At 42.6% G+C, this 72,089-nt stretch overlaps 4 protein-coding genes across 4 annotated transcripts in view; 1 reads left to right on the top strand and 3 right to left on the bottom strand.

The window, feature by feature from the left end:
* Positions 1-4,726, bottom strand: part of LOC306768989 (uncharacterized protein) — a gene marked incomplete at its 5' end in the record, with an annotated part of 18,973 nt that extends 14,247 nt beyond the window's left edge. The window contains 2 exons of the mRNA XM_079257490.1: positions 892-1,413; positions 3,526-4,726. Coding sequence (XP_079113616.1) covers positions 892-1,413; positions 3,526-4,726 — 1,723 coding nt within the window. The remainder of the gene's footprint in view (positions 1-891; positions 1,414-3,525) is intronic.
* Positions 4,727-15,288: 10,562 nt separating this feature from the next.
* Positions 15,289-17,032, bottom strand: LOC306768988 (tripartite motif-containing protein 16-like; the record flags this gene model as incomplete). Its single annotated transcript, XM_079257489.1, is given in 2 exon segments — positions 15,289-15,825; positions 15,830-17,032. Coding segments are annotated over 2 exon segments (1,722 nt in total). The 5' UTR covers positions 17,015-17,032.
* A 5,921-nt stretch (positions 17,033-22,953) lies between these two features.
* Positions 22,954-55,876, top strand: rnf150b (ring finger protein 150b). The gene is made up of 6 exons (XM_079258124.1): positions 22,954-23,824; positions 47,040-47,290; positions 47,706-47,860; positions 50,228-50,324; positions 50,440-50,692; positions 52,714-55,876. The coding sequence occupies exons 1-6, from the start codon at positions 23,368-23,370 to the stop codon at positions 52,830-52,832; spliced, it is 1,332 nt and encodes a 443-aa protein (XP_079114250.1). The 5' UTR covers positions 22,954-23,367; the 3' UTR covers positions 52,833-55,876.
* A 6,250-nt stretch (positions 55,877-62,126) lies between these two features.
* On the bottom strand, positions 62,127-69,323 carry LOC306768987 (uncharacterized protein; the record flags this gene model as incomplete). The annotated part of the gene is made up of 4 exons (XM_079257488.1): positions 62,127-62,361; positions 62,447-62,564; positions 65,219-67,776; positions 68,830-69,323. The coding sequence occupies 4 exons, from the start codon at positions 69,321-69,323 to the stop codon at positions 62,127-62,129; spliced, it is 3,405 nt and encodes a 1,134-aa protein (XP_079113614.1).
* Positions 69,324-72,089: the final 2,766 nt, after the last annotated feature.

Below are 72,089 nucleotides of genomic sequence, written 5' to 3'. Positions count from 1 at the left end.
TGTTAAAGTCTTTGGTTTTGGATATTTTGCTTCGAAGACCCAAAAATATTCCGTTGAAGACAAAAAATAGTCAATGAGAGACAGATGGGGCGTCATCCATGGAATCTGGCAATATATTATTTACTTAGCAGCTTTTTGCTCATGACTTTCACCTTGTTGCCACCTACTAGCTGGGACAGGTGTGACACTCCAAGCCTTGTAAATGCCATTGTCAATACATGTAAGGTTTAGGTTTAGGCAGCCCAGAGGTTACAGTTATGGAAGAAAACTAAGTATAAGAATAAGAAACGAAGCAAAAACAGCAGAGTTCCAGCATGCCGGAGCGCTGGGAGCCATGACGCTCTGTGCATCGCAAGCCCTGCGCTGACCCTCGATCTTAGACCCATACTTATGAAACTGTATCTACACGCAATAGTTTAATATTTGATTAAAAATATTATATTAAACTATGTAGGATAAAAATCATGATCTTAATCATCTTTATTGATCATATAAACCATCATTTTGTTGACACATTAAATCTGTAAATTCTGCTAAATGATTCTTGTTCAATGATTTCATGAACAGATTCTCTTCATCCAGACAATCAATGAGTCTGACTCAGAATATCAGCTATGTACAATAAAATAATGACTCACATCCTGATTGATGATGATCGTTACTGTTTCCACCTCATCTTCACATCTACTGAAAAACAATATTTGGTCTGACAAACCACCCAAACAAACCCAAACATCAACAAAACAACAAACAAGAAGATGTCAGAGAACCATCTAGAAAGCTGAAGAAATGACTGCACAATAATGGAAACTAAAATACACATTTAACCATCTGAACCTTAAATTATTTCTGTTTATTTAAGTTTTATGAACTCAGCTGAGTCTCCATAACAGAGGAATCGAAGTCCAGCATGTAGCGGCTGAGTGAATGTGGTCTGGACTCTGTGGAGGAGAGTCATGGTTTCAGAGACGCTGTAGAAAGACAGAAAACCTGCTCTGTGATCCAGATACACTCCTACTCTGGAGGAAGGAGGACCTGAGACTGACGTTTGGGCATTATTGTGATGAAATCTGTAATTGTCTGTGTCACATCGTAATGACCAAGATTTGTTATTATATCCAAAACAACTTCCGTACGAGTTTCCTGCTCTGATGATGTTCTTGTAGGCGACTGCAATACAAACTACTCCTACTTTCCACTCCACCTCCCAGTAACAACGTCCAGTCAGACTCTCTCTGCTCAGGACCTGATAACAATCTGTGAATCTGTTTGGATAACTCGAATAAGACTGTTGTGCCCTCATTAATGATGCTTTTCTGTTTCCATCAGATAGTAGCAGCTGTTTGTTTGCTGTGTTTGGATCCAGTGTGATTTCTGTTGCATATTTCAGGAAGTCAGCTCTGCTCTTTGGTTCTGGTTGAGGCAGTAAAACCTCCACATCAGTGAGTGCCAGTGAGATGTTTGTCCATGTCTCTGTCAGGATGTCCTGTAGTTTATCTCTGGTCTCTGACACAGCTGCTGTCACATCCTCAAAGTATCTGAGAGGACGAATTCTCTGCTGGATTTCTTGTCGACTCACCTCCAGCTCCTTCTGCTTCTCAGCTCTTTCTGCTGCAGCTGGGACTGTTTCATGACCTTTATGTTCATCCATTAAGCAGAGATAACAGATACTCTGCTGATCAGTACGACAGAAAATCTTCATCACCTCATCATGACGAGAAGGGATTTCAGTTTGTTTATCATATAACACTGTTTTGTTTACATGTTTGTTGAAAATGAGCTGAAATGTTTTAGTTTAGAGTTAATATTTAATGTTTCCAGAGGATTCTTCTGTAGCTCAGGATCATACCACCGGGGTCTCCGCCTTTGGCTGCTGCCCAGCTCACATTGCACGTGACCTGAACGGCCCCTCCCACAAACGGTGACTCCACAGATTGGCTGTCTGAACTTCTGTTACGTTTTCAGGCTTGGCCATCAGGTGCTCGCCTCCATGCTTCACCCCCAGGCCTGACTCCAGAGGGGGGGCCCAGCTGACCTGCATCCAGACATGTGAAGCTTGCCTCCAATGTTTTTATGCTTCATAGGAGACATCAGAGCCGTACTTCGTCTGGTCTCTCCCATGGATACCAGTTTGTCATGGTTGTCCCTACCAGTGACTTTAAGCAACATAGCTCCCTGCATCCTCAGGATGCTCGAAGGTGGCAGCTCTGAGAGGGGTTGATTTCATGCTTAGATTTATCTTTTCATCATTCATGATAATTTGTATTTGTTGATCACAGTGTTAAATGATTTTGCTGTTGCAACAAATTCTTTCATTTCTGATTCTTTCACTTCACAGATGCTCAGATTGATAAAACTTTTATTTTCTGTTGAATTACTCGTCTGTAGAGCTGTTAGATTTTCTAGTTAACTTGGACAGAAAGTGGATTTGTTCTTCCTCTGCAGTTTTGCTCAAATGATTTTCTGCTTTAGACAATAGTAACTGGGATTTTCATGCCCTGTCAAACTTCTTACACTGTTTTTAACACGGGGTATTACTGATTTAATTTCAGCAACACTTTTGAGTAAAATGAACATAACTGGTCAAAATACGACCAAAAATTCTGTCTTATGGCTATGATTAATAAAATACTACAATGTCTTATGATGGCTGTATATAATCATAACTGAACCTGATACAAAAAGACTAAGACAAAGAATTTGACGTGAATTTACTGGTATTTTATTTTCCTTTTTCCACCAAAATGTTGTGTTTACATGCAAATAAATTGTTCTTCTCACATGTTCTCCCTCCTCAAATTTGCAGCTTTAGAAAGCAATGATAAAATATGAGGAATAATAACTAAGTTGAAGAAAAATCCCAAAATCATCACCTGTTTTTTTCTTGTATTGATCATGTAAATCATCAGTATGTTGACACATTAAATCAGTAGTATCTGCTAAATGATACTTGTTTAATAATTTCATGAACAAATTCTCTTCATCAGTGAGTCTGACTCAGAAAATCAACTATGTACAATAAAATAATGACTCATATCCTGATTAATGATGATCATTACTGTTTCCATCTCACCTTTACATCCATTTGGTTTGACAAACCTGTAAATGCAAATAAAGTGAGTTTAGATGAATAAAATGCTGATAAGCAGTGAAAGCCTCAATGGCTGAACAGACACAGAAAGGAACCACATAAACCCAAACATCAACAAAACAACAAACAAGAAAAAGTCAGAGAAGCATCCAGAAAGTGTGACTGGCAGCTGAAGAAATGACTCAACAATGATGGAAACTAAAATACACATTTTAATAATATGAACCTTAAATAAGTTATAGTTAGGGAAAAAAAAGTAAACAACTTTCATCAAAGGCAACTGCTTCAGAAACTGCTCCTCCTCCCCACTCCACCTCCCAGTAACAACGTCCAGTCAAACTCTCTGCTCAGGACCTGCCACCAAGCAGTCAATCTGTCTGGATGACTAGAAAAAGATTGTTGTTCCTTCTTTAATGTTGCTTTTATATCTCCATCAGATAAAAACAGATGTTTGTTTGCTGTGTTTGGATCCAGTGTGATTTCTCTTGAATATTTCAGGAAGTCAGCTCTGCTCTTTGGTTCTGGTTCAGACAGTAAAACATCCACATCAGTGAGTGCCAGTGAGATGTTTGTCCATGTCTCTGTCAGGATGTCCTGTAGTTTATCTCTGGTCTCTGACACAGCTGCTGTCACATCCTCAAAGTATCTGAGAGGATGAATATTGATGCTGGATGAGTGTGTAGACTGACTGAGTGCTGACAGTGAGGGGTAGTTGTGTAGAAACTGGCTGTGATCCTCTGTGTGTGAGAGCTGCTCCAGCTCGCCGTCTTTCCTCTTCAGCTCAGTGATCTCCTGCTCCAGCTTCTCCTGAAGCTCTTTGACTCGACTCACTTCAGTTTCCTGCTGGGATTTGATCTGCTGCTTCACATCAGAGCTTCTTTTCTGGATGAGACGGATCAGCTGAGTGAAGATCTTCTCACTGTCCTCCACTGCTTCATCAGCGGAGACATTGATGGCCTCCACCTCCTGTTGAAGCAGCTTCACATCTTTCTCTCCGTCCTGGATTCTCTGCTGGATTTCTTGTCGACTCACCTCCAGCTCCTTCTGCTTCTCAGCTCTTTCTGCTGCAGCTGAGACTGTTTCATGACCTTTATGTTCATCCATTAAGCAGAGATAACAGATACTCTGCTGATCAGTACGACAGAAAATCTTCATCACCTCATCATGACGAGAACAGATGAGCTGCTGGAGATTCTTGGAGGGGTCCACCAGCTTGTGTTTCTTCAACTGAGCCACATCATAATGAGGCTGGAGATGTTTCTCACAGTAAGAAACCAAACAGACCAGACAGGACTTGCTGGCTTTCAGCTTCCTCCCAGTACAGACATCACAGGCCACATCTTCAGGTCCAGCATAGCAGTGATCATCTGGAGCAGCTTGGAGTCCAGTCTTCTTCATCTCCTCCACTAACTCTGCTAACATGATGTTTTTCTCCAGGACAGGTCTGTGTTTGAAAGTTTTCCTGCACTGAGGACAGCTGTGGATTCCTCTCTGATCCTCTTCATCCCAGTGGGATTTAATACAGTCCATACAGTAGCTGTGTCCACAGGGAATAGTCACCGGATCCTTCAGGAGATCCCTACAGATGGAGCAAGAATATTTTTCTAAATTGAGCTGGACTCCTTTTTGTGCCATTTCAATAACAATGACTGTGTCAGTTTCACTTCTTTACAAATGAAACTAGTTTGACATCTGATCTAAACAACATGTGTTTCATCTCTTCCATTTAAGCATACGCGTGTTCCACCCATGTTCTGACTTGTAGATCTAAAGGGGAGGGAACAAGGAAATGGGAAGCTGCTGTGGTTCATATCAGGAAGAAGGAGGATGAATTATCAGGCTTCTTTTCCAGTTTGACTCGCAGCTCAGAACTGGGAATGACCTCAGATCGAAGCTGAGAGCGTTCACGTTGACCAAAGATGGAAAATTTGGAAAAACATGGATGCCACCAGGATCCTCCTTGTTTTGCATGAGACTTTAGAGACAAGCATGTTAGCAACAGTTCCTAATGTTAGCAGGGAGACGACATGCAAAGCTTTTAAGTGTTTTTGGCATGCATACATTTTGTCAACCTAATCTATGTATAGAAGTTACAAAGCGCTACCTTAAACTCTAATTTATGAACAATAAAACAAGTAAATTGAGACATAAATGTATGTTTTACTCTTGACTTCATTCAACCTTGTTTTGTTGGGCAGCCATCATTACGAGTAAAGTCGAGGTAGGTAGGTCTGCTCCCACTTTCCCAGTCAGATTTCCAAATTCAGACAGCGTTCACTTTGTATTTCCAACTGGGAACTTGGAAAATCCAACATTGGTGTACAAATCAAACACAACGTAAGTAAAGGCAAATAAATGTGTTTTCCACGTAAATATAAATTCTGAGTGACATTTCCCGTGTAAACTTGAAGGAGAATACTTTTACAATTACAAGTTAACTTTTCATCTCTTTAAATTGGTTTTAACTTATATATGGAATTAAAGAGGAATTAAAACTAATGTAAATGTGGCTATGGTAGTTGTTTAATAATTCTTGTTTTAGTTTTATTTGTATTTAACAACCAAATGCACTTGAAATTATATATATAAAAAATATATAGTAAAATATGATGTGATAAACTGCAAGTGCATTTGGTTATTAAATACAAATTAAACAAAGACTCGATTAATTTATATTTGTAATTAATAAGCAAATCCACTTCCAGTTTAATAGCTAGCATCTAGTAGCTAACTGCCCTCTGCTTGGAGTTTAATGGACAGCTAACTGACACATTACCGCCACCAAGTGGTGGGAGGCTGCATTGCAACTTATATTATAAATAATAAACCCAGCCTCACAACAGGCCCACAGGTACAAAACTGACATTTCTATTTTGTTTTCATTTATTTATTTTTTTGCAGTTCTCTGGGTGGCTCTCGAGGCCCCCAGCATGTTTAAGAAATGATGCTCTAATACACATAAGTCAAAGTCAAGGCCCGCGGGCCGAATCCGGCCCGCGAATGACTTATCTATGGCCCCCGGGATGATATTTTATTAGTATTAGAACCGGCCCGCAGCTGTAGCCACCCGCTGGTGTTTTGCACGCACCAATACTACATTTCCCACAATGCAACGGTAACCCGCGAACTCACTGCAGCGCAGCAAGCGGACCTCGGCTTCATCATTCATTAGCAGTCAGAGCAGATGTCAACTTTCAGCTACCTCCTCCCCAAAAAATGGCTAAACGGAAGGTGGATGCTGAGAACAGGGGGTTTGAAGCTAGGTGGGAGGCAGAGTACATGTTCACTGAGGTAAATGGCAAACCTGTGTGTCTTCTGTGTGGAGAAAGTTTGGCTGTAATGAAAGAATACAATAAGAAGGCACCATGAAACGTAAGAAACACACAGAAAGTATTGTTTTGTCTGTGTGCCATATATTTTTGCATTTTATTTTATTGTATTTTATTTATTCATTTATATTAATTTTTCAGTTAATGGACTCAGGGGGAACTGCAGATAAGAGCCATGAGACAGAATACAACTGATTTGATTTATTCTATATTTTCTCATTTTACTATTTGAAGCAGTAATTGGTAGGATAACAGAGCAGCATAATATTGCATTTTCAGTTTATAATGCATGCAGTTTCATTTATGCATTTATCTTGATATAAGGAACGTATTTTTTTTCTGAAGGAAAATTGCTTTTTTGCTGTTTGCCTGTTGAAAATGTTTTCTCTTTAACTTACTGACAGAGCCATAAGAAAATATTACTTTATTCATTTAATGTTTAGGACATGTGATTTTTCTTTGAAGGCAGTTTGTTCTTGTCTGTGTGCCTGCTGAAAAATGTTTTCCCGATTATTCATTTAATCATTAAATAATACACTGTGTTAGGTCTTGGTTCAATAGGCTACGTGCAATCATTTCAATATGTTTTAATAAACATTGAACCAATCCGGCCCTCGGCTTATAGCCAATTTGTTTTTTTGGCCCTCTGTGTATTTGACTTTGACATCTCTGCTCTAATACATTCAGCTGCAAGTGTATGGTGTGAACACAGGTCAGGTAATTATCTGATCCTCCAGTTTGGCCCATAACATATTCGTGCTCATTTTACAAGAACGTGGCCACATGTGTCTACAGGTGGACGGTAATGAGGTACATTAACACGAACATGTTTCAGAGTTTCAGATCTGAACCTGTTCAGTTGTTAGAGTGCTGCAAAGATGTCACCTGATCCAATACTGACCTGATCCCATGTAAGAGGACAACTAACCAGGTGATAAAAGAACCCTTACTAGCTGGTCAACTTTAATATAATATAATATAATATAATATAATATAATATAATATAAGATAGATAGATAGATAGATAGATAGATAGATAGTCTCCCAAGAGAAATTCAAGTTTCCAGCAACTTGACAAAATATGAAACAAGATATGTCTATAATAAATTATAAATGATGTTGTTCATTAGTTTCACTGTTGGTTTGTGAATATGAAGGCGAATAAAAAAAATGTCATCTGAAGAGCTGATGACCTTGAGCGTTCAGATTTCAGATTTACTTTTAGATCTCATTTGACGTTGATATACCATGTAAAATCTGATGTATGATAGTTGCCATTTAAAAAAACAAAACATATTTATCTGAGTCTAAAACTCTGATGCACAAGTCCTGCATTTCTGTCTGTATACTCCTCATTATGCATACATGAAGGAAGGATGTTTGTGGGTATTTATTGTAATAAATTTTTTGGACCAAATATATTAATAAAATATGTTAAAGTGAAAAACAATTATTATCAGATAATAATGAAACAAAATCTCAGTACTTGAGTTGTCTTTTCACCAAACACTTGATTTTACTTTTACTTGAGAAACGTTATTCTGAAGTAACACTATTCTGTATTTACGAACAATTTTCGGGCTTCTTGACACACCTCTGTGTGTGACAATTTATTGTTTAAAAAAAAATTAAAAATAAAAAATTTTTTTAAAAAAACCTGTGCATGTGTCAAACACCAACGAGCTCACCAGCTTCACCTGAAGGTTTTCTGGCGCTCTGCTGCCACCAAGTGGCCAGATTTCACTCTGCAGCTTTAATGTTAGAAACCAGACGATGAGCTGGAAGCGAGGTCTGAGCTACTTTTACAAACATGAGAAAAAAAAGTTCTGATTCCTGTAAATGATGTGTGTTTTTGTGTGACGCTGCGTGTGTGCAGGGACGACTGCAGGATGGAGAATGTGCAGAAGAACTTGATCAGCAGGAAGTTTGCCTTCAGCAGCGTCCAGCTCCTCATCTTTCCCAAACTATCTGACAGAAACTTTGAGGATGTGACAGCAGCTGTGTCAGAGACCAGAGATAAACTACAGGACATCCTGACAGAGACATGGACAAACATCTCTCTGGCACTCACTGATGTGGATGTTTTACTGCCTCAACCAGAACCAGAACCTGGACTCTTTTTGTTCAACCTCAGCTCTCATTAACAATTTTTTTTCTTCTTACGAATTGAATGTTCTTTGATTTTTGATCCAGCCACCATACATGTTTCCAGTAAATATGACCTTTCATCGCATCAGCAAAAGTTGGTCACACCATCTTCGGTGTTGTAAACATAAAGAGGAGGGTCCAGGAAATATGTATCAGAGCTGCTGTGTGTGTAGCAGGAAGAACAGAGATCCTCATTCATTCATTTTCTGAACCGCTTATTCCAAGTCAGGGTCGCGGGGAAGCTGGAGCCTATCCCAGCTGGCTTTGGGCAACAGGCAGGGTACACCCTGGACAGCTCGCCAGTCCATCGCAGGGCCACACAGAGAGACAAACAACCACACTCACGCTCACACTCATTCCTAGGGGCAATTTTAGAGTAACCAACTAACCTATCATGCATGTCTTTGGATGGTGGGAGGAAGCCGGAGTACCCGGAGAGAACCCATGCATACACGGGGAGAACATGCAAACTCCACACAGAAAGGCCACTGACCAAACCAGCCAAGGATCGAACCAGTGACCTTCTTGCTGTGAGGCCACAGTGCTAACCACTGCGCCACTGTGCAGCCAAGAACAGAGATGTTTGATCAAACTTTAGATCCCAGAAAATTGTTCCTCAGCTCATAAACTTCTCCTTGTGATCCCTGGATGTAGAGTTTCAGAATGATTTATTCCGTTCTCCTGAAACACAGTTCAACTTTTTAAAGGACTCCACTCAAGTTCCTTTGGCTCTTGAAACGATTAAAACCTTTTCTAAAGCTTCAGGTCTTTATCTAAGTGTGAACTAATAGCCATTATGAAATGCCCACAGCCATCCATTTGTAATATCCCAGTAAAAGACACTGTCTTAGTCTCGAATAATCTAAGCCAAAAATCAGAATATTAGATGTGACCTAAATTTCAACCCGACTGTCGACAGAACAAAGAAGAAACTTAACTCGTGGCTCTAAAGAGACCTTTGCCTTCGAGGTAGAAAATTACTCTCTAAAGCAGAGGGAGTATCCAGACTCACTTATGCAGCTATCTCAACAGATGTCGACCAAAGGACCTGCAAAATTGTTGATCAGATGCTCTGTGGGTTTATTTGGAAAAACAATACCCATTACATCAGGAAATCTGTCCTTATGAATAGATGTCTTAATTTCCTTGATTTCTCCAGAATTTACAGCACATTCAAAATCAACTGGATTAAAAAAAAAAAGCCTCCAAACTCCTACTTCTATTTGCCATTTTATCCCCCACTGAATATATTCTTTAAGATAAGTGGCCAAAAGTTTGTTTTACTATGCAACTACAATATTGACTGGATTCCTATATCTCTGTCTAACTTCGAAAACAAGCCCTTCTAACCTGGTCTCTTATTTTCAAACACAATTTCTCTCCAAATATGTACTTCATCTGGAACAACACAATGAGATAGGATTGCATTTGTTGTCATCATACGTCAGTACAGTGAGATTTTAAAAGCAACTCTTGAAAAATGCACTCGGTATAAAAGGAAAAAAAAGCACACATAAGGAGAGCCGAGACCCGTTGCGTCTGTGCTCTCCTCCATCCAGGATATCTGTTCATTCATTGATTCATCATCCTAACCGCTTAATCCAATTCAGGGTCGCGGGAAAGCTGGAGCCTATCCCAGCAGTCTTTGGGCAAAAGGCAGGGTGCACCCTGGACAGCTCGCCAGTCCATCGCAGGTCCACTGTAACTGTGACAATCATGTTGTTTAGAATAGTTGTTTAATTTCCAATATTGTATGTTTGTGTTTGCTTTTTAATTAGTTAATAATTAAGAATTTTTAGTTACATTTATCACAGAGTGAAAGAAGTGTAAAGTATTTGTGTTTTTATTTTGGTACAGCTAAAGTTATTTCCTGTTGGGTTGCTCTCGTGAGAACTTGACAATAAGCAGTGTGCAAGCCCCTGCAGAAATGAGATGCTGCAGGGTAAAAAGATTTGGACCGGGAAATTTGTGAAGGACTGAATAGTTCCCTGGCAAGGAGCATACAGCCAGCAAGGTATTTGTTTGTTTGCTGATATTTTACTTTAGTGAAACATTATTTACTGGCTATGCATGTTGTTTATATGTCAAATTGACACTGTGTTTATTATTTCTTTAATATTTTTGTTCAGTTTTCACGTTGCCATTTGTGGAAAAGTCTATGCTTGTGCTTCGAGGGAATTAACAGCCACACAGAGACAAACAATCACTCACACTCACTCCTAGGGGCAATTTAGAGTACCCAATTAACCTAACTTCCATGTCTTGGAACAGTGGGAGGAAGCCGGAGTACCCAGAGAGAACCCACACATACACAGGGAGAACATGCAAACTCCACACAGAAAGGCCACTGCCCAAACCAGCGACCTTGTTGCTGTGTGGCCACAGTGTTAACCAGTATGCCACCGTGCAGCCCCAAGGACATCTGTTTTAAAAATAAATCTTTATTTTTTACAACTGGTTTAGATATGATATTGATCCCGTGGCGTTCCCAGGCCAGCCAAGAGATATAATCCCTTCAGCTTGTCCTGGGTCTTCCCCGGGGTCTCCTCTCAGAGGGACGTGCCAGAACACCTCACCAAGGGAGGCATCCAGGAGGCATCCTGACCCGATGCCCGAGCCAGCTCAACTGATTCCTCTCGATGTGGAGGAGCAGCAGCTCTACTCTGAGCCCCTCCCGGATGACCGAGCTCCTCACCCTATCGCTAAGGGAGAGGCCGGCCACCTTGCAGAGGAAATTCATTTCAGCCGCCTGTATACGAGATCTCGTTCTTTTGGTCACGACCCACAGCTCATGACCATTGGTGAGGGTAGGAACGTAGATCGGCTGGTAAATTGAGAGCTTCGCCTTCTAGCTTAGCTCCTTCTTTACCACAACAGACCGGCGCAGAGTCCGCATTACTGCAGACACCGCACCGATCCGTCTGTCGATCTCACGCTCCATCCTTCCCTCACTCATGAACAACATGCCGAGATATTTAAACTCCTCCACTTGAGGCAGGACCTCACTCCCGACCCGGAGAGGACAATCCACCCTATTCCGGCTGAGGACCATGGTCTCAGATTTGGAGGTGCTGATTCTCATCCCGGGCCCTTCACACTCGGCCACGAATCGCTCAAACAAGGGCTGGACATCACGACCAGATGAGGCCAAATGGACCACGTCATCTGCAAAAAGCAGGGACCCAATCCTGAGGCCACCAAGCCACGCTACTCCTCCTCAATCCGAGATTCAACTATCCAGCATGCCCTCCTCTCTAGGAGCCCTGAATAGACCTTACCAGGGAGGCTGAGGAGTGTGATTCCCCTGTAAATGGAACACACCCTCCGCTCCGACCACCACCCCAGTCTGCCAGTCTAGCGGCACTGTCCCCAATGTCCACGCAATGCTGCAGAGGCGTGTCAGCCAGGACAGCCCAATAGCATCCAGAACCTTATGGAACCACCTCAGCGACTTCAGCCCCAGAGATAGCAGAGTCCACCCCTGAGTCCCCAAGCTGTGCTTCCTCATTGGAAGACGTGTTGGTAGGATTGAAGGAGGTCTTCGAAGTATTCCCTCCACCGACCCACAAAGTCCCGAGTTGAGGTCAGCAGCTCCCCATCTCCATTATACACAGTATTGACGGAGCACTGCTTCCCCCTCCTGAGCCGCTGGATGGTGGACCAGAATCGCCTCGAAGCCATACAGAAGGCTTTCTCCATGGCCTCGCCAAACTCCTCCCATGCCCGAGTTTTTGCTTTGAAGACAGCCGTAGCCGCATGCTGCTTAGCTTGTTGGTACCCATCAGCTGCCTCCAGAGTCCCACAGGCCAAGAAGGCCTAATAGGACTCCTTCTTCAACCTGACGGCATCCCTCACTGCTGGTTTCCACCAATGAGTCCTGGGATTACAGCCACGACAGGCACCAACGACCTTACAGCCACAGTTCCGGTCTGCCGCCTCAACAATAGAGTCACAGAACACAGCCCATTCGGACTCAATGTCCCCCGCCTCACTTGGGACATGTTTGAAGCTCTGCTGAAGGTGGGAGTTGAAGCTCGCTCTGACGGGGGACTCAGCCAGACGTTCCCAGCAGACACTCACAGCATGTTTGGGCCTGCCAGATCTGACTGGCTTCCTCCCCCACCATCTGAGCCAACTCACCACAAGGTGGTGATCAGTTGACAGCTCCGCCCCCCTTTTCACCCGAGTGTCCAAGGTCCGACGGTACGACTACAGATACTGGTTCCAGAGCCCAAGCCATGCATCGAAGTGAGTCCAACGATATCTAGTCGGAACTGCTCAACCTCGCACACGAGCTCAGGCTCCTTCCCCACAAGAGAGGTGACATTCCACGTCCCTAGAGCCAGCTTCTGCAGGGAGCAGGATCCCCGCCCCTTGCTGGCGCCCAGCTCACATTGCACCCGACCCTTACAGCTCCTACCACAGATGGTGAGCCCATGGGAGGTGGGGCCCATGCAACCCTTTCGGGCTGAGCCCGACCGGGCCACACAGGCAAAGGCCCAGCCACCAGACGCTCGCTCTCGTACCCAGCCCCCAGGCCTGGCACCAGAGGGGGTCCCGGTCACCCACGTCTTGGCAAGGGAACATTTTTGCCCAGGATTGTCATCATAGAGGTCTATGAGCCGTGCTTAGTCTGGTGCTTCCCCCAGACACCTGTTTGCCATGGGTGACCCTACCAGGGGCATAAAGCCCCAGACAACATAGCGGCTGGGATCTTCGGGACACACAAACCCCTCCATCATGACAAGGTGACAGTTCAGTTCAGGGCGGGGGGGTGGGTTTGCCCAACCCGTCTACATGTGCTTTGTGGACCTGGAGAAGGCATTTGACCGTGTCCCCCAGGTGCTCCTGTGGGGTTGCTCCGGGAGTATGGGGTACCGGACCCCCTTATACGAGCTGTCCAGTCCCTGTACGACAGGTGTCAGAGCTTGGTACACATTGCCGGTAGAAAGTCGGTTTCTTTTCCAGTGAGGGTTGGACTCCGCTAAGGCTGCCCCTCATCACTGATTCTGTTCATAACTTATATGGACAGAATTTCTAGGCGGAGCCAAGGTGTTGAGGGGAACCAGCTTGGTGGCCTCACAACTGGGTCTCTGCTTTTTGCGGATGACGTGGTCCTGTTAGCTTCATCTGGTCGTGATCTCCAGCTCTCACTTGATTCACAGCCGAGTGTGAAGCAGCTGGGATGGGAATCAGCACCTCCAAATCTGAGACCATGGTCCTCAGCCGGAATAGGGTGGATTGCCCTCTCCGGGTCGGGCATGAGGTCCTGCCTCAAGTAGAAGACTATAAATATCTCTGGGTGTTGTTCATGAGTGAGGGAAGGATGGAGCGTGAGATTGATAGACGGATCGGTGCGGTGTCTGCAGTAATGCGGACTCTGCGCCGGTCTGTCGTGGTAAAGAAGGAGCTGAGCCAGAAGGCAAAGCTCTCAATTTACCAGTTGATCTACATTCCTACCCTCACCTATGGTCATGAGCTGTGGGTCGTGACCAAAAGAACGAGATCTCGTATACAGGCGGCTGAATGAATTTCCTCCGCAGGGTGGCCGGCCTCTCCCTTAGAGATAGGGTGAGGAGCTCGGTCATCCAGGAGGGGCTCAGAGTACAGCCGCTGCTCCTCCGCATCGAGAGGAACCAGTTGATCTGGCTCAGGCATCTGGTCAGGATGCCTCCTGGACCTCCCTGGTGAGGTGTTCCAGGCACGTCCCTCTGGGAGGAGACCCCGGGGAAGACCCAGGACACGCTGGAAGGATTATATCTCTTGGCTGGGCTGGGAATGTCTCGGGATCCCCCCGCAGGGTTGGCAAATGTGGCTGGGGAAAGGGAAGTCTGGGCTTCCCTGCTTAGGCTGCTGCCTAATCATTTTTATGTCAGATACTTCTTCTGGTGACCCTTGTAGCAAAAACCAAGCCAAGCTATTTTTTTTTCTTTATTATCAAGCTGTAAACATGTTTATTTCTGCTGTCAAGTTGGTCTTTTTAATATGGGAGTCTATGGGGATTTGCTTTGTTTTGGAGCCCCTTGTCGATGGAGGGGGAACTGCAGTTTTATGCACTTCTGCAAAGGCTTCACTTTTAACCGCCGGAGGAAGATAAAAAAAAAATCATGAAAACAAAAACAGTCTGAAGTTAATTTAATCATATTTTATTTTATTTTCACACCAAACATTGTGCAAACAATGATAAAATATGTGGCATAATAACTAAGTTGAGGATAAACTGCAAACCATCACCTTTACCGTTTTTTTAAATGTTGTAAATCATTTGTTGACACATTAAAGTCTTAAAATTTGCTCAATGATTCTTGGTAAATGATTTCACACACAGATTCACTTCGTCCAGGCAAGCAGTGTGTCTGAATATCACAACACAACAATAACTCATGTCCTGATTGATGATGATTATTACTGTTTCCATCTCATCTCTACATCCATATGAACAACATTTAGTCTGACAAACCAGCAAATGTAAATAAAATGAGTTTAGGTGAATAAAATGCTGATGAGACACAGGAAGGAGCCAAACAAACCCAAACGCCAACAAAACAACAAATAAGACGTCAGAGATTGTCCTGAAGTGTGAGTGTGAGCATGAATGGTTGTTTGTCTCTTTGTCCTATCCATCCGTCCATCGATCAACCTATCTATCTATCTATCTATCTATCTATCTATCTATCTATCTATCTATCTATCTATCTATCTATCTATCTATCTATCTATCTATTCCCCGCGACGCTTGATGGGATTAAATGGTTCGGATAATGAATGAATGAACTCAGCAAAGTTTCCATTATGAAAGGTAAAGAGAGAGCGATGAAAGTAGACTCCAGCATGTAGCGGCTGAGTGAATGTGGTCTGGACTCTGTGGAGGAGAGTCATGGTTTCAGAGATGCTGTAAAAAGACAGAAAACCTGCTCTGTCATCCAGATACACTCCTACTCTGGAGGAAGGAGGACCTGAGATATCCGTTTCCACAGTGTTGTGGTAAAATCTGCATTTGTTTGCGTCACAATGTAATGACCAAGATTTGTCATTAAATCCAAATCTACACTCGTGTGAGCTTTCAACTCTGCTGATGCTCCTGTAGGCGACTGCTATACAAACTCCTCCTGTTCTCCACTCCACCTCCCAGTAACAACGTCCAGTCAGACTCTCTGTGCTCAGGACTTGACACCATCCAGTGAATCTTTCTGGATGACTAGAATAGGACTGTTGTTTTTCAATTACTGTTGCTTTTCTATTTCCATCAGATAATAACATATGTGTTTGCTGTTTTTGGATACAGAGTGATTTTTGTTGTATATTTCAGGAAGTCAGCTCTGCTCTTTGGTTCTGGTTCAGACAGTAAAACATCCACATCAGTGAGGGCCAGTGAGATGTTTGTCCATGTCTCTGTCAGGATGTCCTGCAGTTTATCTCTGGTCTCTGACACAGCTGCTGTCACATCCTCAAAGTATCTGAGAGGACGAATATTGATGTTGGATGAGTGTGTAGACTGACTGAGTGCTGACAGTGAGGGGTAGTTGTGTAGAAACTGGCTGTGATCCTCTGTGTGTGAGAGCTGCTCCAGCTCGCCGTCTTTCCTCTTCAGCTCAGTGATCTCCTGCTCCAGCTTCTCCTGAAGCTCTTTGACTCGACTCACTTCAGTTTCCTGCTGGGATCTGATCTGCTGCTTCACATCAGAGCTTCTTTTCTGGATGAGACGAATCAGCTGAGTGAAGATCTTCTCACTGTCCTCCACTGCTTTATCAGCGGAGACATTGATGGCCTCCACCTCCTGTTGAAGCAGCTTCACATCTTTCTCTCCGTCCTGGATTCTCTGCTGGATTTCTTGTCGACTCACCTCCAGCTCCTTCTGCTTCTCAGCTCTTTCTGCTGCAGCTGAGACTGTTTCATGACCTTTATGTTCATCCATTAAGCAGAGATAACAGATACTCTGCTGATCAGTACGACGGAAAATCTTCATCACCTCATCATGACGAGAACAGATGAGCTGCTGGAGATTTTTGGAGGGGTCCACCAGCTTGTGTTTCTGTAATGGTGGAGCATCATAATGAGGTTGGAGATGTTTCTCACAGTACAAGGCTCGACAAACCAGACAGGACTTGATGGCTTTCAGCTTCCTCCCAGTACAGACATCACAGGCCACATCTTCAGGTCCAGCATAGCAGTGATCATCTGGAGTAGTTTGGAGTCCAGTCTTCTTCATCTCCTCCGCTAACTCTGCTAACATGATGTTTTTCTCCAGGACAGGTCTCAACATGAACGTTTTCCTGCACTGAAGACAGCTGTGGATTCCTCTCTGATCCTCTCCGTTCCAGCAGGTTTTAATACAGTCCATACAGTAGCTGTGTCCACAGGGAATAGTCACCGGATCCTTCAGTAGATCCAGACAGATGCAACAAGAGATTATTTCTGAATCCAGTTGAACTCCTTTCTGCGCCATTTCAGCTCTCAGCAACAACGACTGCTTCTCTTCTTAAGAATGAAATGTTCTTTGAACTTTGATCCAGACATCATATCTTAGCAGTAAACGTCACGCATCAGCACAAGTTGGTCACACCATCTTCGGTGTTGTAAACATAAAGAGGAGGGACCAGGAAATATGCATCCAGAGCTGCTGTGTTTAATAGCAGGAACAGCAGAAAAGTTTGATCAGACTTTGGATCCCAGGAAGCAAAGCTGTTTGCAGCAAAGGCTATAAAAATGTTCCTCAGCTCATAAAATTCTCCTTGTGATCCCTGGATGTAGAGTTTCAGAATGATTTATTCTGTTCTCCTTAAACCCAGTGAAACTAAAAATGTAAAATCGTCTAAATTGTGTGATTTTCAGGTTTTCACTTTCACTATGAAGGTATTTCTCTATCTTTAGGCAAGAGTGTAGTTCTTTTACAATGTTTTCACACTCAAATAAAGTCTTGAATTCACATCACACAGCAGTGCACAACATAAACCTTTTAAAGTTTTTCTTATTGTGTTCCAAGAGGAATGGCATTTAAAATGCTACACTAAGTATTTGCCACAGTGTCATTCTTCATAGTAGAACACATTTATTTGGTGTACCAGCCAGGAGAGAGAGAAACATCAGGAAACACCAGAACCATATGTTCCTCAACCAAGAGAAGATCCTGCATTGTAGCAGCTGGGTGCTGAACCCCTCCTGAACATCTGTTAGCTCCTCAAGTATTGTAGATGCCAGAGAACCTGACAGCATTCCACTGAGACTCCTCATCAAGAAAACAGAAGTACTGGTTGAGTTTGAGGCTGATGACAGTGATAAAGAAGCCACAGAGATCTTGAAAAATGTCTTGATCGAGATAGAAGCAAGGCAGAGAACAATGTTTTGGGCTACAGAGTTCAAGGATAAGCTGATGTTGAAAACTGGGATTGGTGACACTAAGGAGCAGCATAACCGGGCCTCCATACAGCGTAAGTTGTACTGTGAAATTAACTTTTTGACTCACCTCAGTACCCCATCATGATGAGGACCATTGGCAAAGATGTTCCCTTTCCTGGACGCAGGTCACTGGTGCCCCCCTATGGAGCCAGGCCTTCAAGTGGGGCACAAGAGCTAGCGTCTCGTGGTTGGGCCTTTAACCGTGGGGATCCGTGGAGCTCAGCCTGAAAGGGTTACATGGGCCCCACCTTCCGTGGACTCACCCTTTGCCGGAGGGGTCGGGTGAATGTGAGCTGGGTGGCAGCAAGGGGCAGAGACCCTAGTGGTTCTATACTCGGCTGCCGAAACTGGCTCTAGGACTTGGATTGTCTCCTTTTAGATGGGGAAGGAGCCTAAAATTGTGTACGAAGTTGAGCGGTTCTGGCTAGATATAGTTGGACTCACTTCAATGCATGACTTGGGCTCTGGAACCAGTACCCTCAAGTACAGCTGAACTTTCTTCCACTCTGGAGTGGCGCCGAGCTTAACGGATGTGGGCATTCTCATCAGCCCCCGGCTTGGTGCCTGCACGTTGGGGTTTAACCCGGTGGACGAAAGGGTAGTTTCCCTCCGCCTCCGGATGGGGTCAGACTGTTGTGTGTGCTTATGCACCAAACAGCAGTTGAGAGTACCCACCCTTTCTGGAGTTTTTGGAGGGAGTGCTGGAGGGTGCTCCTTCTGGGGACTCCATTGTTCTGCTGGGGGACCTCAATACTCATGTGGGGAATGACAGTGAGACCTGGAAGGGAGTGATCTGGAGGCATGCCCCCCTCTGGACCCAAATGGTGTTTTGTTGTTTGACTTTTGTGCTCGTCATGGATTGTCCATAGCAAACACCATGTTCCAACATAAGAGTGTCCATATGGTCAGATGTTGGGGGAGGAAGCCAGTCAGATCTGGCAGGCCCAAATGTGTTGTGAGGGTCCGCTGTGAATTGTTGAGGCAGCAAGCCGGAGCTGTGGCTGTAAGGTCATTGGTGACTGTCATGGTAGTAATCCCAGAACCCGTTGGTGGACACTTGCAGTGAGGGATGCTGTCAAGCTGAAGAAGTTCTATCGAGCGTTCTGTGGGACTCTGGAGGCAGCTGATAGGTACTGACAAGCTAAGGGGGATGTGGCTTCGGCTCTCGCCAAAGCAAAAACTTGGGCATGGGAGAAGTTTGGCGAGGCCATGGAGAACAACTTTAAGGGGATTTTGGTTCACCAACTGGAGACTCGGGAGAAGGAAGCAGTACTCTTTTGTCGGGACGTTGTGGGTTGGTTGAAGGAATACTTTAAAGACTTCCTTAATCCAACCAACACATCTTCTAATGTGGACTCTCCTGTGTCCGGGTCTGAGGTATCACAAGGGGTAGTACATGGAGCCAAGAAGCAGACACAAAACTGGATAAGAAGAATGAAATTTATTGCTGTGCTGATGATGGTCCAGAGCGTCTTTGCTGAGCGGTGAGCAGGCAGACGGAGAGACTGAGGCCAGGTGTGCGGGCAAGGACAGGTATGGCACAGACTCAAAATGAGGTGGTAATCCAAAAACCGTGGACAGTAACAGGATCAAAACAGGAATCTCTGTAAAGCCAAAAATACTTATGTTTAACAGGTATCTTCAAACTAGACGAAATTCTAAACCAACTCTAAATCTAAACTTAACTCTAAATCTCTGCATCATCGTGTGGACAATAGGGACAGTGCCTCTGGACTGGCAGACTGGGGTGGTGGTCCCCCTTTAAAAGGGGGGGCAGAGGGTGTACTCCAACTACAGGTGGATCACACTCCTCCGCCAAGCAATAAAAGCAAACTCATTCTGGGTAAAATCCCAGTGAAAATAGGTGGGTCTTAAGAAGGGATTTAAAACCTGTCTGACCTGCAGTGGCAAAGAGTTCCACAGAGCTGGTCCCACCACAGAAAAGGCCTTGTCCCCTCTGAGCTTCCTACGTGTTCTTGGGACCTCCAGGAACAGCAGATCTTCTGACTGGAGGGCCCGGGAAGAGGAGTACAAGTGTAGCAGCTCAGAGAGGTAGGGCGGGGCAAGGTCATTTAAAGTCTTTAAAACAAATGTGCTTTCTTTTACATGTTCCCATCAACAGACGAGCTGCAACATTTTGTACCAACTGCAGACGGAACAAACATTTTTGAGTGATTCCAAAGTAAAGAGTGTTGCAGCAATCGAGCTATGTTGTTATAAAAGTGTGAATTATTGTCTCAAAATCCAAAATAACGTATTTGGCCTTTGTCAGTTGCCTCAGCTGGAAAAAGCTAAATTTAACCACTGCATCGATCTGCCAGTCTAGATTAAAGTCATTGTCCAGTTTTATACCCAGATTTGTAATTACACAATAGTGTAAACAACAGGTTTACAATATTGTGCCAGAGGGCCCAAATCAGCAGGCGAGCACCCACCAGCAAGAGGACTGAGGAAGAGCAGTGCATTAGACCAGCTCTATACTCTCTTCAGGATCCTGGAGGGGGCATGGGAGTTTGCTCAACCTGTCCACATGTGTTTTGTGGACTTAGAGAAGGCATTTGACTGTGTTAACTGGGGACTCCTGTGGGGAGTACTCTGGAAGTATGGGGTACCAGATCCCCTTGTATGAGCTGACAGGTGCCTGTCTGACAGGTGTCAGAGCTTGGTTTGCATTGACAGAAGTAAGTCGGATTCATTTCCAGTGAGGGTTGTACTCCACCAAGGCTGCCCTTTATCACTGATTTTGTTGATAACTTTTATGGACAGAATTTCTTGGCCACAGGTGTCAAACTCCAGTCCTCAAGCTCTGGTTTCGTGTAGGTTTTTGTTGTCTCAATTCCCCAACACACCTGATTGAAATTAATACATATTGTTACAACCCAGATCGCTAGGTGTAAAGGCAACATGATATAAAAGCGTGCCAGCTGAAGGGGTTTTGGGAATTTTATTGTCCCACAGGAAAAAAAGAAAGAAAAAAACAAAAAACACCCAAATAGGTGGGGCAGCTTTTGTCAAATCCATAGATAAAACAAACCAAACTCCTCCAAGAGCGAAAATACAATCAGCATCAGCTAACTAGATAACAAAACAATCAAAACAGCTAAACTAAAGGCTAGGCCATGATGCCGCAGGAAAAGCCAACAGAAATGCACTAAAGGCCTTAAAATGCAGAAACAGCAACCAGTCTCAATGAGGGCAAGTTGTATCCAGAACACACCTGCCACCCTCACTATGGTCATGAGGTGTGGGTCATGGCCGAAAGAATGAGATCTCGTATACAAGTGGCTGACAGGAGTTTCCTCTGCAAGGTGGCCGGGCTTTCCCTTAGAGATAGGGTGAGGAGCTTGGTTAGCCAAACAGCTCAGGGTTGAGCTGCTGCTCCTCCGCATCGAGAGAAGAGAGTTGAGGTGGCTCGGGCATCTGTTTTGGATTCCTCCCGGTGGGGGTTTTGCTGTTTTAGCTCATTTGCGCTAGTAAGTTATTCTATTATTTTGTTGTTGTTATTTTATATTCTGTACAAACTTCCATCCATTTTCTTAACCAATAGTCGGAAGCCGGAGCCAATCCCAGCAATCGGTAGGTGAGAAGCAGGGTACACCATGGACAGGTCACAGAGACACAGATAAGTACACAAACTTTATAGGAATGATTTAGAGAAACCAATTAAAGCATGTCTTTGGACGGAGGAAGGAAGCCACACATACACTTCACACAGCAAAGGCTAGTTTTTTATGCTCCTCACATGTGGACCAAACTCCCAGAAACCTGCAGGTCTGCTAAAACTCTCAACTGTTTTAAATCAAGGTTAAAACCTTTTCTATTAGATGCCTTCTTATATTTCACAGTTATTAACCCCTCTCACTATAACTTTAATTTCTAGCTTTTATTTTCTGGTAATGCCCTGCGATGGACTGGCGAGCTGTCCAGGGTGTACCCTGCCTTTCGCCCATAGACAGCTGGGATAGGCTCCAGCTTCTCCATGACCCTTCATCAGACTAAGCGGTTAAGATAATGAAGGAATGAATTTCCTGGTAATGGTATGTCTGCACTGTGCTACAATGCATTTTTTTATATGTAAAACATTAGGGCTGTGATGATATGCTTTCATCCTAATTTGATACGATTCTGATTTTGTGGGTGCCAATTCAATTTAAATTGCGATTCTCACAATTTCTCATTATTGCTGATTTTGTAGACTAAGAACTGTAGTACAAAATTTATTTTGCTAGTCATTTTTCTTGATTTCATTGAGGAAAAAACAACACAGTAGCCAGACCATCATTCTGCTGCTATAAAGCCCAAGAAGACAACTAAAAAGATCAATAAAAACAATAAAAATGACAAAAATTTTCTAATGGATCATTTGTATTTATATATATATATATATATATAAAAAAAATCGTTTTTATAACAAGAAATTTGATTTTAAAATAGTGAAGCAAAAACTCCCAAATTTTTGATTAGATTATCCCAGCCCTTGAAAACATCATGAATTGATTTGCTCATGAAAGTTGCTAAACAAATTAAAATCATAAATTACATTTGAGTGTCAAAACGTTTATTTTTGTTAAATGTTTTAAAATGAAATTAAAAAAAAAAAATGGGAGAATGAAGCTTCATAAGTGTATTGATTTGATGTAAACATCTTTTCTCCGTTTAGTCGCTAGATGGCAGTGTTTTAAAGCACTGTAAACATTGTCAAGTTATGTTTCACACACGGAAGTAGAACTTTGTATCCCTTCAAAATAAAAAGAAACGTACACGTTTAATTAAGTTAAGCATACAAACTTTTGAAAGGATTAAGCTAAATTAACTACAGTTCAATATAAATACCGTGTTTATACATATTTTAAGATAAATTAAGCTAATTTGATGTTTCGATCAGAAGTATAAGAAGCTTTATTCTTTAATGTGCACACAGGAAGTAGTTTTTGCTTGTCGCCTTGACGCAACCGTGCGTCGTGGCCCAGTCAAAACAATGCAGCTTAGCTGGCCCGCTGCTGCGTGTAGCTTTAAAACATGAAAGACGGTTTAAATGCCGTCTTCACGGCGCACTGAATCCCCGGTCTGGTGCGTTACCCCGGCGGGGTTCTTGTGCATCCTTCCTGCGGTGACTGCTTTCGGTAGTTGCGCTTAGGTTTCCACGGTGGGTGTTTACGTGTTGTTCGTGGCGGGGAATGGAGACAGCTAACAGGCGTCTGCAGCTCGGTGGCCTGGCGGCTGCAAAGGGGAGCGGCTGAAGAGGAGGGGGGATAAAAGCCGAAAAATACGTGGTCAAGTGGGGAAAATACCTTTTCTGTCAGTCGGTTTGTTGGAATGGTGGAATAGGCGTTTCCAGCCTTGAAGTTCTCGGGCTCCTCCGACCAGCCGACTGACGGCTCGCGCTCAGCGGGAAGGAGCGTCATGGCCCCGGGCTCGTTGGTGGCGGCCTGCCGCAGCTTGGCCCTCTCTACGTGGCTGCTCTCCTTTTGCTTCGTCCACCTGCTGTGTCTGGACTTCACCGTGGCCGAGCGGGAGGAGTGGTACACCGCCTTCGTTAACATCACCTACGTGGACCCGGCCACCTCCGAGCTGCGCACCGAGAAGACGGAGTGCGGCCGGTATGGAGAGCAGTCCCCGAAGCGGGACGCGAAGGGGGTGGTGGTCCTTCCAGCGGCACCACTGGACCGCCAGGCCTGCGACCCCCACACCCGGTTCGCTGTGCCCCCGCAGGCCGGAGCCTGGGTCGCGCTGATAGCTCCGGGAAACTGCACCTACAAGGACAAGATCCGCCACGCTGCCGCTCACAACGCCTCGGCGGTGGTCATCTTTAACGTGGGGTCTGCCAATGCCAACGACACCATCACCATGCCTCATCCAGGTATGATGGAGCTCTCCTTTCTCATGCAAAGACAGATGTTTGCTTTTATATGCAATTATTAATCCACTTTATTCACTCATTTTTTAACATTAGACAATATTAATTATGTTAAATAAAGGATTTGGGGTTTATTTAGGTATAAAACGATCCATTGGTAATTAGGGCTGTGACAATATGATTTTGTCCCGATTCGATTACGATTTATTTTGGTGCCGATTCGATTTAAATTGCTATTCTTACAACTCTATAATATTGCTGATTTTTGTAGATTAAAAATGTATACAACTGTTTTTTTGCTCGTCATTTTTCTTGATTTTAATTATGAAAAAACAACACAGTAACCAGACCATCACTGCTATAAAGCCCAAGAAGACAAGTAAAAAGATCAATAAAAACAATAAAAAATACCAAAAATTTCTGTCACGGGTTACTTTTATATAAAAAAAAAAAACCAAAACAACAACATTGTGAAGCAAAAAATCCCAATCTTTGATTTTTTCCATTCGATTTTCCCACCCCTATTGATAATATCTTGTCAGGTTAGTCGGGACAACATGTTAATAAATCCTCTTCTGCTGGTATAAAACTATATAGACTATGTATAAAACATTACTTTTTCGGTTATGTAAAAAGATCATCTCTACATCACTTCTGAGCTGAAACCTGAATTACATGTTTATAATTTATTTGGATTAAGATTTTAGTTTTATACAATGTTATTACCAAGTTTAAAGTCTCTATTTCTCTTTATAGTCCCCATTAAAAAACAGAAATTGTAATATTTTATTTGAACTTATGCTAACAAATAAAAATATGTTGTATGAGCTTAAAAACACCAACTGATTTATGGGCGTAACTGTTTAAGGTTAATTGATCCACTAAAACATCAATGTTTTCTTTGATTTTTTGGTCAATCCTGAATTTCTGACAAAAATACAATTCAGCAAAGTCATTGTTTGTGTTTTATTCACATTAAAGGACATTTAACAAAGTTTAACTTAGATAATTGACGTGAATTAGGTTGTACATGCTTTAAATTAAAACTTGAACCAGTAATAAACTCACATGACTGATGGAGGTCTTTCCAGAATTTTATAAAAGGCCAAATATTACCAAAGAGCAACGTTATTCCTTTATTTATTTGCAGTGAGGAAGACTACTTCTCCAAATGTAGTGATGGGAAATCTGAGGTTTTTTTTTTAGCTCTCAAACGGCCGTTCATTTTGGACGCATTCACACTGTTGCTGTTTGGTCCCCTCGTCTACACTAAAGAATAAAACGTTCAGTCTGCTTGAAAACTGGGAATCTTCAGTCACTTGCAAACGAGCTTTGTTGCTGTTTGCTGGCGGTGTGAAAGCGAAGGAACCATCCGTTGAGCCAGAGAGGAAATGACTCGAGATGCAGCGTATTGCAACATGTTGGAAATCTCGCTGCCTCCTCTGATCCTCATACTGGGCAGATTCCTGTAAAAACTGCATTAGGTTTCAACACCCAAGTAAAACAAACGCATAATTTATTGTTGCTCCATTTGTTTGCCGTCTTCTGTCCTGACCAATCGATAAGCCGCATTTCTGATGGCTACAGATGGAAAGCAGCTTTTAGCGAAACCTGGCATATTTACACAATGTAGAGAAGTTATACATTGTTGTTGTACAAGTTGTGTTAATCAATGCAGATTGTCCTCATTAAATTAAACTAATAAATAAAACTATTCTTCTTCATTCCTCTCTGTCAGTGGTTGTTTCAGGGCGTTATTGCCCCCTAGTAAGCAGTAGTTGATATATAGCTTGAAAGCACACCGAACCAAAAGAATGGGTTGCCCAGGCATTCCTGGTGCGATCGAGCCTTCAGAGCTTCAGTTTTAGCCTCATTTAGCAGTCATATAAACTCCTGTTAGAGAGCAATGGTTAGATTTATTCTATCTTCTCATAAAAGCCTTATTTTTTATGTATTTTTATGATTATAGAAAGGCAGTTGTTACGTAATCCTGTTATCAAACCTTTCAATGAACATCTGAATGCAGAGCAGCAACAAGCAAATTAAATTAATAAAGATCAAAGTCTGAAGATTATGACTCTTCAGATTCGATCATTTCTCCACGTTTTCCCGACGTTCTTGTAATTTCAGTCCAGCTCCTGCCCCTCTGCGATGACACGGCTTTGCTAGTAAAAATAACGAGTCATTATCCCTCGCTTTAACATAAAGTGGAACCATCACGGAAGTGATGTGGAGCAGCTACTCTGTGGTTTGCGTCATTTCTCAAGAAACCGGGAAGCATCGCGATACTCCGCTTATACAGCTTTGTATTTTTTGGCATTTGCTGCTTGGATACTTCATCAATCTAGAGAAGAGCGGCTCTTTCAGACAGGAAGTCGGTCGGTGAAAAGCAAAGTGGATCCAGTCCATTTTAAAAAGAAAACACTGACTTTGCATTTTACTCTGAAACGTAAACATTGCCTCTGGTACCAAACAATCAGGTGAGAGAGGGTCTCCCTCGATGGGCAACGAGATTACTGCACATCCTTATTGTAAAGACGTCACTATAAAGCATGACAGGAGTTGGACTGATTTATTATTCTCATTAAATGTCTAGAAGTGCATCAACCGTCATGCGATGTTGAAATCCTGGCATGATTTAGCATGAATTGGAAAATCCACCCGTAGCAGAGACGCTCCTGGTGGGACGGGTTGCTGTAGTTGTTCTGCAACTCTTATGCCTTAGAGGCCTTAGACCTTCCAACCAGGACAGTTTTTCCAGAAAAAAACGGTTGGTGCTACCATCTTCCTGATAAACCATTTTTGATTGAACATGTCAGCGTCACCATTTGGCCAATCACAATCACGTCAACTGCTTTTTTTTCTCATTGACATTTTGTTTATGGACATCGATGGTTGTTTAGAGGTTTTTCTGTTTACCCGTCAACAGTATAATCTGCTTCGTACCTTGTTGAACGTCCTGATCCGTTTATCTAACGTCCCATTTTCCAACATAACCTTCTGCCTGCTTGCTAGCGCGTTAGCTAGCATCGGCGACCAGTGTGTTAGCGTTAGCCAAAGTGAATCATTCTGGGGGCCATCCCCCCTCTGCTTCTGTAATTTTATATGATTTTAATTTGCATTATTGTTATAAGACGAGGAGGAAGTCAAACACACACCTCTGTAATATTTCAATACCTGTTTATGAGTCATGTGTGTTGGAGCAGGGACACATTGAGAACCTGCGGGGCTGCTGCCCTTGTAGGGCCGATTACAGCAGCCATGGCCTAGTTTATACACCTTAAACCAGTCAGTGGGAACATGTTTGCGTTCCTGATGGGCAGAAACTTGGCTTTTATGACCTCTGAGTTATTTTCTCACTACTCTGATTTTAAAGCTGTCACAAGCTCAATATTACTCTGTGATCAATAAACTTTTCATTAAATCATATCTACGTCTCTGATCGTGATTCCCAGACCTCCCGGCTTCCACCGATTACAGAGAACAGGCTCCTCTCATTCGATTATGTCCAGAGAAATTCAGCATGACGTTTGTTGTCAGTCACGATGCAAAGCGGAGTTACATAACAGCCTGACTGTGCAGCAGCAGCAGTAGCAGGAAAGCAAGGCCTGTTGTTTATATTCGCTCTGTCGGTGCCGCTGAGTGAAGTAACAGCTGTTTCTGGCAGCTGGAATCTCCTTCTGGGATTCCTGCAGGTCTCAACAACCACTTTGAATGCCAGGAATAAAGAGCAGAAAAGAAGACGTGTTGACTTTAAATCAAGTTTCTCATGACGCTTTTGGTTTTGGGGTCAGTGTTTCTGGGTCAGTGTTTGGACATATGAGTTCATGTTAATAATTTTCCCAGAAGTGACATTTTTGCAGCGGGTTCAGAAGCCATCGGGTTCACATCGCTCTCTGCTCTTGCTTATTCCACCATTTTCTTTTAGTCACTTGACTTGATTTCATGTTGTTACAGGACAAAATGTTTAACTTATTCTGGTAAATCATGTCATATTCTGATTAATACATCACATTTTGATTTATTAGATTGCTGTGATCCTTTAATGTGTTCATTTTTCTTGTTATACGTCCCTTGAAGGCAGGAAATAGTAATATTACAGAGTTGATAGTATGGGCTTGAACCCCGTTTATCCTCCAGAACGGCCTTTATCTTGGTTTTATAGATTCAATAAGATGTTGAAAACACATCTTAGATTTTTTACTTGTTATTGACAAGAAGTATTGCACAGTTACTGCACATCCATGTAGAGAATCTCTTGTTCCACCGCATCCCAAAGCTGCTTTAATGGAAGTAGACGTGGTGACTGTGGAGGTTGTTGGAGTTTGAATTGAGCTATACATCATTTGAGCAGCGTTATCTGTGTTTTTGTGTCCAATAGTCAAATCGCAGGTCCTGCAATGAGGCAAATGAACTCAATGTGTTCCTCTGTCCATCTACGACCAGCAGGCACCCATGTCTACATGACTAAATGTACAGAGTTGCTGCCACGTGATTGGATGAATAGATATGTCATCTGAAGAGATGTTAATTATGAAATGATTGGTGCATGTTTTTTTTTTTTTTTTTACCAAATTGTCCAGAACAAATACTTAAAGTTTCTTAACATATACGGACATAAACGTAAAGCTATTAATCTCATCTCTAAAGCCCCGTTTCCACTGAGCGGTTGGATTTGGGCAGGTCCAGTCAAGCTGGGTACGCTTATTTTGTATGTCCATTATAAAATAGTCCCATACAACCGAACCAAATTGCACCATTTCTGGGCCTCCTGCAGTTGTAGGCAAGGCCGGATAATCCAATGGCCATTATGGGCACGGGCCCAGGGGCCCACACCCTCTCAGGGCCCATGTGGGGATCAAGTAGGGCAAACACCAGCAGTTTGGACATGAACAAAATGTACTTAAAAGCCTGATAGTTACACTACAGTGTCTTGTGTATTGTTATTGGTACCACTGGCTGAGAGATGTTAGAATAGTCAATTCACAGTTTACAATTTCCACAATGTTATGGTGTGGAACGGGGCCCCTGGAGCACTGTTGGTCCAGGGGCCTGTGCACTTTTAATGGTTTTCGGTTTATTGAAATAGTACGATTCGGTTAAGGCGGAGCTACTGGCATTGCACAATTATGTTTTTAAATAGCTATGTTTCATATTTTGGTGTGTGAAGCCTTGTTTTATTTATGTATGCATAATTTATTTTATTATGCAAAGCACTTCCTGTTGTTCTTGGCATGAACGGTGATTTATAAATAAAATTTGATTTGTTAGGTAGACAGTAAAACACCACCACCCAAAACAAAAGCAAGCACAAAACAAACAGCATTACTGTTAAATCGCCGTCGGAAAGATAAAAGCTAAGATTCCTGCGGTGAGGTGAAAACCCTGCATGCACAGTGACGGTCTGGCTTGCAGTGGAAACACTTACCTGAATTTGCTGAATTGTTCTAAAACGTGCGAACCGCACCGTTCCAGCCCGAACCGAAGCACTCAGGGAAACAAGGTTCAGTATTTTTACTTTTACTAAGTTTTGGGGTAGTTGGGCTAAATGGAATGAATGAATGACTAAAATAAAATAAAACCGCTTAAAGACAAAAAACAGAAGTTTTCCCCGTCAGCGCCCCCTATCGTTAGCTAATTCGGCATCCATCTTGCATCCTACCTGACCTGTTAGCTCTCTCCAGTCGGCTGAAAACGATCTTACTATTACTTGTTGTTTTGTCTCTTTCTCTCTTTTAGTTTACTTGCGTCTCTTTTCTGAATTAGCGATGCTGCGTTTTAAAAACATCCTGTTTCTTATTATACCGCAAACGAAACTGCTTCAACGGCATGTCGCATTGTGTCAGTTTCTCAGCCTCGAGACGTTCCTAGTAGGGCTGTGACGATATGCTTTTGTCCCGATTCGATTCCGATTTTTTTTGGGTGCCGATTCGATTTATATTGCGATTTTTGCAATTCTTCAAAATTGCTGATTTTTGTAAATTAAAAAGAAAATAAAAATATATAAAACTTTTATTTTGCTTGTCATTTTTCTTGATTTTAATTTGGAAAAAACAACACAGCAGCCAGACCATCATTCTGCATCAAAAATGCCCAAAAAGACAAGTAAAAAGATCAATAAAAACAATAAAAATACCGAAAATTTCGATCATGGATTACTTTTATATCAGAAAAAAATTGATTTTTTTCACCAAAAAAAAAAAAAAAAAAAAAAAAACTATTTTAAAATTGTGAAGCAAAAAATCCCAATCTTCGATTTTTCCATTCGATTTATAATGGATTACTTTTATGTTTGGTAAAAAAAAAATCTATTTTATTGAACAAAAAGTTATTTTAAAATTGTGAAGCAAAGAAATCCAGATTTTCGATTTTTCCATTCGATTTTCCCAGCCCTAGTTGCTAGGTAGCGGTGGCTCTAGAAATGCATGTGATAGATGTGGCTGTGTCATCAAACAAATCCAGAATGCGGAGTTCTATGATCAGAAAGTTACATAATGCGTCTTTAAGTTCCCATTTCATCCAATATCTACACGACAAACTGTGTGTGAACCAGTGTGTTATCTGATCCAGCTGATACAAAGACTCGTCCTGCACTTTGGGGGCGTAAACTACTTTTTCTCCCTGAAATAGTTTCATATAATGTCAGTAAAGTTGAGGTGGATGGTGTGTGATCAGGCCTGAAAGGCTGATTATGGTGGAGAAGCCGCCTCCTTTCGCCTTTTTCACCTTAAAATCCTTCCTGAGTGAAATGTGATGGAAATATCCGAGTAGCAGCCGTGATGGCAGCTCAGGAAAGGAGCTTCACTGTTTCCTTTATTTCCTGCAGCAAAAGAAACACCCGGCGATCTGGTCCATCCGCCACGACAACAGAAAACGTAATCGGAGCTTCAGTTGTCAGAGCAGCATTAGCAGCAGACGGATGGTCTCTGTGGCGAGGCGATGGACAATAAGCAGTAAACAGGTTTTACATAATGATGCTTAAAGTGATGCCTCCTTATTTGTCGGATCCAACATTTTTATCCAAAGCAAATTCTTGGTTAAAAAGCCTGAAATGTTATTAATGATGAAGTCGCATCCGGGCTGTTTCAGCTGGGGAGGACATGTCTGTCTCTAAATACCTCCTGCTTGGTTGGGACTACTTCAAGTACTTTGGAAATTTCTGTCATTTTCAGCTGATTTTTTTCTTTTTGCTTCTAATATGTACAAACTTGTTGCTCATTTAGTTTGTTTTCCAAGGATTTACAGTCAGATATGATTAACGTTGATCAAATATTCAGCTTTGACGTCGAGGTTTAGAAAATGGAGAATGGGTGCACATGACCGAGAGCAGAGGTGGAAGGGTCAGTGTGGTCCTGATGGGAGAGGGAGGGGTTTGTCGGCGAATCCCTCGTCTGGTCAGGCCTATTCGCCGCTAATCCACCTGCAACCAGACTGCGTGGCATCAGCTGCTTTATCATTCCACGGTTTATCCCTCAGATTAGTTTGGAGCTGCTGATGGCGACATGCCTGTCAGCGCTCTGCTTCCCTTCTGAAGCTCACATGATAAAACCCGGGAGAAGTGGAAATCTCCTATCAGCAGAGGAACTGGTGGTTTTTACCTCCACTAACAAGATTTTCCAGTCGTTTAGTTAAACTGAGCTCCTGGAAAGTCTGTCTCTGTGAGGACAGATACGGACGTTTCGTCCAGCTGGGATTGGTTGATGGTTTATCGAAACTCTTGTGGTGAAGACCACTTGAGTTAGGCCAGCTGTGGCGCCTTCAACAGAAAAATAAACCATTTATTTTATCAGTGAAATGATGGTTTTAAGCATATAGTCCTGTGTGATGGACGTGTGTGACTCCATCACCAAGTACTGCTTTATAGTTGATGCAAAAGGTATGTGATGACAATGAATAAGCACACTGATCAATTGTTTATTGAAAATGTTTAAAATCAAATGTTGATAGGTGTTTGTGGAGGGGGACTGGCCATCCTTCCTCTGTGAAGAGAGTTTTAATTAGCATTGCTTGATTAGAAAACTTCCTAAACATTTGTTTTATTTTCTTAACAACTAAGGTTACTACTTACCTTTTGTGGTCTTGGAGAAGCGCAGGAGCTAAAAGAGGGAAGTAGGCTCAACTACCTGCTTAAGAGCTGCAGGAATGGACCATATTAACGAGGAGGGGGATGGAGTTTAAAGATTAAATAGTTTATGTATGTAACAAGGTTTGATAGTCACTGACTGATGGGTATATATAAAAAGAGATGTTTATATGTAAATATTTATGCTTTGTTGTGTTTAATGCTTTTAAATAGGTATTAGTATTTTGTGGTTGGTAATTGTAGCCCCACCTTCATGGGCTGATCCTCTTAAGGTTGACAGCAAGAGAGTATAAAAGCCTGCTGTATCTGTGTGGAATGTGATATTGGTTGGAAAGTACATCGAAATAAAGAGTCATACTCCTTGTTGGATTATAAAGCAGTCTCATGCCTCTTCATATTAATCATACGACCGACGGCTAACTGACATCCTGCTTTATTGTTTGTTTATTTGAGATAATAAACAAGATATATTTGGTACATTTAGTTGGTCTAAACACGTCTTTTAACCTTTAAAACCCCATGCTTTTTTTCCCCTCCCAGTTATTTTTATTGTCATTGGTATAAAGCTGCATGTAGAAGCTTAACCCCTTTAATCCCAGTCCGCATGCAGACATGATGTTTTCAGCCTCAGTCGTCAGATTATGAGGCTAAAATTATGTAAAATGAACGTATCAGCAGCCTCCAGAGGAACTTGAGTTTCTGTTCTCTAAGGTATTTGGTGCAGAGATTTGTTTCCCACACTTTGGAATTAAACTTGGTGCTTCTTCGCTGAAATCATTCTGAAGGCGCCACGTTGAAACAAAAGCTGCCTGTAGAGGAAACAAATGCTCCCCACAACCGACAAAAATCTGGTCATTTGCCTCTGCTGCAAGGTTTTATATGGATTTCCTAAAGAAGATGTTGTAAAGATGACTGCAGTTGATTATTTATAACCAGGAAACACCATTTTTAAGATGGAAAGATTGTAATAAATCAAGCTTCATTTTTTTAACACACAGATGTTTTAATCCAGGGATCCTCAATCAAGGTCCTGCAGGTTTACAGTGTGTCCCTGCTGCAACACACCTGACTCAGACTCAAACATACTCTGTACACATCTGCTAAATTCAAATTGATTTGAATCAGGTGTGTTGCAGCAGGGACACTTGGAAAACCTGCAGGACACCATTCCTCCAGGACTGAGGATCTATGTTTTAATCAGTAGAGTAATGAGTTTCTAAGAAATACTTGTCTGAGTTTAAGCTACAATTTGAGTCTTAATTGAAATATACTCGCTGCCCTTTTCATCAAGTACACCTGTTTAATTCCTAGTAAATCAAAACACAAGCCTTTCTCCTATTCTTGTCCCACCTTGTTACCCTTAGTACCAGCACGGCACGGTTTAACTACCAAAGCCTGCCTGAGTATTGTTTCTGACCACATCCATCCATCCATTTTCTAAACCATTTAATTCAGTAGAGCATAGTGGACCTGATAAAGCCCTATGTTTACATTGTCAGATTAATAATAATAATAATAATAATTAATAATTAAAGCCACAAGTGGCATCCATTGTGTCCCAGCTTCATGCTAAACACTCCCGACTAACTTGTGACCAACCTTACTGCTGAATTTGGAGTCAGTCGCATGAATCCCTTCTGACTAGTTTGGTTAAAAGCGATGCACATAAAATGAAAATGCTCAGATGGCAGACACTGCGTTGCCATGGCAACAGGTGTTTCATTGACTTTTTTTGCGTGTCTTGGGGTGTTACACGTGTGTGCCAAATTTCGTTGTCCTACGTTAAAGTAGACTTTTGAGACCAAATTTATTGGGGAAATTTTTTTTGTTTAGGGGACGCTGTAGAGCCATTTTTGAATTGAAGTGTAAGTGGACCATAGATTATTGCTATATTGGCCGGGCTTGAGGTGTATGTCAAGTTTCACAACTTTTCATGGTGGCTAAGGGGGTCAAATTTGAGCGAGTTATATTGAGAATAATAAACATTTGGATAGCGATAGGGCCCGATCTATACTTCGGATAGCTCGGACTCTAATTAAGGGTGGGAAATCGAATTGAAAAAATGAAATATTGAAAGATTTTTTATTGTTAAAATCAATGTCTTTTTTTCAAATAAATACAAATAATCATTATTTTTTTTGTCTTTCTATTGTTTTCATTAATCTTTTTACTTGTCTTCTTGGGAATTATAGCAGCAGAATGATGGTCTGGCTACTGGGTTGGTTTTTCCTCATTGAAATTAATTGATAAATGACTAACAAAAAAAAAGTTTCCTACATTTTTTTTTGTTTTGGTTTTTTGTTCACAAAAATCAGCAATATCGAAGAATTGTTAGAATCGCTTTTGAAATCAAATCGGCAGCCAAAAAATCTAAATTGAATTGGGACTAAAGCATATCATCACAGCCCCAATAATCATAATTTTTTCCAGTTTCCGCAAACCGAAATGTTAACAAATTTGCTTCTGAATGTTATGTTTTTTTACTTGATGTATGATGGGAATAGTTTACCAACACTGATACTAAGAAGTTTACAATGTGTCAAAGAACCTCTTATCTTTATTTTTGTCACTTTTGTTTCTATTTTCTTACCAAAATGGTTCTTTTAAAGATAATAGATATTATTTTTATGTAGAAGGGAAACAAATCATTTAGACAAAGGTGACTTGCCAGCGGTCTCACAAGTATAGAAAGATGTCTTCTAGTGCGTGTGTGAAAGAGCCCCATTGATCCCAGGGAATTTATTTTTAGGCTGAAGCTAATCGATGATGTTGGTGGGGCTGATGCGAATTCAGTGTTGGTCTCCAGGGAGTGTATCCAACATGGCAACTTCCAAACCACACAGAGCAAATATATTCACTGCTCAGCAAACACGCTGAGGTCATATCCCTCCATAATTAAGTCTGAGAGAGGCAGAGAGAGTTCACATTTGTTTGGTATAAACAACAAAACAAGGAAATGGCAAGAATGGAGCATCTGCTGCACAAAACTGTAACGTAGGAACCAGAAAACGATCTTCATGACTGTAACTAGTCAAACTGTGATGCTGTTTAATCAGAAGAGCTGTTGGGTTCCTCGTTGGGACATAAAATAATTAATCTAAAATCATTATCAGATGGTAGGGCTGCGACGTTGTGCTTTCGTCCCGATTTGATTTAATTCAGATTTTTTGGAGCCGATTCAATTTAAATTGTGATTCTTCTATATTGCTGATTTTTGTTGACAAAAACAACAAAAAAAATGTACAAAACTGTTTTTTGCTGTTGATTTCAGTTTGGAAAAAACAACGCAGTAGCCAGACCATCATTCTGCTGCTATAATGCCCAAGAAGACAAGTAAAATTCAAGTAATTACGTTGCTGTAATTTATACTTTTTGCCGCCTCTTGGCTAGTACTCCCTTGAAAAAGAGGTTTTTAATCTCAATGTGACTTTTCTGATTAAATAAAGGAAATAAATAAATAAAAAGATCAATAAAAACAAACAAAATTACTACAATATTATAATGTATTTTTATTTATTTAAAAACAAAACAAAAAAAAAATCTATTTTAAAATTGTAAAGCAAAAAATCCTGATATTGATTTTTTTTCTTTTTTTTTTTTTTGTAATCGATTCCCTACCCCTATCAGATGTGCTGATCAGGTTTATTTAAACCCACCTGGTGGGGACGCCTCCAGTCGACCTGTCAAACATTCACCGACTGACAAACATGAGCTGCCGTGTTTCCCAAACTGCTCTTCAAATCATTGACAGTTTACGAGCTTTTTATCGTGTGTGTAATCATAAACGTGTGAAAGCTCAGAGTAATAACTTTATTGTACCAGACAAAACGTTTCAGCAACTCTTGTGCTTGAAAAAATATTACAGTAGTTTGTGATGGAGACGTTTTTAAAGTTTTATCAATGCTGAGACTTGATTGCCCTAATAAAACCTCAATAAAGTACGTAAATTATGTAACTATCTGCTAACTTTGCATGCAGATCAAAGACTACAGCTCATGTTTGAGCTGATGGAAGATGCTTGGATCCATCCTTTCAGGGATGTTTTTGGATTTTAAAGAAAACGTAAAGTCTTTTTTTTTTTTAAATTTGTTTTTATTGTGCATCACATGAATGATGCTAATGCTAGTTACTGAACCCGTTTCCACTGATTTTCATCAGTTTCAGAGTTAAAACTGCTCAACAGAAGCCAGAGATTGACCTGAATATCACTTATTGTGTCTTAGTAACTCAAGAACAGGTACTTTTGGTTTAAATCTGTTCAATAAATTAAAAGCAAAGGTAGAAGATGGTGGCATATAACATACAGATGCTGAGATAACAGATAAGGGGCTTTTTTACAGAAAAGAAAACAAATGAAGTCAGCTGAGGTTGTTGTCAGAGGGTCCGGGCTTCCTCCGGGGTTTTAACCTCAACTCTGACCTGACCCCCTGCTGTACGATCTCAAACTGTAGTAAGTCTGTACTACTAAAAAAATATTTTAAAAAAAGGTCGCCATTATCACTACATAATCGGATTTAAGCTAAAAGAAGCTCTGAATCATACAGGTGGTCTTTGTTAGTGAAATTCCACAGTTGGTGTCATGAGGGTTGTTTTATTAGATTTAGTCTCAGCTTCGTCAGCCAGCTGAGGTTTAGATCTGTTACACAGACAAACACAAGAAACATTAATCAGCCCTAATCAGTTTCCACATCCTCTGTGCAAAGAGATTTAATGTAATGAAGGTACAGGAGATGGGTTTAATCAGGAGGACAACAATACGTTTATTTACACCACTTATGTGTTTGGGAAAACAAAGATATTTATTGACTGTGGAAGTGATATTTATAGCTTCTGTTAAGAGCCACATGTGCACGTAGCAGCATGAGATGCCTGCAAAACGGAAGATTTTTGGGCATGAAGATGCTAAGATGTAGCATAGCAAAATGACAGAGCAAAGCTCGGCTAAGTGACTCCACCAATCATCCAAACCAAACTCAGCTCAAACCCCAGGTTTTTATATGAGAATGCTGGAAAACAACTTCACTGTCCACTGTACGGGTTCTGTCTCATGACTCTGCGACAAAAATTGTGCAAGCTAGCAGCTAAAGAGGAGCAAACAAAATAATCACGAGCCGTGACTTGTGTTTTAAAAGCTGCGAATGAGTCCTCCTACGGCTTTGCCTCTGAATGAAGCTTGCCTCCTCTACTATTGTGGAGGGCGATGTCTGCTTTTATGTGCAATGAAGCCGGTTGTAAGCTCCACCAAGGAGATTATGTTTTTACCAGCGTTTATATGTTTGTGTTCAAGATAACTCAAAAAGGTATGGACGGATTTTTAATACATTTTCAGGAATTGTTGGAAATGTGAAAAGGAAGAACTGATTTAATTTTGATGGTGATCCGGATCACCATTTGGATCCAGGAATTTGTTTAAAAAGATTGTTTAATATTGTGCGTGGCGGAGGTTTGCACTCTGAGTGCTTTTCTAGATTAATATTTAACAAGCAACTTTGTCCGCGGCAGACGGATTGTGCATGTGGCTGGGTCCGTGTGTTTTAATGACACGTTTGTATTTTCTCACCACCTCGATCAGCAGTTTTATCCGTTTTTTCCTGAAACGCCAAAAACGCGAAAGCAGCATCTTTCCGCTTCATGCATGTCCATGTTAACCACGCCCACTTCATATGTCTGAACAATCACACAATACTTCAAGACAAAAACTTATGCCAGCCTGATGTGTCGAGAACAAGCGGCATCCTCCAGCGGTTAAAAGTGAAGCCTATGTGGAAGTGCATAAAACTGCAGTTCCCCCTTCATCCACTAGGGGCTGCAAAACAGAGCAAATCCCCATAGACTCCCATGTTAAAAAGACCAACTTCATAGCGTGAAGGGGGCATGTCCTTTTGATTGACAGGTAACCAATCTCCCACTTCAAGTAAGAAGAACGTAGAACAACCGCGGTTTTTAGCCGGTTAACAACGTTACTTAGCTTTAGTCCGCTTACCTCCGTTAGCTGGTTAGCTCCTGTTATCTCCGGTGATGATAGGAACCGCCCACCGAGCTTCAATTCAGCTCTTCAGAAACCCATGGGTGACGTCACGGAGGCTCCGTCCATCTTTTTATATACAGTTTATGGTCGAGAACTGTCTTCAAACACGTCCACGAGAACAAAATGAAATTTTTTTTTTCTTCTCTGGCCTCCAGAATAAGAAAACAGTTCTTGCTTCTCGTGCAGTAAAAAGGTTTAATCAGGAAGGTCCTGCTGGTTGATCGTAAGGATTCACTTGTCACATTGTCCCCCATCTCAGGCCTTACTGGTTTCTGGAGTCTTGTGGTTTTCTTTAAGGGGAATCTGAGGGCTATTCCTGGATTTTCCTGACTCAAAATGAAGTGGACGTCACCTTGTATAATAATAACTGGTATATATTTTACTGTTGCATCAATAGAAAGGCTGCAATTGACTGGTGACTTTCTAAGGTTTACCTGCCTCTCGTCCAATGACTGCTGGGATAGGCTCCAGCTTCTCCGCGACCCTTAAACTAAGTGGTTTGGAAAATGAATAAAGGAATAGAAAGGGGCTGAGCTTAGAGCCTTGAGGCACTCCATAAATAAACTAAAATGAAGAAAAATTTACAGGATCACCCAGGATTCCAGGTTTATTTGGAAATAAACCAATTTATCTGCTTTTCTTTGGCTTTAGAATAATTTTGAAGTATTTATTTACTTTAAAACCAGTAAATTAAATCTCATATATAAAGTTAGAATATGTAAACTTCACTTTAAATACTGAAGTTACTACAGAACATTAAGGCTGCTGTATTGACTAATCTTTACCTCCATGTTTAAAGGTATTCTCTGTCCACTTCTGTGAAAATTAAACAAACTCCGGCATCAGTATCGCTCCTCGTTTGTAATCAGCGCTTGTTCTGAAAGCTTCTGTCTGCTTGCGTGACACGTTTCCTGTAAACCTGACCCTGAACTGTGGCGCCAAAATCTCAGCTGCAGCTTTTTCTGAACATTTCTCTGTTTAAGTTGGGCATTAACTTTTGCAAATGTTTACTTATTTTTAATCCTGTTGGGTTTTTTTTTTAGTGTTTGTTAATAATCTAACCTTCCTCGGGGATATTTCGCTCAGTCTTCGGGGTTACACGAGGGTGCATTTGTACCGCGTCAGGCCTCAGTCACAAGGAAAACCTCAGATCTAAATCAAAACCAGCCGGGATGTTCCAAAGATTTAATTTTCTCCTCAGATCTGCATCACTGCAGGGCAGTGTGTACTTGAAGTCAGCTGTAGCTGGTCATTGTTGCGGTTTGGTTGGAATTGTTGCTGCTTTTTTTGACCTAAAGTGTTTAAATTCGTCTATAATTTATGTCCTCTTTGGCTTTCCTTCCTCTTTCCTTCTTCAAACCCATCATTTCTCAGAATCTCGCTGTTCGTAAAGGAAAACTTGACTCTGAGGTGATGTTTTAATGATTTCCTGTAGTTTCTGCTCAATTAACCTTTCATTTCTGATTCAGAGCACCCCAACCCATCCTGCAGGCATCAATCACATCCAAACAAGCCTTTTTATCTGTAGTTGTGTATTACAGGCTGAATCCAGACTAAATGTGCTTTAAGTGTGTGTAAATCTTCAGCTAACCTTTTAAAAGTGGCTTTCTGCTTTAGTTTGGTTGATATTTATCCTGCTAAAATGGCGATATTACCTCAATGGCTGCTGAAGATGTCTTTGAATGTCATTTCGAATCTGAATGTTCACTGCCTAAAAAGCCAAAAGATGTCTTTTGTCGAAAGCTGTTTCCGCAAGGTTGTGTGTGGTATCTTTAGTCCCAGAACTCAGTATCCTCCGTAAGATGAGCCAAAATGCTGCGAAACGCTGGCAGCATGGGGCTCTGCTACAACAGTTGCTGGCAGCTGATGAGTTTAGAGAAAAAATGACTCCATTTCAACCTTTGAAAAGTGTTTTAGCAGCAATTTCCAGCACGCATTCTGTTCAGTAAAATAAAAACTGCTTAGTAAATGCTGTTTGTTTTATGTAGAGTTTAAAATGCAGAAGATCCACACAAAATATTGAACCTTTCTCCCAGCATCATGTGCATCTTTATTAGTTGGAAAAATAAACCTGCTGAGGTAAAATACAGCCTTCCTCCAGCATTTCCGGCCATTTTCACCAACTTTTATCTTTCATTTTTCATTTGTTTACCTGGGGGTAAGTTTAGCTGTGTAGTGGCATAATTTCCTTTTTAGCCAATACTTTTAAATCCAGTGTCTTCAACTTTACATGGCTTTAATACTCTGTTGGGAACTTTTACACACTCTGGTGACTTTTGTGGGGAAAATATGTCCACATAAAAACAATGCAAAGTAATTATACATTTGTATATCTTTCTGCTTTTCAGCATACACCACTTTGACATCTTTAAATCTGATCAGTACCATCAAAAGTTCAATTATTTAAAAACCTTTAACCCTTTAGATACGAGTTTAACTATGGAAATTATTCGTAAAAATGACAACTTGAAATATTTTCTGTTGAGTAAATATCACAAGGATCAGTTTTTGGACATTATTAGAGTCTTGAATGTAAAAAATGAGCAACAAAATTGATTTTAATCTTCCTCTGGTGATCTTTGTGGCCAAAAATGCCCCGTTGATTTTCATTAAAACTACATATTTTAATCTTACCATCATCGTTTCCAACCATTAATTCTATAATATCAACATTTTATTATGTTTAAATATAATGATATTTGACATTTTGACTAGATTCCACCAGGCTTATTTGGTTTCCAATGATAGAAAGATGCAAGTAATTCTCGTATTTTATAGTTTTATTGTGGGAATAATAGTTTGTACTGTGGGAACACCAGAGGACACCAAGATTATTTTCCTTTGTATATGTGAAATTAGGGCTGGGCGATATATCGAATATACTCAATATATCGTTGCTAGTCCCCTGTGCGAATATAGAAAATGCCTATATTCGTCATATTCGAGTATCCTGTTGTCACGCAGGTGTTTTTAGCTGTGGGCGGGGTTTCCTCCCTCCTCCTCGACTCTGCACCGCTTTGCACGGAGAGTTAAAGCAAGTGCACCTCGTTACGTACATAACGTGAGCTACGTGCTACGTCATGAGAGGCAGCGTGGAGCCACTGTCTCGCTAAATTTGGCGACTTGTGAAAAGCGACAAATCTAGCAACTTTTACTGGAGTTATTGGAGACTTTCCTGGTGTTTTGGCGACTGACTTTAAAGCGCATATTGTAAAGTTATTGTCAGAAGGAGAGTCTCTCCCCGTCCTAAAACACTCAGTCGCTCCGGCTGCAGCTGCAGCCAGTCAGAGGAGCAGAGAGGACACCTGCACGACTCCACCTACAGTCACAATGAACAGCCAAATCCGCCACTGATCCCACTCTGGATTACAGAGTGGGACGTAAATTGCAAAGTTTTTCACGTCACGCAAAATAATTAATTCTATTTGATTACATTCACAGCCTCTGTCACTTACTCGCCTCATCCACTGTGTGTGTGAAACAAGCTAAATATTTATCTAGCTCCTCATGTCTCTAGAAAGTACAGAAAGGAGTGAGAATCAAATCCTGAATTAAAAACTGGCTGAAGCCGTTTATTGGAGACGATACGAGGGCATTCTGCCTGTATAATAAGACTGATTTCTATGCTAAACTGCGATTTAAAAAAAAAACCCCAAAAAAACCAAAAAAAAAAAACCACGACAACTCAAAAACGTATCCATAAAGCAAAGCCTTATAATAGTTCATCATTTGAAAAGTCCCCCCTAGAGCAGCTATTTTCATACGTTGCATTTATTACATCATGCAAAATCACTTTATTTTGTTTTAAAATGACATGTTTCTGCCACTGCTTTAACTGTTCAATAAATACGGTTTTGATCAGTTTGCTTCGTTACAATTTCATCCTTTTGGCGTGAATGTTTAAAATCAGCATATCTCAATGCAGTATGAACAATTATGTTTTAATGGAGACACAAAATCATCTTACTGATGTGATTGTATGCACCAAAGCATTAATTCAAGGCTAAGGTAAATATTGAGATATATATCGTGTATCGTGACAGGGCATAAAAATATCGGGATATTACTAAAAGGTCATATCGCCCAGCCCTATGTGAAATTATTTCCAAATCAACAATTTGAGAATCAAAATAATTTCACACACATGCAGAAAGAAATCGCTCTTCGCGCCCCCTGAGTTTTCCATGATACCGCTAAATAAATTATATTGAATTATAATGATCATAATCAAGGGTCTTCCTAAGATTATACGTTTGTTTGGAAGTGATGGCTATATTCTGTTTATCTTGCATGGCCTTCATCGCCTGCCTTCTAAACAGGTTTCAGGGTAAAAAAATAATAAAAAATTATAAAACAAGATCTTGCTCCTAGTGCTGCTGTAGTTTAGCTGACAGTCGGAGAACTCTGCAAATACTAAAGCCTTTAAAATACTTTAAAACAAGCACACATACCTAAAATTATCCTGAAAATACGCCTGAATAAATCACCAACACAGCAGAATGTCTGCAAAGTTGCAGGCAGGATTTGTCTATGTTTAAAAAAAAAACAAAAAAACATGATCATAATTCAAATTTTGGGTGAAATTGATGGAAAATGTGTGAAATTTATGCGAAGCTGATATTATATGATGAATGTTGGCTGTTTAACACTTTATTTAACACTTTGTTGACATAAAATCTAACAACCGGCTAAAAATCGCGGATGTTCTACGTTCTTCTGACTTGAAGTGGGAGCTCGGTAACCTCAGTCAAAAGGACACGCCCCTAAATATGCCAAATTTCTAGATTAAATTACTTTTAAATGGGCGAGTTAGAAAAAAATTCACTCCCCCCAGAGTTGTCATGAAGGTAAACCTGACCTATTAAACCTAAAATGGATTTTTGAACCAGGCTGTAAACATGTTTATTTCTGGTGCGAAGTTGTTTTTTTTTTTTAAATGGAAGTCTATGGGGATTCGATCTGTTTTAGAGCCCCTAGTGGATGAAGGGGGAACTCCAGTTTTATGCTCTTCCACATAGGCTTCATTTTAACCGCTGGAGGTTGCTGCTTGGTTAAAAGCCAAAGAATATTATAGGGCCTTTAAACAAGACTTAAAGCTCTCCACTGTGGGGGCAATTCGGACATAATTGGGCATAATTGAGTCCAGAGTCTAGGACCAACTACGGAGAATGCCCTGTCCCCTCTAATCTTAAGTCTCGTCTGAGGCACCACAAGCTGGGCCTGGCCCTGAGACCTCAAAGTGTACACTGGGGTGTAAATTTGGAGGCATTCGGTAATGTTTCGAGAGGCCAGTCCATTTAAAGCTTTAAAAACAAACAACAAAATCTTAGGATGGATTCTAAAACGTACTAAAATCAGCTAAAATCAGGTTGATACATTCATGTTTTCTGGTCCCAGTTAGAGGTCGTTTGGCAGAATTCTGGACTAACTTCAGCTAGGAAAGTGTGTGTTGTCCTGTTTGCTTATTTGTCCAACTTCCTGTTGCAGAGCGGGGTCTGGTTCTGAAATCCAGCTGTAAAAGCTCTTGAGGTGGATGCGATTGCAGCGACTCAGGATGCTGTGTGTGTGGAAGCAAAACACAAATATTTATGAGCAATTCTTCCTCCGGTGATATGACAGTAAATTTGAACACGAGAGTTAGTCTGTGGGACATGTATGTATTTAATCTATAGGAGTGCGACCCGTCTGACGTGGACGATCTGCAGTAATACCTGCTGCAGGATTATAGAAATCCTGCAAACTGTCCTCAGTCACTTATATAATCTTACGTTGAGCCTCAGTCCTGAAGCTGCGTGCTGCTCTGGGTTGAAGCCAGGCGGTTGCACGCATCATGCACCGTGTCAGCGTGTAAAGTATATTTTTAGAGCGTCCGTCTCCTGTGGGTGGGCGAGGGAGCTGGTCGTCATAGCGATGGGGTGATGTGTTAGGTACAAGCTGTGACAGGATCAATGAGCGGGGTGACAGCGTGGGCATGTTTGTGTAGACCAGACTGTCAGAGATCAGGTAAAACTGGAGGAGGTTTTCTTTGTATCACTGTGTCGTACACTTGAACGTCTTACTGGTACCAGGTTGGTGTTGATCCAGAACATTAGAGGTCATAAGCAAAAATGCTATAAAGAGCCCAAAGTGGGTCAAGCAGCAGCCTGAAACTATTGATCCAGGTCAAGATGGATCCATGTTGTCATGTTGGTTCCAGCAGATTCTGATCCTACCATGTGAATGTGGAGCTGAACTGGAGACTCATCAGACCAGTTTCTCCATCTTCTATTGTCCAGTTCTGGTGAGTCTGTGTGAATTGTAGCCTCAGTTTCCTGTTCTTACTGATAGGAGGGAACCCGGTGTGGTCTTCTGCTGCTGGAGACCATCTGCTTCCAGGCTGGACGGGTTATTTGTGTTCAGAGATGATGTTCTTTAGATCTTGGTTGGAACCAGTGCTTGTTTGACTTCCGATTGGTTTTCTATCACCTCCACCAGTCTGCCCATTCTCCTCTGACCTCTGACCTCAACCACTGGTTGTCTTCTCTTCTTCAGACCTTATCTGTAAACACTACAGATGGTTGTGTGGGAGAATCCCAGTAAATACTCAACATTACACGTTCAAAGTCACGTAAATCTCTTCTTTTCCTCGTTTTGATGCTCAGTTTGAGCTTCAGCTTTGATCTTCACCACGTCTTCATGACTAAATGTGTCGAGTTTCTGCTGTGTGACTGGCTGATTAGGATTTTGTGAATATAAAGCAGCTGAACAGGTGGAGCTGATAAGAAAGCTGGTGACTGTGTATTTAAAATGTTAAGCTAAGCATCCTACAGTACAGTGAATAACCTCCTAAATGACTCATCAGTTGCTTTGCAACAGGCGACAGATGATGTTAAAATATGAGACGTGTGGGAGTGGAGCGTTTAGACGTCACACGGCTGTCAGTCTGAAGTCTTTTCCAGGTAGAAAACCCTTTTAATGTAACTCAGTTACTGATGTATAATGTGATTTGGTCCCTTAAGGTCCCATCATGTTTGTAAACTTAGTTTTCTTGAGTCAAACTGATCCTGAACGGTCAGTGTTTGCTGCTCTAAGCAGCATAAAATGACCGAATCAGCAGGAGATAGCGATCAATGACACACAAACCTTTTCAGCCAATACTTGAGTCACTTCAGAAATGATCATACATAAGTGGTTCAATTTCCCACAGACCACATAGCCCCCACAGAGCCACAGCTAAACGTCACCGGAGATGCTTATTCCACCTGCTTCACCTCAGAAAACTTAGCTTTTAATAGAAATATAGGTTATCAGAACATTTAAATTTAACTTGACAACATTTTCATACTCAACTCATACTTTGAAACTAAAATAGTCACATTAAAAATGAGTATGAGCTTAATGTGCGATAGTTTCGTCTGTCATCCGGGGTCGGTTATCGCATATTGGTCCCTTTTAAGAGGCTAATCTATCAGTCACAGAACAACACCACTGGAAATCGTAAGGGCAGTCTTGAGACGTAGAGTTGACACGCAACCAGCAAAAAGGACAAACCAGAGAAGAAGAAGATGTTGCAGAAACCGCCAAATAAAAAGCTTGTGAAGTTGAAAACGACAGAAAACTTGTTTTATTCTTCTACTTCTGGTGTTTTCAGATGGTTATAAACAACTTTCTAGCGGGGCATTACGGCAACCAAGCAGTGTAGGGACCATAGGCAGTGAAAAGATGGACGGAGCCTCCGTAACGTCACCTTTAAGTTTCTGAAGAGCTGAAATACAGTTCATTGGGCGGTTCCTACCATCGCCATCTTGGCAACGTCACGCGAATAATCTCTTACGGAAATTACAAGCAAACTTGAGCAAACTCCGAGTTACCTGTAGCTAAGAGCTAATCAGCTAACAGAGGTAAGCGGGCTAAAGCTAAGTCGTGTTGTTCACTGGCTAAAAACCGCGGTTGTTCTACGTTCTTCTTACTTGAAGCAGGAGATCGGGTACCTGTCAATCAAAAGGACACGCCCCTAAATATGCAGAATTTGGGATTAAATTACTTTTAAACGGGCAAGTTAGAAAAAAATTGACTCTCCCCACAGTTGTCATGAAGGTAAACCTGACCTATTAAACAGAAAATGAACCAGGCTGTAAGCATGTTTATTTCTGCTGTGAAATTGGTCTTTTTAATATGGGAGTCTATGGGGATTTGCTCTGTTTTGCAGCCCCTAGTGGATGAAGGAAGAACTGCAGGTTTATGCACTTCCGCATGGGCTTCACTTTTAGCGCTGGAGGCTCTGTCCATCTTTCGTATACGGTCTGTTGTCAACACGCTGAGCTGAACTGCACTCAGCAGTGTAGTGAATGAAATGACGAAGCTTAAAGGCGTAATGGAAGTATGGAGGTGACAGTTTCCATTTACGTATGTATGGGAGCATAAATCGGGCTTAACATGGATCAAATTTCATTCAGCAAGAAATTTAGACTTTTTTTTCCCCACTGCAGTCTGTTGATTGGTTGAATCAATCACCTCTTCATGTGTGACTCGGCACAAAGAACAAAGTGGGGACGGCTCCATGTTTAAATTCATGGTTTTTGTTTGATGTTTAAAGCCAAGAAGAAAGAAACCAAACAGCTGGATCTTCATTGTCATCTGCTTCTGTGTTGTGTTCTTTGTCATTATAATTCAGAAAAGGCGTCACGCTGCTACATAATGCCATTACATTGCAGACTTATCTATCACTATATGCCAGGCAGTTCTGGAAAAGCAGCATTGATGAGGGTTTATAGAAGCAAACTGTCCTGTAGAGACCCAGAAACTGGTGGAAACGGGCTTTTAGAGCCGGCTCGTTCCTGTTCACGCAACTGTTCTCACAAACAATCTGCCAGAACGGCGTCATGATAGAACATCTTCTGGAGCTGCTGGAGACCAAACCAGAGCTGAAGTAGAGCCGAAAGATGGTCCCACATCCTCAGTCTGCTGCAGACGAGAGGACAAAAGAGTTGTTCATGTTCCTTGTTTCTCTTTGGAGCCAATAAAACTATAAATCTATAAAAGTATAAATATAAATGTTTCTGAAGCGACTCGTTTTTATTTCAGCCGCCTTCACCGTCTCTGAACGATGCCTTTCTCCTCCTCTCCAGGTACAGGTGAGGTGGTCGCCATCATGATCCCCGAGCCAAAAGGTCGCGAGGTCGTATCGCTGCTGGAGCGCAACATCACGGTCACCATGACGATCACCATCGGGACGAGGAACCTGCAGAAGTACGTGAGCAGGACGTCTGTGGTGTTCGTGTCCATCTCCTTCATCGTGCTGATGATCATCTCCCTCGCCTGGCTCGTCTTCTACTACATCCAGAGGTTCCGCTACGCCAACGCGCGGGACAGGAACCAGGTACACACACGCACACGCACACTGAGCATGTGCAGAAAAACCAGAGGATTGAGGCTGTGACCTCATTACACGTAACCTGAATCCAGTGTTTTCACAGCACGACAAACGATGACGTCAGTGTGTAAAAGCAGGTTACGCAGGTAGTGTAGTTGTTGGAAATCTTCTTACTCACTTTCAGAGTTCCCAGACTTCATTTTAACCCAAATCTCCATTATTTAACTTCTGGAGCAGAGTTGTTGTGTGTAAACTCTCGACCCGCCGCCCGTCTCACGACGTAATTCAAAACGTTTTCACTCCTATGGAGGAAAAGAAAACCTTTCAGCCTCCTGAAGCCCTCCACTCTGTCATCAAGTGTTTCATGTTTCCCCTCATTTTCTTCACATCAAAGTGCTTCATCCTCCTTTTCTGTCTTTAGCGTCGTCTTGGTGACGCAGCGAAGAAGGCCATCAGCAAGCTGCAGGTTCGCACCATCAGGAAAGGCGACCAGGAGACGGAGGCCGACTTCGACAACTGCGCCGTCTGCATCGAAGGCTACAAGGCCAACGACGTGGTCCGCATCCTGCCCTGCAGGTAACCCCGAACGTGTAAATATCTGCCTAAAACGCAGCGTTTCCTCCCTGAAAATCAGGTTTCTTTAACGGGTTTCTTAGCTGCAGCGCCGCTCGGTTCTGATTATTTAAAGCTGTAAAACACCAAGAGTTTCCGCCTGCAGGAGTCTTCTGTCAGCTCCCACGTCTTGTAAAATCTCCAGAGAGGGAAAAAAAACCATCAAATAATCAGCAGTTAAAACTGTGGCTGATGTAAGAGATACACCAACAGCTAACACACACACACACACACACACACAGGCTCTTTTCTCTTCGGATTCCTGTTGTTGCAGGAAAACTTCACCATTCGGACGAACGGTAAAGTCTCTGTTGTCCTTAAAGGGTTTTTATCCCCGCGTTTGGTCTCATAAAGGTTTCCTGACGTGGAAACGCGACGAGGAAACTTCCTGAGTGTTTTGACTAAGCTGGAAACATATTTGCAGCCGATGTTCCTCCAGTCTAAACAAGTTTGAAAAGTTACAAGAAGAACCTGCAGGATTGTCAGAAGTGTGTCGCAGACCTCTGTCTCAGCCTCCAGGATCCCCCCCAAGCTGTCACAGAGGCTGACAGCTTGGTCTACACTGGTTACCCAGTAAAACCTTTGGAAAAGTTGGAAAGTTGGAGTTTAAAAACCTGACAGACTTGTTGTGCGTTCTGGTTGCCAGGTGATCGAAACTATCAGCGTGTTTCTGATCATACTCGCCGTATTGATCGTTACTCACAACAAAAGTCATTTTCTGATGAGAAAATGAGACTCGAACTTGTCGAACCGTCGATAAACGTATGTGCATGAATCTGTCGATCCCACAAACGAAGTCCTGCAGCTCTTCTCGCTGCTAAAATGCTTCTCATACAGCTTTTCTACCAAAACTCTGGAAGACCGAATCCTCATCCAGATTACCGGCTGCAGTGGTGCCATTTTCAGGCCTCACTGCCGTTCATCAACAAAGTCTATTCGTCTTTATTTTCACAATTAAAGTCCATTAAAAGACAAACAAACAGAACAAAAGCAGATACTGTATGATAAACATCAGGGCTGAAACAATATTTTTTGGGTCCCGATTCGATTTAAGATGCAATTCTCACGATTCTTCCATATTGCTGATTTTCATTCATTCATTATCCTAACCGCTCCGTCCGATGAAGGGTTGCAGGGAAGCTGGAGCCTATCCCAGCAGGCTTTGGGTTAAAGGCAGGGTACACCCTGGACAGCTCGCCAGTCCATCACAGGACCTGTTTTAAAATTGTAAAGCAAAAAAATCCTGATATTTAATTTTTTTAATTTGATTTCCCACCCCTAATAAACATATAAGTGGACCTCCAGAGCTCAGAGTTCTACATGCTGCTTCTCGCTCCGGTCTTAAAAAGACAAAAATAACTTCATTTTGTGAGTCCATGAGTCTCTTTATAAATTTATACACAAAGTTTCTTATCAAAGCTTGTAACGTTATTCTAACACACGTTATTCTATACAAACACCAGGCTGGCTCTGGTCCGACGAGGGACATATGAACCAATCGTTAGTCTGATCACCATTTCCATTACCATAGCAACGAGCCAGACTGAGGACTCAATGAGCTGCAGAAACTCTTACAAGCAAGTAAAAGGCCTTGTCCCAACTGATCAAAGCTCCGGTCAGGACCAATCAGACACTGATCAAGCTCCAATCAATGCCTGAATAAACTGATCAAAGCCTGATGAAACTCTGATCAAAGCTTTGATCAAGTAAGAAGTTCAGATCAAGCTTCTGTTCTCCAATCAAGTTACAATCAAACGGAGATTAAAGCCCGGATGAAGCTCCATAAGAAGCCTCTGAAGGTCCAATCAAACCTCAATAAACCTTCAAAACATTCCCAATCTGATCCCAGATGTGTGATTGATCCTGGTACACCCCCACCCACCCGTTGGAGGGTTGACTTCCCAGTGTGATCAGACTTTCCTCCATACTGACATCAGAACTCGCAGCGTCTCTCCGCCAATCCCGAGTTGAGATCTCCGCATGGTGTGGTGGGATTCTCACTCCCAGTCTGGTGTTCCAGCAAGATGTCCAGTAAAAACAGCCACAACTTACCTGACCCAGAGGAACGACATGCATTTGCTCTCCAGTCATGTTTTTTAGTCTTTTTTTCTGTCCATACACACCGGCGTGGTGGTTTCATGCTGTTTCCTTGTGATGAGCAGACTGGTTTCCAGTTTGGACCATCCTGTTGTGCTCATTGTGAGATTATGAAACCAGTGTTGTGATGTAACAGGAGTAAAACTGATCAAATGTGCAGATGGGAATCCTCCCACAGTGTTTTCCTGATGACTTTGCAGCAGAATAAATCGCTCTACTGCATCTTTTTTCCAGACATTTGTTTCATAAGAGCTGCGTGGATCCGTGGCTGCTGGACCACCGCACATGCCCCATGTGCAAGATGAACATCCTGAAGGCCCTGGGCATCGCTGTGAGTCTGCTGGGGAGTTTATCTGGTTATTTAGATGTTGTATAACCTGTGACATCAGGTCAGGGTGGTCCGTAGGCGCCGTAACACAACATACAACCCGACTTTTCCACTGCAGCTCAACGCAGACTGCCTGGACGACCTGCCGCTCGACTACGACTTGGCCCTGGGTGGCGTAGGAGGAGTCGGCGTCGGGGCCCTGGCCCTGGAGGCCGTGGTGTCTGGGGCGTCCAGCGACGGCACGCTGAGCGAGGGCGGCTCTTCGGTGGTCCTGGACCCCGGCGTGCGACGGGTGGGACTCCCACAGGACTACCAGGATGCCGACACGCTGAGAGACAGCCCTGTGACGGCCACCACCGACACACACACGGGTAAAACACACACTGCAAGTGGAACAAATGCAGAAATCACACTAAAAAACGTTTCTCCTCTCACGCGGCTGTCCAGGAAGTCTCCGCGGTAACTTTGAACTCATCTTACTTTTGATTATTTTCATTTAATTGATGGTTTTATTGTGATTTTTGCTATTTGTTGTTGTCTTTTAATGTTTATGTAAAGCACTTTGAGTAGTCTGTTACATGAAAGGTGCTTTAGTAAGAAACTAGCCTTGTTTATACTGACACCTGGTGGCGGTTCTGCTACATGACACCCAACAAGAGGCACATTGATGAAGGACACGTCCTGTTTCTGAATGGGGCACGTGTTTAGTCTTTAAAAAGAGTTTTTGTTCTTTTCTAAGAACTTTGACACTTACCTGTTCTGAGAGAAGAAAATGTGAAGAAAAAGTCATTAAACATTTTATTCTGTAGATATGTTGAAAACTTTTGAAGAATTCACTTTCAAGACTTCTGATGTTTTTTGATCAGATCACGTTAAACGTCTAGTTTTTCTGGTGGAATATAAAACTCCTCAGTTCCATGTGAGTTGAGACGCTTCTTCAGTTCCACCATGCTGCTGGGATGGATGCAGCATGTGGTTCGGCGTCGTCTGGACGGGAGCAGAAGTTACTTTTCAGCATTGATGGAGCTTCACAGATGTGGATGCGGCCCACATCTGGGCTGATGCAACCCCATCCCATCAGAGATGCAAGCTTTTCTAATTTCCATTGATACAAGCTGATCCCTCCCCACACTGTCCATGTTTTCTACAAAGACGTTTGAACTTTAATCAGTCTGAACAGAGGTTTTCCACAGAGAAGAAGAGTGTGTGTTTGGTTCATGAAGCCTCTTAACTGCATGGCAGAGCTTTAACTGTGGGTTTCAGGCTGAACTGCATGCAGTGGAGAATCGTATCCGTTCTTAATGCAGAGCAGCCAGAAGACCTAAAGATCACAACCATCTAGTTTTAACTTTGCCCCCTGAACACAGAGATTCCTTCTCATCCTTTAAGTATTTTAATATATTTGATATTTAACACAAATAGTGGGATTATTAAAGTCTTTGAAGTTTCAGGAGCATTTTCAGACCCGGTTTGTACCAGATTGGTACAAACACCTGTCCATCTTTTGTCTGAGAGATTCCACCTCTCTGAAATTCTCCTTTTATACCGGGTCATGTGACTGACCTGTTGCCAGTTCAACCCACTTTGTGAAATGCACCTACAGTTGCTTTGCATTTCCTTTGTTCGCTCCTGTTCAGATTCCTCCAGTCGGCTCATATTTTCCATGAAATGATGGAGCGTCTCATGTTTTATTGTGAATTTAAATATGAATTGATGAAATTTGGGATTAATTGAATTCCCTTTTTATTTACATTTTTTCCCACCTGTTTGAGAGGGTCTTGGCTGCAGCCTGGAGAATGAGGCGGGGCTGGATATTGGGCAGGGTTGGATGTCCAACCCTGCCCCCTCAACATTTTGATTGGATTAACCCCAACCCTAACCCTAACCCCACGCCCATTGGATGTCCAACCCCGCCCCCTCAACATTTTGATTGGATTAACCCCAACCCTAACCCCACGCCCATTGGATGTCCAACCCCGCCCCCTCAACATTTTGATTGGATTAACCCCAACCCTAACCCTAACCCCACGCCCATTGGATGTCCAACCCTGCCCCCTCAACATTTTGATTGGATTAACCCCAACCCTGACCCTAATCCTAACTCCACGCCCATTGGACGTCCAACCTTGCCCAATATCCAGCCCCGCCCCATTCTCCAGGCTGCAGCAGGGGTTATTGACCTGTTTTGGGGTCAGTGTTGTAAGTAGTACAGACTTAAGGAGAATGAGTTTGGATTTGTGTTGTGTGGAGCTGTGGTATCAACAGAAAGTTAATGAGTTGACATACAGTTGACATCATTTTTCTGCTTTTATTTGAAGCGGCTCTGTCCGGATAACAACTTTCCTAACGAAGATGCAGAATCTATGTTTTACTTTCTGCTTTTTGACACCAGGTGAGCTGCAGCCGATGGCGAGCAGCGTCTCCGTCGCATCATTCGTCATTGCCGTGGAGACCGGTCTCTCAGACGAGGAGGGGTCCATGGATCGGCCTCAGCTCGGGGACAAGTCATGAGAGCAGCACAACAGAACCAAACCAGAATCGGGCCAAAAACAAACTCTGATCAGGTTCAGGTTTTTTATTTTGTTTTTCTTCGGACTTCTGAGGGTCCAGAAAAGAACCGGACAGGAAAACCATCTGAACCCAACCTGATTGGACTCGACTGACCTGAGCAAGGTCCAGAACCTGGTTCTGGATTTTAAGCTTATCCCAGAACCAGAGCCGTGTTTTTTCCCTTCGCACATATGATAAAACAAACACTAACCTCCTGAAGCAGTCGTGGAGGCTTTTTCTGTTGGATCCAGGCTCCAAGCAGGCTGACGGATCCAGTTTCTGTTCCTAGATTTTGCTTGGACTCCACACGGGCTTATTCCCAGCGTGTTCGGTCCCACTCAGGACTGGCTGATTCAGCCCAGTCTGCTACTGCCTGATCGAGCTCACATCTGTGAAACTGTGTCCCTGCCGCCCGTCGTCGACCTCACAACCTTCACCTTGACCGAGTCCAGTCTTTTATCTGAATCTGGTTGATTTTCTTCCAATCTCAGACTTATTTTTGTCTTTTTGGTCTCCTGACTTGAAGGACTCTTGAGGTACTGCAGGTTTTGCTCCAGTGTGAGTTCCACGAATCCAGATCTTGTTGTGTACCTTCAGTAATCAGTCCGCATCTCACTGGAGGATCTTGGTACCGGTTTCCTTTGTTGTTTTTAGGCACATCTAAACCCGCCCTGTTTGGACACTGTGTCGGGAACGCTCCCTCCTCCTCCTGATCCGTGTTCCTGAACTATTTTGATTTGCGTGCCATGAGTCCGCTGCCATTTCTGGATGCGCCACACGTCTGCAGTGACGGACTTTGAAAAGGACTCTCCCGCCTCAGAGCCAGCTGGATTGCAGCGCCGCACAGCTGCAAACATCAGTGTTTTTTAAGTGTTGATATTCTTTGTTTTCCCAGTTCTCCAGTAACATTTCAATGCTTCCTCTGCTGTTTCCAAACTGGGTTCCTTTGGCTTGAGGCATGTTTGCAGGGCAACATTGTAAGGTTTAATGATGAAGTTTTGATTTTACACAGCAACAAATATATTTTATACCCATAAAGCACAGATGGAAATAATGGAAATTGCTCCACATCATGCAGCTTGGATCTCTGAAAATATGAGTCAGGAGGACAAATGGTTACAAGATAAATGCAGTAAATAGTGGATTTCTGTCAGTCACCTCAAAGTTTAAGACTTTTCTGACCTAATAGTCTAAAAGCCGCATCACTGATCAGTAAATCAGCATCATAACCTCAGTTCATTCGACAATCTGAAAGACGCTAAGGTGGAATCTGTGCCGGATGAAGGCAGTTTCCTTGTTACATTGTGGGTGCACGTTCTGTAGCATTTATCCATTAAAATGCCACGTGGGAACCTCATCTCCAGACGCTCTCCGACTGCAAAGACTTTTGAAGATAGTTGCTGAAAACTGTGTTCATTGGGTCTAGATCCTTCAGTTTGTCTCCAATCTCTGAGGAATGCCCACTTCCTTTCCCAAACCCTTCCCCACTATCTGACTCGGCTTGACCCAAGGCAAAGCGGTCCTTGTCCTCTAAGAACTGCGAAATAGTAACTATTTATCCATCCAAATGGCTCAAAGGCACAGTTGAAGGGTTGGACCATGGATACTTCCTGACCCCTAGCAGAACAGGAGTGTTGCGCATCTGTAAAATGGAGGATCATAGTCATGGACAGGAGTTGGAATGGTTGTTTAAACAGTTCCTAATATTAGTCTATAAAAAAGCCAAACTGAAAGAAATGATCAACAATAAAACTTCAGCGTTTACTCGCATCATATGCAGAGAAGTTTGGATTTTTACCAACCACCGTCTCAAATATAACTTGAAATAAAACCCCAGAAATATGGCGTCCTATGGCGATCTCTTAATTTTCCATAACCCTCATTGAACCAGTCGAAGAATTTGGTCCAAAAGCAGCTGTAGTGTTGTATTTAGTTCCTCTGCTGTCCAACTCCCACCTGTCCGCCCAACCATGTGACCGTTACCCCCACCTGCCGTCCGTTACCCCCTTCTGCTGTCCAACTCCCACCTGTCCGCCCAACCATGTGACCGTTACCCCCACCTGCCGTCCGTTACCCCCTTCTGCTGTCCAACTCCCACCTGTCCGCCCAACCATGTGACCGTTACCCCGACCTGCCGTTCGTTACCCCCTTCTGCTGTCCAACTCCCACCTGTCCGCCCAACCATGTGTCCTTTACCCCCACCTGCCGTCCGTTACCCCCTTCTGCTGTCCAACTCCCACCTGTCCGCCCAACCATGTGTCCTTTACCCCCACCTGCCGTCCGTTACCCCCTTCTGCTGTCCAACTCCCACCTGTCTGCCCAACCATGTGTCCTTTACCCCCACCTGCCGTCCGTTACCCCCTTCTGCTGTCCAACTCCCACCTGTCCGCCCAACCATGTGACCGTTACCCCGACCTGCCGTTCGTTACCCCCTTCTGCTGTCCAACTCCCACCTGTCCGCCCAACCATGTGTCCTTTACCCCCACCTGCCGTCCGTTACCCCCTTCTGCTGTCCAACTCCCACCTGTCTGCCCAACCACGTGTCCGTTACCCCCCTCTGCTGTCTAACTCCCACTTGTCCACCCGACCACGTGTCCGTTACCCCCCTCTGCTGTCTAACTCCCACTTGTCCACCCGACCACGTGTCCGTTACCCCCACCACGTGTCCGTTACCCCCCTCTGCTGTCTAACTCCCACTTGTCCACCCGACCACGTGTCCGTTACCCCCACCACGTGTCCGTTACCCCCACCACGTGTTCGTTACCCCCACCATGTGTCCGTTACCCCCACCTGACCAAATGTCCATTACACCCAGCTGCTTTCCCTTACCCCCCTCTGCTTTCCAACCCCCACCTGTCCACCCAATCATGTCCAATACCAAACCAAGTATTTACCTTTTCACCCTGACAATCCAGGTTTGGAGCTTTTACCCGCTCCTTGCAGGGAGCCTTGTTTCCAGCTTCTCCCATTTCACAGGCTACTCCCCCCACCACCCCACCCCCACCAGTTCAAACTGAGAGAAAACCATCGAACCAGTTCTGCAAAGTGCAGCTCAGCATCCTGGATGCGTTGATCAGAGCCCAACATGTAAATATAAAAGCTAACCAGTTCACGTCGCCGTGTTGGCCAACCGCATGCAGGACGTAGAGGGATGCGGTCCCGCTGCGGTGTCGAGCTGCGAGCTTCCTGGGAAGGATAAAGATTGCCGTCTATTTTGATACCAGAGGAGACGTTTATTTTTGTAACGAAGACTCCCCGCAGCAAAGACTGATTTCCTCCCTTCTATCCCCTCATCACCCACGGCCCAAATGATCCTCATTGTATTTGAGTATTGATGAAGCAGATTTCAGTGTTTATTTGTGTAATTGTACATAAAAACCTTTCACATTGATGACATGAACACCAACCTTTAAGCTTGTTCATACAGGTTTGGATCTTACTGGTTTAAGAACTGAGAGAATTGAGCCCATGTGTAGGCAGGAGAACCTGTGTGAGTGGAAAATAAGAATATTATCACTACCAAAATAAAAGGACATTAAATAAATTGACAATTTTGTGCATTTGGCTTTGAAAAAGTAAAATAAAGTTTTGGATTTACTTTCCCATTCATCTGTGTATTTAAAGCACTAACAGGAAACATAACTGGAAGAAAAGTGCAGATTTTCTGGCCATTTCCAGTCCTACCAGTGAGTTCAGTTTTCTCTCAGATTCACACAATCTGAATTTCCTTTGTGAAGCTCAGTCCCGCCTCCTGTACCAGCCAGGTCAGATGTAAACGAGTTGATTTAAACTGGTGTAAGGTTGGATGCTTGTACGAGGACGATGGATTCGTATGCCTTGATTTGGACTATTTTCAGTGAGTAATGTTTTGATTAAAGTCACTTGCTTTGTGTTGTGAACTTTATTGACATGGATCTTTATTTTACATCTCCACAAACACTTTGACCAGGTTGTCTGAGAGGGACACACACCACAACATGGCAGGGAAACACCTAGAAACACACAGAGCTCATATCTAGCCAATGATTTTGGGTTGTCTGGTTTACACTTAACCAGTCAGGTATTGATGAGCTGGTTTCAACGTCATTGCAGTCCCATTGTTTGTACAATATAAGGATGTTATTGACAGAATCCATTAAGATCGTTTTCTACCATCTGCTTCAGATCGGTACAATATGGAACAGTATGCTTTTTTTTTTTTGGATTACAAAACTAGAAAAGGTGCCAGAATACGTAATCCAACCTTTTTTTCTGGGTTCTGAGTCTTACAGATGCAACCCTAAAGGTTGGATCTTTACACTGCAATCCATTTATTGATCCCAAGAATTGTCTCTTCCTGTGCTGCTTCGTCATATTAGCAAAGCAGGAACGAAGCCTTGTTGAAAGGTTTTGGGATTTTTTTTGTGTTTTTCAATTAAGAGAAAAACAAACAACTTGATATCAGCCATTCTTGTCCTTGTTTCTGTCATATCATAATTCTAGGAAGAGTCACGCCGTGCTGTTACAGTAGCTGTGGCACCTATCACCTATTGGGCTTTACCATGACGACCCAATAACGATACGGTTGCCCGGGGAAACACAACACAGATCAAGGCTTACTGAACTAAACCAAGCCAGACCCTTTGGTTTAAAAAAGTCTTTATTTTCCTACAGGAGTTCTCCAAAGTTTAGTCCTGGGACTCCTTCTTTTTGCAAGTTTGTGGCAGGTCACATGGTTTCACCATCACCGTTTTGTAGATGATGTTAAGCTGTACCCATCACTCTCATCAGATGATGTAATGATTTACATTTACAGTTTCTTATGTTAAAAGGTAAATCAGTTTAAATTTGCTTACATTTTACCAGAATTGTTCCTGCTCTACAAAATAGTCAAAGGAATAGTTTGCCTTCTGTTGGAATCCAACTTTCTTATTCGAGTTCACATCGAAGTTTCTTGGGTCGAGATACTTTACCTGCTCATTGCTGGAGAGAAAATCTGCCAAAGTTCAAAATGGCTTCTTTAATCATTCTGATACTAATAGAGATGATTCCTGCTGAAATGTCTTTGAAAATAAATCTACGTTGCAGGAACATTATGATCACATGTAGGTATGTAGGTAGTCTTATATATTTTCTGCATTTCCACTCTAAAAATCAGGAGACTGATATTTAAATTTCTTTCTCGATTTCTTCTAAAACAAGTGCAACACAATGCTTTTTCTTGGTACATTATCGCAGGCAAGACGCGGCGGGGATTCATTGCAGCGCATCATGAGTAAGAACAGTTTATGAGAAACTTTCCAAACACTCAACAGCAGCATTAAAGGTACCAGATTATACAAAATTTACTTTTTAAAAGTTTTTAAACAGCCATTTGTGTCTTCATATCCTGAGAATGAGACCCAGAAAGAAGAATATTTCTTGCTGCACTTCTGAGTGAATGTGTGCTGAAACAGGTGAGCCTCAGATCTTTCCTTTTGTGACCTCACAAAGGGAAACGACCCTTCATGCCGGTAGTGTATACTGCCATTTACAAGATCCCTGGCTTGCTGAGCATGCCCTCTATAATCACAGAGCTGACACCAGCGATTGTCACTTTGTCTACCTGAGAGTGGTGTGGAGTTTGTGTAGACGGGCACCGTTTAGGCAGAATCAGTCCAGTCTCAGTAGAGCCACTATTTGATTGGCTGGAGTTAAGGGCCAATGCAGAATTTGGTCACCCTGAAGTGGTCAGAGGTTCAATGATGTCGTCGGACCTCTGACCCCCAGATTGAGCTGTTGGAAAAATGTACAATATGAGACCTTTAAATGAAAGCTGCAACGGTTTTTCATTATTCATAATCTCTGATATGCAAACAAGTTAAGCGTCGGAAAGATGGATACGGCCAGAAATTTTTCACCACCTGGTTTTTCTTTTTTTTTTTTTTCTTTTTTTTTTTGCCAACGTGACCATTTCTACCCATGAAATTCAGAAAGTGAGAGTCAGCGATGACACTGAAAAGACATCTTAATAGCTTTAACATTTTAATTCAAGAAACTTTGAGCTTTTGGTTGGAAAATGGAAAATAGTTGGACATTAAATCTTTATGATAAATGTCCACTGATACTCCTGGACATTTTATTATATTTTCAACAAACTTCAATCTTGGTGGAACTTTTTAATTATTTATATGCTTTTTGTGTCTTTTCATGTTTCTGGCTCCTTTTGTAAAATGTATTTCTCATTAAAATCAAAATAAGTGCGACTGTTAATATTTTTTAAAATATATTTAGGTTTAAAATGTAACAATTTATATTGATTATTGATTTAAAGCTGATTTATTTACCCATCCTTTGCAGAAAACGCCTTTTGATGATTTATTTTTACTCTGAGTGACCACGGGGGGGCAGCAGACGTATCATGAATTTAACTGGAAGTCTGTATCTCTTGCACACACACTCTCTCACACACACACATTTAACAGCTATCACTTCCAGCATGGTTGTTGACTGACACGACCAGCTGTCTCTGGAGACGATCCACCGCCTCGAGGTGTGTGTATTTATGTATATCCGAGTGGATGCGGATGTGTGTCTCTGGAGACGTCTCTGCAGCGACAAAGATGTCAGTCACAGATAGTCAACTGGATAATTCCCAGTATCAGGTTCACTTCAGGTTTAGGTTTCTGATCATCCTGCTGCTAGTTGTTTTCTGCTCCTTTGCTATAGAGATGACTCCCGGAGCAGCGGTGGCTGCCTGTGATGGAACGCAGCAGCAGCTGCATGACTGGACTGACCTTTCTGTAACTACATATTGAATAATTGGCTCATGTTGCATCTGCTTGGTTCTCAGATCTCTGATGAGCTAGCGGATTGACGGAAGTGGGATAGTGGGGCAGCCGTCACAGCCTGGAGAATCTTATTCTCATTCAGGATTATTGGTCTGTTGTGATTTATTTAAGTTTTACTTACTTAGGCTGTGCTTTTTTTTTTATGTCTTTAGTACTTTTTATAGCTTCAGGCAACAATTTTAAACCAGACCTGAAAAAACCAAAGAGTGTGCAACCTGGGGTTTGGAATGGCTTGTAGACAAACTATGGTTTTATGTCGTATAGTTGACAAATAGTTGACGTAAAGCAGAGATGACAGTCATTAAACTGTTTTAAAAGAAAGTTTCTCAAAGGGATTGGCTTATTTCTCCTTTACATAACAGAATACATGTCTAGCAGCAGAGGTGGCAGTGGCAGGCGGGCAAGCCGAACCGCTACATCTGTAATATTCGATCTCTCAGACGTCATTCATCAACAGTTGGTGTTGAGCTACGGCGGGAAAGCTTTGTGAGTTGCATCGCAGTGTTGAGTTGTCTGGGCTCGGAGACGTCTGTTCTTCTCACGAAGAAAACGTAGACTGATCAGACCAATCAGAACTCCGGGTCTTAATTGGAAGAATTGGATACCATAAGCTCCTGCCAAAGACCAACAAGTCCACAAGCCTGGTTGTGAGGTGGTGTGGGATTGGATCAGTTCTCTTGGAAAAGTTCGTTTGTGCTTCACAGGTGACCATACGCGCTGCCTTCAAGACGTCTTTTCCAGGGACATCCGTGTATTTCTCAACATGGAAACACAAAACCACATTTGGCACACACGACAATCGCCGGCTCAAGAAGAAGAAACCGGTACCAGAGAGTTCGGACCTGTCCCACACAGAGAAGGTTGGTGTATTTGTCAAAATAATTTTGCATTGCTGTCACACACCTTATAGGTCCCATATTATACATTTTTAAACTATTTCATCTGTGTGTCCGAGCTCCAACTACATTGTTTTACCCCAAATTCAGTCTTGGTCCTTAAAGTCAGTGTCCAGTGTGTCTTTAATTTATTCATTCATTATCCTACCCACTAAATTCAATGAAGGGTCGCAGGGAAGCTGGAGTCTATCGCAGCAGTCTTTGGGCGAAAGGTAGGGTACACCCTGGACAGCTCGCCAGTCCATCGCAGGCCGTGTCCAGTGTTTCCTCACATGCAAACATGGACTCAGTTAAAAGAAGTGGTCCCAAGTTTGCTGGTTGAGTTGATCTAATATTGTTCATGTTTTTTCTCTGAAATGGGCTGAAAATTCACATTTCACATTAGCCAGTAAATCAAAATTATATAATAACCCTACATTCAGTCTTTTCTGCCAACGAGATGCCAAAGAAACTTTCAACCCACTTTGTTAGAAGTTTCCTGTTAACATGTAAAATCTGCTGCTGTGTTGAACAAACTACATCTAAACTGTCAACTGTCACTGGTCGAAAAACAAATCAACAGTATCTATTTTCTGTTTGAGTTCACAACTCAACTTCAGGGTGTCCAGAGTCGGTCCTTGGGGGCCGATGTCCAGCAAGTTTTCATGTATCCCTGCTCTAACGCACCTGGCTTCTACTAAATGGATCCAACAAGCAAGTGAAGTTCTGTACAATGACTGATTTGGTAAAAATCTGTAAAAAGTCATCCATGCTTTCATAATATCACAGCTGGACTACTGGAACTCCACCTACCTTGGACTTCCCCAGTCCTCACTGTCTCGGCTGCTTGTCCAAAATGCCGCTGCAAGGCTGCTGACTGGCACCAAGGAGCACCAGGACATAACCCCTGTTCTCGTTTCCTTGCAATGGCTACCTATTTCTTTTAGAATTCAGTTTAAGGTTCTTTTAATTGTTTTTAAGGTACTGCAGTACATTTCCGAGCTCATTCAGCTTCACTCAGTTCCCAGGACCCTCCACTCCTCAGACACAAGGCTTTTAAATGTTCCACGGAGACGGTTAAAAAGGAAAGAGGGGACAGAGCTTTTGCTTTGGCTGCCCCACGTCTGTGGAACCAGTTACCAAAAGATATTGGATGCGGCCCCTCCATTTCAGCTTTTAAGTCCCGGTTAAAAACTCACCTTTACTCCCCGGCCTTCTCCACACATTCATTACATGTGTGTCAGTAGGGTTCACTTGAGTATGTTTTTCCTTTTTAATTGTTGTGTTTGCCTTTTCTTTTTCTTTCTTTTATGGTATTTTTAACTCTGTAAAGCACTTTGGTCAGTATTTACTGTGCTTAAATGTGCTATATAAATAAAACTTACTTTACTTACTATTTATTTGAGTCAGGTGTTTTGTAGCAGGGATACATTGAAAACCTGCGGGATTGTGGCCCTTGAGGACTGGAGCTGGACACCCCAGCTCTAGTTCTTAACAATGCCATCCTAAGAGCCCATGACTATGAATCAATTTCCACCATCCAGCAGAAAATATTTGATGCTTTATTCAAGTTAAAGTTGTCGAACACAGAGAAGTGAGTCCCCTGTAGGGCTTTCAGCTGCCGCCAGAGCTCTCTGTACATTCTGCCAGAAGACTCCGGAGTGCTGAGCAGCCTGTGACCAGCTCAGGTAGGTGCACCTCTTCACCAGTCTTCTCATTTGGTGGTACAGAGACAACTGTTGTACTGGGATGTCCTCCAGAAACAGCATGATCAGCACGTCTTTGTGCTCGTCAAACAGACGGAAGCTGCAGACAGATACAGCGCAGAAACAAAGTCAGTTTGGAAACCTGGGAGGTAAGAGGGTGTATTCATGGAGCGCCGCTGCCCCACCTGGCCATCTGGATCTCTCTGGAGCACCACTCGCTGTGCAGGTAGTGCCGGCTGATCACACAGATGGTCTTCCTGCTGCTGTAAATGGCCTCCGTAATGTTTTCAATGATGGGCTTTCCTGGAAAACACACTCTAGTCAGCTGATGTTGATAAAACTGTTTGTTCTGGATTCATTTCAAGGATCTGAGAACTGACCGGTTACCAGAGTCATAATGTATAGTGTTTCTCAATCCAGGTTCTGAGGACCCCACTGCCCTGCATGTGTTACACATGTTCATCCTCCAACACACCTGAGTCATGTTATTGAGCTTCATGAGGAAGCCCTTTATTTAATTCAGGTGTGTTAAAGTAGGGTTATGTGTGAAACATGCAGGGTAGGAGTCCTGAGGACCTGGATTGAGAAACACTGGATTAAGGCCTTTATTTTTGTCTTGACCAGCATTTAAGCAGGCAGAATGATTTTCTGGATGTTGTGCTCTGCTGGACATATTTTTTCTATTAATTTTGCATATTTTTTTGCATTACAAAGTTTGTACTGCTGGACCAGACCGGAGAGGCTAGAAGAGAGACAGAAAGAGAAGCAAGAAGAAGAGAAAACAGATAAAACACCTCGTAGAGAGAAAAGGAAAAAAGAAAGGAGACACAGAAGAACCTACATACATATGCATATACATTAGCAGACACATCCATACACCTATACACATTGGAGTCATGTTCCCCCTGTGGGAGGATGAAGCCATCAACTCTCAGGAGAACCTAGAACTCACAAGCTAAATCAGACACACAGGAAGAAAACCAGCTGTTGTTAGTGAATGAACCTAACAACAGCTGGGGGTTTAAAGGCAGGCAGCCAGAGCCCCCCATGGTCAGGGGGAGCAGGTCCGAACCGGTGAAGCCCGGCCACCCAGGGTAGACAGAGCGCCGCCTCCAGGGCCCCAAAAGCCCGAAGGCAACCCCCCCACCCCCGCAGGCAGAGGGTCCAGCCCACGCCAATGGAGAGCCAGCAAACCCAGGCCGCACCCCAGTGCACCGGCCGCGCTCCCCGGGCACCAAGACCCCCCTACCCTCCAAACACACACACACACACACTCCCTACACACATCCTACCTAATCCCGTCGCTTAAACACCCCATCTCGCACTCTCCCGCCCTTCTGCCCTCCCCCCTCCCCCCCACATACTCCTCCATGCACACACGCATATCCCATAACGTTACCCCCTCACGCACACTCCCTCGACACACTCTCACACCCCTATTCAGTCCCCATTCACACACTCCACTGCTTTACACACACCCTACCTCACCTCCCCTTTTACACTTTACCCTTTACATGCCCACACCCTTCGACCCCCATCCTCCACACACGCCCCATCACATTCTCTGCTCTACACACATACACACCCCCTAGCCCCCATTCCATCCAGCCTCATACACCTCATACATAAGCACACTCCATCATAAACACACCCATCACATCGTGCCTCCCCAACATACCTCTTCCCTTACCCCCCCCATCCTCATCCGCGTCCCATTGCCCACCCACTTACCTTAATTATTTCACACACATACACACACACACACACACACTTCTCTCACCTTCCATTTGCAACTTCATCTATTCGGTCATACTTACCCTCATCTCTACTTCCCTACATGCCCTGTGTGAGACGCCGCATAGGGGCAGAAGGCAGGCAGACCGCGACCAAGGCCCCCCCAAAACCATCGCATCCCCCACCCCCGACAGATGCAGATGCCGACCCGGCACCCTACAGGGCCAGCAGCGCCCCCTCCCAACCAAGTCAGTCGAGGCCCAGGTCTACCCAACAGCAACCCCTCCGCCCAAAGCCCCCTGGCAAAGCCTCGGAAAAAGGGGTGTGGAGGACCCCATCGCCCCTGCGTCCTTCCTGCTAATAAATGATTTTAAAGTGTCTGTTAATTGCGATTAAAATTGGGGGGGTAACCACACTGTGTCGGGAGAGAAACCACCTAAGCAGCCCTGCCCACCGTACACTGCATGGCCCACCCCCAAAACTTGTCCATTAGTTGTCAGTGTTTTTGTGTTGTGGTGACTAAATGTGATTAAAACTGGGAGGTGAGCATATACCGGGCGCAGGGATCAAGACCCCCTTGATGGCCTTCCTCACCACCCAGCCCACCATGCCCACCTCCCATCGCCCTACCTGTGTGTGATGGAGAAAACCAAACAAAATTGCAAATAATTTGGAGGTGAAAAACAAACATGGAAACAAAAAGAGGAGACACTGTGACCCATTTTCGATGGATTTGTATTGTTTAACAGTAAAGTGGTGCATTCATGTTACAAAAAGGATTGCTGCAATAACTCTGGATCCCTAAGCAGGGTTACATTCTCATGTTTGATCAGCCACTAATCTTGTATAAATTTAAACTGACCTCTTTAAAGGTCATTTTATAGGTACATGTTGCAGCCTGCTCTCAGAATAACCTTTGAAGGTGTTGAATACTGTAACTTAAACAAAACAACAGAAAATGCCCCATCATTATTTACTAACTCTGTGAATATTGAATAAAAAAGTTACCTTTATTCAAATGAATATAGTCGACCTAAAGATAAATTCTTAGCTTAGGTTTAAAATATTTCCGGAGGTAGAAGACTGTAGAAGAAGGAAAGGAGAAAAGGGAAGTGAAATGAAGAAATATAATTAGATCACAGACAACTGAGAAACGGAAAGATAACAGAGACAATGATGATGATCAACGACAGAGTTTAGACACAAACGGAAAGCATCTGTACCTGGTTCAAAGTCTCTGTGGTGCAGACACAGTTTCCAGCCTTGCTGCCCCTCCAGTATAGGAAGCAACTCGCTGCAGACCCAGGCCTCGTCGTGAACGTTGTAGGACACAAAAGCGTCGTAGCGGTTAGGAGCGCCCCTCTTGCTTTGCCTCTTATCGTAGATGAAGGCCAGGAAAAGATAGTAGGTGTAGATGAGGTGTAGTCTCAGAAAGTGATAGACAAAGGACGCAAGGATAGTAAGCACAATCAGACAAGTGCTAGAAATGAAGCAGACAAAGCTAGCATCCACCCAACAGAGGTGGACGTCAAAATCCAGGAACCTGGTACCCTTTTGGCTAACAGGAAATGCACAGAGGTACTGGTGACCATTAATAACCTGCGTTTGGTTGTTGCTTTGGATCCACTGGTTGAAACCAGAGTTGGTGCATTCACATGTTAAAGGGTTATCACTCAGGTCCAAGTATCTCAAGGCAGGAAGGGATCGGAGGATTGTCTCATTTATGACTGACAGCTGGTTATCGCTGAGTTTCAGCCAACGTAACTTTGGTAGGTTGACCCAAGAGAGAAAGTCCAAAGACAAGAGATTATTGTTGGAGAGGTCTAGCGCCTTTAGGTTTGTGATGGGCCAGAATACTTCAGGGGCTAAATGTGTCAGATCAGTTTGGGTTATTTGCAGATATTTAAGCTGCGGAGTGTACTTAAACGTGTCTGGGTGCACAGATGTTACGAAGAATTTTTCTGTTAGTAAGTGCTCTAAAGATTTCAGCCCACCAAGCAGATCTGGTGAAACATCAACATGGTATTGGTCAGAAACTTTGAGGACGAGCATCTTCAAGTTGACTAAATTTGAGAAAGGTGGCTCGAAATTTTGTTGAAGACTGTTATGGTTCCAGTTAAAGGTAAGATGGAGGGTCAACTTTTCCAGGTGTTGTAGTCCCCTGAAAGTCGCTTCTTCATAATTATCGAGCGTCAGATGAAGTGTTTTAAGATGATCAAGTCCTTCAAAAGCCCCACCATAAACATTATAATAGGAGTCTGATTCTAAATCCAAAGAACTGAGTGACGATAGGTTCTGGAAGTCTCCTGGGATAAACCGTAAAAATCTATTTTTTTGCAAACTCAGAGTTTCTAGTTTGTGTAAACTTCCTTTGAAGCTGGTTTCAATCGTATAAAGAACATTTTCCCCGATATGAAGTTCTTTCAGATTCTTCAGATGATGAAAAACACACCATTGAAAACTGGAGATGAGATTGTGCTTCAGATTAAGGCTTGTAATTCTTGTCAAATTCTGGAAATCAAAGCAAGTGAGCTTATTAATTAAGTTAGAATTCAAATTCAGGCTTTCAAGTGTGGCAAGTCCACGGACTGCAAGTGGTACCATCACCAGATGGTTTGAGTCCAGTCTCAGCAGCCTGAGCTGCCTCATGTTTTGGAGAGCGTGTTCAGAGAGACCATATAGATGATTGGAGAACAGATTGAGCTCATTAAGTTGTGAACATGACCACAGTAAGTTATCATCTACAAACCCAATGTTATTTAAGGTCACTTCAAGAGTTCTTAGAGAGGAAGTCTGGCAGGCGGCGTCTATGAGGCCGTCTTCTCTCAACTTCTTCATAGACGAAAGGGAAAGGTTTTGCAGGGGAGCGGCCGTCTTTAGCATCGCACCATACGTCTTTAAGCTAATATAGTTTCCACTAAGTGACAAACTGGTTAGGTTCCTCAGAAAGGTCTTGTTGGGCACATTCCAGTCTATGTCATACCTGCACTTGCTGAAGTCCAGAGAATTCAGGTGAGGAAAAATATCTTTGGTGATACTGAATGTTCTCAGTGGATTCAGGTCTAGCAACAGCACCTTAAGGTTTGAAGTGTTTAAAGGCAGGTCATCTGACTCAAAAGAGGTAAATTTGTTGTTCCCAATGCCCAGATTTATTATAGTTGGAAGTTTTAACAGTGGAGCAATGTCTTTAATTTGATGTAGGTGGTTGCTGCCCAGTTGCACCAACTGGATGCTGACCAGGGGCTGAAATGCACCAGGGGATATGAATGAGATCTGATTGATGGTTAGAGACAATAACATCAGTCTGGACAGACCCAGAAACATGTTATCTGTCAGGTTTCTGAGTCTGTTGTTGTCCAAGAAGAGCATCTTTAATTCGCTCAAGTCTGCAAAAGCTCCATCCTCACAATGTGCAATAAGATTCTGTTCAGCCAGTGCAACTCTAAGCTTTGATAAACCTCGTAAATCTGTCCTGGTGATCGCTAAAATCTGATTTGAGACCAGATCTAGTGACGTTGCGTTTCTGGGAATGTCATCTGGAATAGCTGAGAGGCCATGCTGGCTGCACGAAACAGACACATCAGAGTCGTTTTCAGAGTAAGCTGCAGTGCAGTTTTTCAGAGTAAAACCCTGTGAGGAGCGACAGTGGAGGCACGACACCAGAAATGAAACAATCAGAAAAGGCCAGATTCCTGAAGCTGACATGGTGGTCTTTGAGAGCATGGTGGCTTTCTTCCTCTCCTCTAGAAACTTGTCTGTCAGGGCGTTTTTTTTACCACAGCTGAGGAGGATAAAGAAAAACATCAAGATTTCAGGGCTTTTATTCGGATTACCTTTGTCTTCTGGTAGCAGCTGGAACAAGCATTCATAAACTGGTGATGTTCTGTCTGCTCTTACCCAAGATCTGATTGGCTGACAGCAAACTTGGTTTTTCTGGTTTTATTCTTTTCATTTAAGAACCACCAGGGACCTTGTGGAAAAATGTAAAAAGCCCATTGTGAACTATTTTTAGAGCTTCCCCTTTGAGTCTTAGATGCTTTTAGGGTTCCCTTTGGCTCACCTATCGTTCAAACCTGGGCTATATCCATGAAACAGCTAGCTCATGACCTTAATGTCTCTTGTTATGACTTCCTACGTGGAACTTCTCCATGGCCACAAGTTCAGTTTTTATGCTTCACAAGAGGAACACACTCCTGTTAACCTGCAAGTCTGCTGAAACTCAGCAACTTTAAATCACTTTTATTTCATTTATTTTATATCGTTTAATCTTTGTCTTTATATAATTTTTAAAATAACTTTTTAGAAGTTTTTAATGCTTCTTGTACCTCGTTGTGTTGCTTTTAATGTTTGATGTAAAACACTTGTATGTGAAATGTGCTAAACAAATAAATTTCCTATTAACAGTTTCAAAACTGGATTTCCTACCCTTCATTTATAAATATGGAAATTAATGACAAACTTTCCATATTTATTTAACTAATAATAATCAAACATAAAAGAAAGCCTTAGAATACAGTCAGCTCCCCGTTCTGACTCTTTGGTGTTTCTGTTTTCTTTTTTGTCAATAGCACACTGAAACAATGCAATGAAGCAAAAGCTGCATGAGATGCATGACTGAGTAGTCAGAATTTGTTTTAAACATACTCACAATGAAGTCTCTTCAAGTGTCCTTTAGCCAAGTTTAATCTGTTATGAGTCCATTTCAGTCAAGGAAGTTTTAACTTCTACACTGCACCCTCAAAACCCGACACATACATCACAAGCGGCAACTTCCAGTGGTTAAAAGTGAAGTCGATGCAGAAGTGCATAAAACTGCAGTTCCCCCTTCATCCACCAGGGGCTCCAAAACAGAGAACAGACTCTTTCTGCCTGGATCAGCCGATGTGGTTTTGGACTGCTATGCGTGGGGCTGATAGCTGTGGTGTGTTTCAGACTTGGAGATTTAAGATGCTGCTCATCTTTGCTGTTCACCAGTGACTCAGCTGTTGGCGAGCGACACAATGTTGGAATTTTGCTCTTCTGTCTCTCGCTTGGCGACATCAAAGCTGTTTTGGTTTCTGAAGTTGTCGTCACTCTCCCCAAAGATTTCCCAACCTTTTTCCCATCATCCTTCCTGTTCCCCACATGCAGCTTTGAGGTGTCCATGGCTGAGCGAGGATTGCTTGACGAAGTCAAATTGAGGTTGAGGTTGAAGTTTGGCTCTAACCCCCAGTTGACGTCAGTATCTGAGCTGCCAACGGCGTCTGGACATTCTTCCTCCTCTGGAGCTGAGATTTCCAATTGGAGAACATCTTTTCTCTGTTTTAAAACACTTGGGGGCGTTGCCATGGTGATGCTGTCTGGCCATCCAACGAATATCAGAAAGACTTCTGTCTGTATGATAATGCCATTGAAATTCAGCACCTGGTTGAATGGACAGAGAAAGAAAGAGTCAAGGTGAGTTTCCATTACTTCTCGAATTGCACAAAAACTAAATATCACAATATAAAAAAACGTTAATGGAAACACCTACATTAAAAAAAAAAGTCTATCACTAAAAAGTTTGTATGCTCTCACGAGGGGGTTTTTCAAATGTTTAGACAGTGAAACATATTGCAGAAGTGTAATGGAAACACTTCTTTCACATTTACGTGCCCCGGACGTGACGTAGGGGGTTGTGACCAGTGCATTCCCGGTAAAGATGGCACTGTGCAGAAGAAACAACAGCAAATTTCAGACTCTTAGAAAATAAAATGAGAAAGAAAAGCTTCGAAAAGCTGTAGCAAATTCTCTGCAGCAAGTAGAAAACTTGGGGAGGGAGAGTGCATTTTTTTCCTAACTTGCCCGTTTATTAATAATTCAATCTCAAAGTTCGGCATATTTAGGGGCGTGTCCTTTTGATTGACAGGTACCGATCTCTCGCTTCAAGTAAGAAAAACGTAGAACAACCGCTGTTTTTAGACGGTTAACAACGTGACTTAGCTTTAGCCCGCTTACCTCCATAAATTGGTTAGCTCCCGTTATCTCCAGGTTAGCTCGGTAAGCTCTTAGTTACAGAAAGCTTGGAGTTCACTCAATGTCAATCATCCACCATGACGCTCACAGCCCCCCTCTTAGCTCCACCTCTTTGCCCATATTTGTATTTTCCGGGCGAGACGACATTCATGCCTCTGCCAAGATGGCGATGGTAGGAACCGCCCACCGAGCCTCTATTCAGCTCTTCAGAAACCTATGAGTGACCTATGGAGGCTCCGTCCATCTTTTTATATACAGTCTATGGGTTTTACACACTGTACCTTTAAACCTATTAAATAAAATATTGTTAATGTTTTAAAAGGCTGCAAAAGGATGGGTAAAATTATTATAGAACAGTTCCTTTTATCAGAAATGATTAAAGGTTATAGATCTTCTAAAGAGCAGTCGCAGCAGAGGGCTGTTTTTAAAAGCCAGACTAAGAAATATAGACGTTACCACTGATTGATGTATCTGCTATTTGATCTTGTTTGAAGCCAAAAGTTTAGCAGGTTTCTTTTTTTTTTCATTTTCTTTCCTTTTCTTTTCTTGACACTTTTAGGGCTTTTGTGAACGGTAAAAATGTTTAGTTTAAAGCTCTATAAGTTTAATTACAACTTTATCAATATGGCCACCATAATACTGGTCAAACACCATGATGACCTCATTTCTATTTCAAAAGGTGGTATTTTATCTTTATTTCGGATCCATTTTTATTGCATATTTTGTAGCCTAGTGACCAGCAGAGGTGTTGCACATTAGTAGTTTTTAAAAGTTTAGCTTTATGTGTGTTATATTTATTAGATAAATAGATGCATACTCCGTGGGAAGGTTGTGATTCAGGAAGTGTGATGTTGATCACGATGTTTGTTTGGCAAACTCATTCATTCATTTATTTATTCATACATTTTCTTAACAGCTTATTCCAATTTCCAATGAACAATGAGAAATATAGTTAGACCCCTCAGTTTACTGTAAGTCTCTAAAAACTCTTACCAATCAAAACGTTTGAGCCGAATTGAAGTTATTCATGTCTTTTATTTTGTATGCTTCTTCAAGGCTGAGAAAATGCAGGAAGGATTTTCCCAACCGACTCGGTTTCTCTGCCTCCTCACTCTAAACAGCCAAGAAACAGAAAATCATTGGTGGAAAAAGCTGTGAATTACAGAAGCACTCGGGAGATCGCAAAGCTCCGCCAAAGCCTTTAAAAATCCTGAATCCAAACGATGATACAGATTGCCACCAAAATTTAATCTGTTCTCCCTTTTCACATTGACAGCAACTCCAAATAAATTAAATTAAAATCCGTCCATAACTTTTTGAGTTATCTTGAACTCAAACAGAGAAAAACATAACCTCCTTGGCTGAAACAAGAAAAATGCCTTGGATCATGCAAAAAGCAAAACCAGAGGGGAGGAGCCAAGACAGGGCGCCACTTTGACATCTTGCTAACTCCCCAACATTACCTACCCCAGATTTAAGTGTCACAGGGAAGCTGGAGCCTATCCCAGGTGGGGTATACCCTGGACAGGTCGCCAGTCCATCACAGTTCTGGCAGGCGGGCCTACAGGGGGCAAGGGCCCAGGGGCCCAGACATGCTCAGCCGGGTCCCCTCAGCTTTACCAACAAAATGTCACAGAAAGCGACACATGCTGACAAGTGTGTGAACGTTACAGTATGAGCAAAAATCAACACAATCCTCCTGAAACTGGGTGGTAGAGGATGTTGGACATGAATCACCTGTTTTTTACGTTGTTTCCTGCTGCGTTTGGTTCAGACTGTCACTCATTCTTTCACTCACTCTGTATGAAAACAGGAGAAGAAATAAGAAGAATCCTGATAAGGTAAAAAGGTTTGAAGGAGGAGCTGAAGAGACGACTGATAGAGGAGAACAAATGGAGAGAAAGGCAGGGAAAGAAGAGGAGGAGGAGCGAAAGTAGCTCTCTGCTCCCTCTCTGCCTCTTCCATTCATTTATTCATCGGATTCATTCTAAGTGAGGAGAAACGAAGGACGGGCCAACAGAGGAGGACTGGTACGCTTCATCACGCAGATTTTCAGCCTCAACTGGACCTTGAGTCTCTGGACTCAGTAGAGGTACAAAA

Source organism: Telmatherina bonti, assembly GCF_933228915.1.
Source record: "Telmatherina bonti genome assembly, chromosome: 18".
Classification (NCBI taxonomy): domain Eukaryota; kingdom Metazoa; phylum Chordata; class Actinopteri; order Atheriniformes; family Telmatherinidae; genus Telmatherina; species Telmatherina bonti.
Note: the sequence above shows the minus strand (reverse complement) of the source record. Positions and strands in the feature narration are given on the sequence as shown.

What these genes read in the sequence shown, in the direction of transcription:
- rnf150b (XM_079258124.1), top strand. Translation starts at nt 23,368, where the DNA reads ATGGCCCCGGGCTCGTTGGTGGCGGCCTGCCGCAGCTTGGCCCTCTCT. An exon ending in GTCCGCATCCTGCCCTGCAG is followed by an intron (nt 47,861 to 50,227) that starts GTAACCCCGAAC and finishes TCTTTTTTCCAG; the next exon opens with ACATTTGTTTCATAAGAGCT. An exon ending in CACCACCGACACACACACGG is followed by an intron (nt 50,693 to 52,713) that starts GTAAAACACACA and finishes TTTTGACACCAG; the next exon opens with GTGAGCTGCAGCCGATGGCG.